Raw genomic sequence first — 72,089 nt, forward strand, 5'->3', positions numbered from 1 at the left:
CAGTGTGGGGAACAGTCACTGCACACCCTCTATTGCAGGGATATCCTTCCTGAGGAAGTGTGACCAAACACGGACACTACATTCAAGGTGTGCTCTCACCAGGACCCTATCGAACCCAGTGAGATATCTGTACCCCTCTTCTCCACACCTCCTGGATCACAGGACAAAGTACTGTTTGCCCCTCTCATTACTTGTTGTAACTGCATGTTAACTCAAGTGATTTGTTTACAATGACACCCAGGTCCCTTTGAACATCCCCGTGTGGAAATGATTCTTACAGTTTGATCCTGGGAATAGGTGATCTCACTTTTCCCCACATTCTATTCCATCCGCCCCATCCTCAACCATTCACTCTCCTCTCTACATCCCCCAAACCTTCTCACTACTGACACTGTCCGTCCCGCTCTGCCAGAGCAACAGACGTTGTCACTGAGTTGTGCAGCACAGAATTAGGCCCTTCAGCCCAACACATCCATGCTGACAAAGTGGACAAACAAAACCATTCTCAGTTACCTACATTTGGCCCATGTCCCTGTGAAACTTCCCTCTCCACAGTGCAAGAGATATTGCAATGGTGCCCACCTATATCATCACTGTAGGTAGTTTGTTCCATGTAAATAGCGCATTCTGTGTACAAAACCTGCTCCTCATGGTCCCATTTAAATCTTCCCTCTCTCACTTTATACCTGGAATCTCTAGCTTCCAACTCCATGACCCTGGAGATAACAGATTCACTACTGACCATATCAATGTCTGCCATTATTTTATCAACCTGTCTAATGTCATATACACTCTGTTGAGGAATTTTCAGCCTATCCAGCCTAATGTTAAATCCCTTTTGCACCCTCTCCAGTTTAATGTCACCCTCTGCTCAGAGGGCAACTATAAATGTACGTCATGCTCCAAGAGTCGTTTCCCCAAGGCTGGGAAAGCTGTAATGTGACGTCACGGCCTAGTGTCCAATACTCTCCCGATGAATGCTGGTGTGGCAAACACCTTCTTCACCATCCGGTCTACCTGTGTTTACACTTTGAAGGAATTCGATATCTGCACCCCGATATCTCTGTTTTACAGCACTCCCAGGGACCGACCATTCCCCACGGCAGTTCTGCCCTGGTTCGTGAATGACAATGGAACATCTCTTGTTCTTGTTTGCAGTCTCGAAGGGCAGAATGGACTACTCCTGCACCTATTTTCCATGTTTCTATCTCACATTCCTCAAATCACTGAGCTCATTGATCACCGTCCTGTTGTATTGCTGGTTACATTTTTTCACACTTTAAAGGGATCTGCATATTTGCTGAGCCGGGCATTGACATTGTCAGCCGAGTCTTTAATGATTGAACTGCAGCAGCAGACCTGACTCAGCTCCCAGGCTTTTCCTTGCAGCGATACACGCACAGTGCTGGGGGAATTCAGCAGGCCAGGCAGCATCTGTGAGAAACAGTAAATAGCCGACGTTTCAGGCCGAGACCCTCCAGAATCTGAACAATGTTTGGTTTTCCTTCGATCCTTTCCCAAGTTACTGGATAACATAACCCATCCTCCAATCCTCTGCCACTACTACTGCCCAAGAAACACACAGAGAGACAGAGCGGGGAGGTGAGGGGACAGAGTCAGAGTGACGGACAGAGCCGAGAGCGGCCTCTCATCGTCCAGCTCCGCCTTCACTTTACTAAGCCCGGCAATATCCAATGGTTTATCCGAAACACAGAGCTCCAGAGAGGGGAAAGAAAACTCCCTCACACACCACGTACATAGTGAAAGATTCCTAGGAATTTACTGGCTGTCGGACTTCATGCAATCAGAATACAGTGTGATCGGCGCAGGATTAATTTCAAATCGCCCGCCAATTTCACAGCACCCAGCAACGGTGCTTGATTACTTTTTCATGTTATTTACCATTAATTGTATCATGGATTAATCTGCTTCAAAAGTAACTAAGCCAAATATATCGATAAAAATAATTAAAAGGTTGTGGACACGGCTCCCTCTGTGAGGTGTTGGGTGGCTCTTAGAAGAGTCTTTGTGTTGTTCTCCGCCTTCACTTTACTTGGCCCGGCAATTTCCTATCCGCAGCACAGCGCTCGAGCGGAAAAAAAAACTCCCTCACACAACACGTACACACTGAAGGTTTTCTGGAATTTTGCTGATTCTCATGCTTTAAATTATAGGAAGTGCTTTTCCATTCCGGAAATACCCGAGAAACTCGGTCTGTCGCTCCCCGGCCCCGTGACCAGTGCGAGCGCCCTCACACACAGCAGTTGGTGGGCGAGGGGGCAGTCACTTCCAGTGATAAGAGGGTTAATTCATCAGAACAATTGTTCCTCTGGGTCGCGAGGGAAATGAAAGTCCGGTCACATAGAGGAACAGGATAAGACTGATATTAGGATATATAGACCACGCTTCTGGCGCCTTCTAAACCCCAGGTAAAGTGGTGGCTGAGGAGCTGGTGTGAGGTGGTTGATGCACCATCAATAACTCACTCTGAGACGTAAGGCGAGATATTGGCTTTAATTGACTGAAGAAGGAACCAGCAGCGAGTGACCATCATACTACATCTTGGAGAATGAGGGAGAGGATCAGACCTCGATCGCCTTTATACAGGGGCCTGTGGGAGGAGCGTGTCCAGACAGGCAAATAGTTCACCACATTCACCACCCCCCCCCCTACACTTTGTTTAAACGTGTACTCATGTGGCGAAGTTTCTTACAGGTCAAGTCTATCAGGTGGTCGAATCTGTCGCTGCGATCTACGTAGCACCGGCTGTGATTGCACCGATGCCGGCGATATTGGTGATTGCACAGGAGACGGAGGTTGTGCTGGTTCCAGCTCATGCATGTGCGAGGCACCTGGTACATAGGTGTCATGAGGAGTCTATGTAGGGCCTGGTGAGCGCGGTGTCACCTCGGGTACAGGGTTCATAGTTACCGGAGAGTGTTCAGGGTAGTGGTCTGCTGCACCTGCGGGCGCCAGGTCGCGGATGGAGACCGTGTCCTCCCGCCCATCAGGTAGAACCACGTCGGCATACTGGGGGTTCGCATGCAGAAGGTGAACCCTCTCGACCAGCGGGGAGTATTTATTGTTGCTCACATGTTTCCGGAGCAGCACTGGCCCCGGGGACGTCAGCCAAACAGGTAGAGTGGTCCCAGTGACAGACTTCCTGGGAAAAGAGAATAGGAGTTCGTGAGGGGGGGTTGGGGCCGCCATCCAACCACCTGGGCACTCCGAGGGCTTGTGCTTGGCTCAGTGATCCCCTCCCTGAGCAGCCACTGCCCCTCTGACTGAGTGAAGGCCCTGTCCCCCGCACTGTACCGCCTGCTTTTAGTCGTCACAGGTTTACAGTCGGGGTCAGGTTGGCTGACAACGGTGGGGGAGGGACCTGGAGAGTGGAGAGACTGCAAGTGGTGTCGGTAGCGCAGCTGTCGTGCTGGATGGGATGTGTGTGCCGCTGTGTGTGTGTGTGGTCAGCAGTGATGAAGTTCCACAGAACTGAGGATTCCGGACAGTGAGTGGTGGGAGGGGCCCGTCATATACCACAGTCACACTTTCGGGATGGCTCTGGAAGTCCAGCCCCAATAGCACAGGTGCGCACAGATTAGGCATGACCAGCAGCGCAAAGTTCCGATATGCTGTGCCTTGCACCACCAATGTCGCTACACAACCCGCCGGGATGTCTGTGGAATGCGACCCAGAAGCCAAATGGATCTTCTGACTTACTGGCCGTGTTGCGAGTCCGCAGCGTTGCACTGTGTCCGGGTGAATAAAACTCTTAGTGCTGCCCGTGTCAAACAGGCATGTAGTCCTGTGCCCCTCCACCCGGATGTCCATCATTGAACTTGCAAGCTGGTGTGGGGCGCTTTGGTCGAGGGTCACAGTGGCCAGAGACGAGCCGCCGGGGTACCCGGTAAGCATCGGCTGGTCGGGCGCGGGGCATGCTGACGCCAACAAAGATGGCCGCCCACATCCGGGGTACCCGGTAAGCATCCGAGGGTCGGGGGCGGGGTATGGTGACGTCGACAAAGATGGCCGCTCACATCCGGGGAACCCGGAAAGCATCCGAGGGTCGGGGGTGGGGCATGCTGACGCGGACAAAGAAGACCGCCAACATCCGGGCATGCAAGATGGCGGCCCCCACGTCTCACTAGCAGTGCTGCACTCCGCTCGCAGTTTAGACTTACAGACCTCGGCGAAATGGCCCCGCTTTCCGCAGCTGGAGCAGGTCGCTTCTCGCGCTGGACAGCGTTTTCGGGGGTGTATTTTGAGGCCGCAGAAATAACAAAGCACAGGCTTCTGACGGGCCACCGCCATGGTCGGGTTCGGGGAGCTGGTGGAATCGCACTGGCAGCGTCGATTTCGCTCGCGGGACCCGGCGGTGGCGGGGTCGGATGCGTCCACGGAACCGGCGGGGAATCGCGCGACTGGACAGCGTCGGCGTAGTGCAGCGCAGCTTCCAGAGCGTTGGCCGTCTCGATCGCCGAGCGTAAGGTAAGATCGGATTGTTCCAGCAGTCGCTGGCGCACGTACACTGACCTCAGTCCCGTCACCAAGGCGTCTCGCACTAGCAGCTCCGCATGTTGTTCTGCCGCGAGCGTCTTGCAGTCACAAGCTCGGACGAGTGTCTGTAGTGCTCGGAGAAACTCCGCGCTCGATTCTCCAGGCCGCTGTAGCTAAACGATGTCTTGCGTAGACGGTGTTCACATGCCGCACGTACTGTCTGTTGAGGGCGTCCAGTGCCCCTTCGTAGGTCGGCAGGTCCCGGCTAATGGAATAAACTTTTGGAGTGACCCTCGAGAGGAGAATTCTGTGCATAACGGCGGTTTCAGTTGTACGAACCTCCTCCAAGTATGATTGGAAGCATGCAAGCCAGTGTTCAAAAGCGAGAGCTGCTTCAGGGTCTTGAGTGTCCAAATCCAACCTTTCCGGACGTAAAACGGTTTCCATGTTTTAAAACTTCCAGTCAATAAAATTGATGCACCATCAATAACTCACTCTGAGACGAAAGGCAAGATATCGGCTTTTATTGACTGAAGAAGGAACCAGCAGCGAGTGACCATCATACTACATCCTGGAGAATGAGGCAGAGGATCAGACCTCGATCGCCTTTATACAGGGGCCTGTGGGAGGAGCCACAGGAGCAGTCAGAAGGGGGCGTGTCCAGACAGGTACATAGTTCACCACAGTGGTTGAGGCTTCAGCTACAACGCCTCTCAAAGGGAAGATGGAACGAGTACATCGAGCGGGGTGCTTTCTTCTTGCTACACGGAAGGGGTTAAACGAGCAGGAATGAGGTCCTACGAAGTGATTTTTGGGAACTCAGAAAAAAGCAGGACTTCCAGCATTGCAATCTCGGAATTCTGCCACAAACTATGTGCTGGTGTGGTGAGAATTCCATAACTTTAATATGTTGATGATGATCTGATGCAGGAGCGAGGGCTTCAGATTCATGGATCAATGGGCTCCCTTCCAGGCAGGTGGGAGACCGGGACAAACAAGGCCATTTGCATCTGAACCGGAGGGGAACCAAATTCCTCACCAGGAGGTTTAATGGTGTCACTTGACAGAGTTTGAACTCGAGTAGTAAGTGGGAGAATATACGTATGACAAGACCGTCTGGAAAGAACGAGAGCTAATAAACATGCTGGAACTGATGGGCTGAAATGAGCTTATTTCAACATTATGTTGTCGGAGGGATAAGGCTGGCAGCTCAACATTCCTGGCTTTCATTGTCCTACACGTGAGTTGGGGTAGGGTGGATTTAGCAGGAGCAGAGGTTACCCCACTGGGAATGTCCCAACGAACTGGAAGGCTCACTTGCAGAGGCAATCTGCAGTTACACTGATAGGATTATCATATTGGACCCCACTGACCAGTGCAGGGACTTTTATCTTCCCTAGAATTGATTGGATCTTGCTCAATACTAAGATGCACAAGATTTCTTCACTGAATCTGAAGAGTGTTTGAAACGTTATGTACAGAGCCCAACCAGAGGAGACAACAGACAGGAGGAATTAGTTTTGGGAAATGAGCCAGGCCAGCTGACAGCTAAGAGTCAGTGAATATTCTGGGATCTTATTTTCTTTCTTAGTGATGAGGAAGAATAAAATCAGATCTTGTATGAAGGTACTGAATTGCAGGAGTGCAAGTTAGTTGGGAGTAAGACAGAAGCCAAGGGGCATTGATTGGGAGCAGCCACCGTCAGACAAGTCCACATCTGACGTGCGGGAGCTGTTTAAAGACCAGCAGATCCGAGTTTGAAATTGAGGTACAGGATTTATCCACATTTGAAAAGGCATGGCTTGCTTAGTGACAATCAGCATGGTTTTGTGTGGGCAGATCACGCTTGACAAAATTGATCGAGGTTTCGGTGGTGGTGATACAGATTATTAGATATAGGAGTAGAATTAAGCCATTTGGCGTATCGAGTCTGCTCTGTCATTTCATATTGGCTGATACATTTTTCCTCTCAGCCCCAATCTCCTGCCTTCTCCCTGTACCCCTTCCAGTACTGACCATTCAAGAATCCATCAAGCTCTGCCTTAAATACCTAAAGTCCTGGCCTCCACAGCTGCCGCCTGTGGCAATGAATTCCACAGATTCACCAACTCTAAAGAAATTCCTCCTCATCTCCAATCTGAAAGTGAGCCCCTCTCTTCTGAGGCTGTGTCCTCTGGACTTAAACATTCCCATACTCTCCATATCAACTTTATCAAGGCCTTTCACCATTTGATAGGTTTCAATTAGTCATCACTCATTGTTCTAACTTCCAGGGAATAAAGGCCCAGAGCCATCAATCACTCTTCATATGACAAGCTGTTTAATCCTGGAATCATTTGTGAGAATCTTTTTTGAAACCCATCCAGTTCCATCTCATCCTTCCTAAGATAAAGGGCCCAAAACTGCTCCCAATACTCCAAGTGAGACCTCACCAGTACTTCATAAAGTCTCATCATTACATCCTTGCTTTTATATTCTAATCCTCTTGAAATGAATGCTAACATCATATTTGCCTTCCTCACCACAGACTCAACCTGCAAATTAACCTTTAGAGAACCAGCACAATGACTCCAAAATCCCTCTGCAACTCATTTTTGTATCTTCTCTCCATTTAGAAAATAGTCAACCCTAATATCTCTTTAACTGAAGTGCATGACCATACACTTCCCAGTTCTGTATTCCATCTGCCACTTCTTTGCCCATTCTCTTCATCCATCTGTCCTTCTCTATTTCCTCAGAAATACCTGCACCTCCACTTGTCTCTTCATATCATCTGCAAGTTTTGCAACAAATCCATCAAATCCATCGTCAATTTGGATAGGCATATAGACAGGAAGGGAATGGAGGGTTATGGGCTGAGTTCAGGTCGCTGGGATCAGGTGGGAGTAAGTGTTCGGCATAGACTAAAATGGCCGAGGTGGCCTGTTTCCGGGCTGTAATTGTTATACGGTTGTAAGAGACAGGTGGAGGCGCAGGTATTTTTCAGGAAATAGGGAAGGACTGGCAGATGAAGAGAATGGGCAAAGAAATCATTGACAGATAACGTAAAAAGAATCAGTCCCAACACCTTGGTGCTTGATGAAGGCAAGACTGTGACCATGATCTCTGTAGACCTTAGTGGGATTCAATATAGATTTTAATTTCAATTCAGAAATGGATTCCTCATAGAAGTCTATGTAGGGCTGGAAGTCCGTGTGCAGAGGTGATCCACGAGGCCTGATGCTGGGAATTAAGTTGTTTCTGATATATATCAATGTTTGGATGAAAATGTTGATGGAAGGTTTACAAGTTTACATGTGACAGCAAGATTGGTGGAATTGTGGACAGTGTAACTATTGATCAATGCACACAGTGGGACTTAGATCACAAACATATGCAGAGTAATTGCAGAATGAACTTAATCTGGGAGAGAATGTGTTATTGCACTTTGGGAGATCAAATGGAAGAAGGAAGTATAATGTTAATGATTGACCCCTTCACAGCATTGATGAAACGAGTGATCTTGGGGATCTTGGGATCCAGGCACATAGTTCTCAGAACGTGGCAAAACAACGGGTTAAGGTATACGGAATGCTGGTCCCCACTGGTCAGGGTGTGGAGTATAAGAGTAAGGGAGTCCTGTATTAAGACAGGCATACAAACGTACAGGGAATGGACCACGTCCAGGTAGGTCAACTTCTGGCAGAGTGAAGGATTAGAGGGACCTTGGGGTCTGAGTCCATAGGATGCTCAAAGCAGATGCCCAGGTTGACTCCGCGGTTAAGAAGGCGTATGGTGTATTGGCCTTCATCAATCGTGGGAATGAATTTAGGAGCTGAGAGGTAATGTTGCAGCTATACGTGACCATGGTCAGACCCCACTTGGAGTACTGTGCTCAGTTCTGGTTGCCTCTCTACAGGAAAAATGTGGAAGCCATTGAAAGGGTGCAGAGGAGATTTACAAGGACGTTGCCTGGAATGGGGAGCTTGCCTTATGAGAATAGGTTGAATCAACATGGTCTTTTCTCCTTGGAGCGAAGGAGGATGAGAGCTGACCTGATATAGTTGTACAACATGATGAGAGGCATTGATCATGTGGATAGTCAGAGACTTTTTCCCAGGGCTGAAATGGCTGCCCCAAGAGGACACAGGTTTAAGGTGCTGGGGAGTAGGTACAGAGGAAATGCCAGGGTTAAGTTTTTTTTTACTCAGAGAGTGGTGAGTGCGTGGAATGGGCTGCCGGCAATGGCGGTGGAGGCGGATACGATAGGGTCTTTTAAGAGGCTTTTAGATAGGTACATGGAGCTTAGCAAAATAGAGGGCTATAGTTAAGCCTGGTAATTTCTGAGGTAGGGGAAGGTTTGGCACAACATTGTGGGCTGAAATGCCTGTACTGTGCTGTAGGATTTTTTGTTTCTATGACTGAACTGGTCCAAGGGTATTGAGTGAATTGAAAATATTCTTGTATCAATCTCCTGACGCACTTTTGAATAAGCTTTTATGCAGAGCTACTAGGAGTGTTCTTTTGTCTTCATGGTCTAGTTTTTGCGGGGATACTGACTAACAACAGTAGTGTAATTTTATTACAATCAATTGAAACACCTTGACTGCACATGGTGATCTCCATTTAACTGATAATGTAACTCCTGAAACCAACTGGCTGCACCAGAGATGATTTGGTGTGTGACATTAATGGGGGTGAATACATATACAGACAATTATTTTGTGTTTTATATCTGTAATTAATTTAGAGCACTTTGTAGAGATCTGTTTTCACTTTGACACAAGAGACTTATTCTGTTGATCAGTAAGAAAAAGCCAAATTTAATCTGCTGTGACTCAATATTGTAAAACAATAAAACATGAAAACTTCCAAGGGGCATGAATACCTTTCATATGCACTTTACATGTAGGGACAGTGATGAGAAAGGGGAGGGAAAGAAGACACGGGGAGGAATGGTCTCAAGATCCCCAGGAGCTCCTCCCGATGGGATAAAACACAAAAAGTGAAATATCCAAGAGAGATGAGAATGGAGCTGTGATGTTCAGGAGAGATATAATCAGAAGCAGATTGGAGTACTGCTGCATCGAGTAACTTTGCTCTGAGTGCTGCAACAACCACGATCTGCCGGTGGCAACCCATTCCAACTGAGTTTCCCATTCACATACCAGCATATCGGTGTCTTACAGCTGTCTTAATCTGTGATGGGTTGGTTATGGGGCAAGCTCCCACTTCCCATTAAATGCTCCCAATGGTGTGCGCCTCAAATTGCCTCCGTCAGCTAAAGCCAGCTGCTGACATTAACATTTGGCTTAGCTACTAAGCCCGACGGAACTGTTTCTAGTGTTGGGGGAAGGTGCAAATCTGTTTAGGAGCATCATATAACCAACTGCTATGGGCAGATGGGCTCGTCAACCATGCTTGGCAGCTTATCTAGTGGAAGGAAAACCCTGACCTCAAACCTGGACCCTCAATCTGGCTCCGGAGTTCTCCCTCATTGTGATCACATCTTCACAGACCCTTCACCACCAGGACTCTCTGTAATCCCACCTCATTACACAGATTACATCTGAAATGTCCTGTTCCTGGGTAAGATACTGCTGTAAGAAACTGTCTCTGACAACTCCACTAATTCCTCTTCCACTGTACCTGTTGGATTAGTTTAATCAATACACAGACTGAAGCAAACACACATAAAATGCTGGAGGAACTCAGCAAACAGTCGACATTTCGGGCTGCGAACCTTCATCGGGATGAGACAGAAAGGGACAATAGCCAGAATAAGGTGTTGGGGGAGGGGGAGGAGGACAAGTGAGTGGGGTGTGTGGTTTGTGGAGGGATGATGATGTGAGGAGCTGGGTGACAGACAGAAAAGACAAAGAGAGGAAGAGAAAGTAATCTAATAGGTCAGAATGTTGGACCACGTGATGACATGAAGGAGCTGAAGAACCTGAGAGAGATGATGGGCGGGTCATGAGGCTGTGTGAGGAGAAGTGAAGGGGTTAAATGGCAACAGAATGAGGGAAACAGAGTGCAGTGATATCCGGAATTGGAGAAATCAATGTTCATGTCATCAGGATTGGAGGCTACACAGTCATAATATGAGGTGTTGTTTGGCTAGCCTCTATTTGGCCTCATCGTGGGAAGAGAGAAGGCTACAGACAGACCTGTTGGTAATGGCGCACTGCTAGTCAGGGTCGACCATGGATATTGTACCCTCACTGTGAAAGTCAATATACAAGCCAGGGTAGTACGATACGTAAAGCAAGCTGTTGCCCATGCAGTGGCTCCTGCTCTCCATGCAGCTGATGAATTCACAGCAACAGCAGAGACCGATGGAGTCAGGCACCCGAGTAGTCGCATGATTACCAGCTTGCATTGAACATAGGACCGACAGGGAATTAGTGTTCACAGTGGGGACACAGATATCTGATGGTGACATTTCAACATTGTGCAATAATGTGTAATAACCGCCATCACGAGGGAGAAGCTAACAGGACAAAAAACAAACATTACCAGGTCCCAAGGACCGGCACTGAAGGCTGGAGAGAAAGTAGAGACACCGAAGTCTGTCAAAACTCACTGTGTTACAGAAGGTCCCAGTGGAGTTGAAAACCATTGTTGAATAAGGGTGGAAGATAAAAAGCAAGTGACTGTCGTCCAGTTAGCTTCACTTCAGCTACTGGAGTCTATAATCTGTGAAGAAATAACAAGTCATTTGGAAAAGTCTAATGTACTGAACTAAGTCAACAGGGCTTACAGTTAGATTCTTACAGGAACCCCTCAGCCCAAATGGTCCACACTGACCAAAGTTCCCATCTGAGCTTGTGGTCAGTAACCCCCTCACCACCACATTATGAACAAGGCTATCCTCCACCTTGTCCCATTTCCTTGCATTTAGCCCATATCCTTGAAAACTTTTCCTTTCCATCTACCTGTCCAATTACTTTTTTAATGTATATGACTCAAACACTCCCCTTGACAGCTCATTCCATTTACTGATCAGCCTGTGTGTGTGGAAAAGTTGCCCTTCAGGTTCCTATTCAATCTCATCTCAAACCAATGCCCTCCAGTTCCTGATTCCCCTACCCTGGCAAAAAGTTTGTTATTTGACCCAACCCAGGCCCCTTATAATTTTATGCACCTCTGCAATATCGCCACTCATTCTCCAACATTCCCGGGAAAATTGTCCAAAATACTTTCCACAAATCAGTCTTTCGAGATCCAGTAACATCCCCGTAAATCACCTCTGCACTCTTTCCAGCTCAGTGGTGGCAGTCATATAGCACAGTTACAAAAGCTAAACACTATTTATGAAATGCGGCTAAACCAACATGTTGTACAACTGCACCATTTCATCCCAGCTTCTATTTTCGGTGCCCTGACTGAAGGTTAGTGTTCCAAAAGCCTCTTCACCGCCCTGTCCATCTGGAACCTGGTTTTTGTCTCTGTAACCTGAGTTATTGAATGTTAAGTCATGTTTGACAAACATACCAGAGATTTGAGACTTTACAGGGGAAGTTGGAGAAGTAGAGATTTTGGATTGTCAGGAGCCATTTGCCAAGGAGCCACATGAAAGCTGGTGCACAAGACCTGATCTCAGTCCTGGGATGGAAGTGAGTTAATATTGACTGAAGACTGGTTATGATACTGAGACAGAATAACAGGTCTGTTTCAGGTTGGGATGACATAACTACTGGAGTGTCCCAGCAACCTGCTTTGGACCCTCCATTATTTAATATTGATATTAATGACCTGGAGGAGTGGCAGAGGGTGAGGAATCCATGATTGTCAACGACAGGGAATGTGGTATGGGCATGTTCTGATTGGACATTTAGTCTCTCCAACAGGATATGGGGAAGCTAGTGAGCAGAATACTTGGTAAATGGAGTTTAATGTGTGAAGTGTGATGACGTGGTACGAGGAATCAAAAGTCACTACTATTTATGTGGAGATAAATTGTCAATGAGAGAAATAGAGAGGGGTCGAGGTGCTGCCTGCAAAACAAAATAGAGATGGGTGCAGTGAAGGTCCAAAGCAGGTTGCTGGGACACTCCAGTAGTTATGTCATAGGACCATATATGACCAAGGTTCAGAGGTGCATCGTTCATTCACATTTATTGCTGGGGCACTAAGGCAGAGAAACAGAGAAGTGTTGTTACAGAGTCAAACAAACACACAATAATGGATTTTGGGAAGTGAAAGCAGGTCAGGACATACCCAGTGAATGACAGGGTCCTCAGGAGTGTTAATGAAAAGATAAACCTGAGGCACAGGTTCATAGTTCCCGGAAAGTGCCAGCACAGGTAGTCAAGGTGTGGAAGAAGGTGCACGTCATGCTTAACTTCATCGGCAAAGACTCTGAGAAGAGTTGGGACGTCACATTACAGTTGTACAAATCAATAATTAAACAACACCAGGAGTACCCTGTGCAGTTCTGGTCACCACGACAGTAAGGATGTGACTAAGCTGGAAAGGTGCAGAAACGATTCACAGGAATGTTACCTGGACTGGGGCCTGGAGTTACAAGGAAAGATCAGACCGACTGGGACTGTTTTCCCTGGAGTGAGGGAGGCTGAGGGGAGACCAGACTGAAGTTTTTAGAACTTTGAGAGGTGCAGACAAGGTAGACAGTCCGAATCACTTCCCCAGGCTAGAAATATCAAATACGAGAAGGCACAGCTTTAAAATGGCAGGGTGAGAATTTAACGTTGGATTTCAGGGCAGGTAAGATTTCTGTTTCTGTACAGAGAGCGGAGAGGGCCAGGTTTCGGCTGCCATGGGGGGGTGGTGGTGTTGGAAGCAGATATGATAATGACATTTAATCGGGGTTTAGATAAGCCATGAATATTCAGAGAATTGAAGCACATGAATTATACACAGGCTGAAGAGATTTAGTTTCATTTGGCATCGTGTTCAGCAGAGACATCATGGGAAGAAGGGCTTCTTCCTGTGCTGTACTGTTCTGTGTTCTTGGTGAGCCTTAGTGACGGGGGAGTCTTTAGCCGGGGTCACAGACAGGCGTATCTGTGGCAAGGAGAGAGACTGTAGGATGGTGCATTACCTCCCTGGTACCAGAGCCAAGGATGTACCTGAACAATTACAGGCCATTCTGGAAGGGCAGGGTGAGCAACCAGAGGACGCGTCCATATCGGTTCAAACAAATGAGTCAAAGTCCTGCAAAGAGACTTAGAGAGTTCGGGAAAAAGTTAAGCAGAATCTCTTGGGGGGTGGTGGGGGTAATTCCAGTGTCACCTGCTAGCGAGGGAAGAAATAAACAGGTGGTACAGTTATATGTGTGGCTAACAAGCTGGTGCAGGTTAGTTACATAGATCATTGAGTTTTTTTCAGGAGAGGCGATGGGAAGAGTAGACAAACAAACAAATTGCAGTGTCTCAGTAGCAGATAAACAAAATTAGAAGTAAGAGAAAGAATAAAAAATTACCACAAACAGTCTGACATGAGGGGTGTCATCACTTCCCCGGCTACAGGTTGACTCATTACAGAGCCCAGGGTCAGAATGACTTCATGCAGCGCTCCTTGGAGCAGCGCAGTGGTGTTAGTCTGATACTGAAGATGCTCCTCTGTTCAGCCAAGGAGGCATGCAGAGGGTGAGAAACATTGTCCAGAATTGTCAGGATTTTCTGTCGGGTCCTTTGTTCCACCATGGCCTCCAGTGTGTCTAGTTTCACTCCAATAACAGAGCCAGCCTTTCTAATCAGTTTATTCTCAGATGCCACTGGCCCAGTACACCACTGCATAGTTAGGCCAAGTTAATGAACACAGTGGCACCGAGGGTCTGAAGTGCGTTTGTATCAGTGCCGGGTGTGGAACAGTTAATGCAAACGTACTTAGAGTCAGAATTAGCACAGGGCACAGTGATTCAGCCATTACAGAGAAGGGCAGGACTGGGAGCTAAACATTCCAGGATTCAGGTTCCGACAGTCCAGAGGGAGGTGAATGAGGTTTGGGGAGCTGTACTGCTGATCAGGCAGAAGGTCACAAATTCAAGGTCATCCCGGAGGCTCCTCCAGTGAGACACTGTGCGTGGAACTCAGGAATGAAAAAAGTGAAATCACTGTGATGGGATTATACTGTAGGGCTCCCGATAACCAGTAAGAGAGAGGAACAGATATTTTGGCAGGTTTTGGACTGATGTAAAAACAACAGAGTATCTATAGTGAATAAACTCCCCAGAGTGACTGGGACTCCCTTATCATCTGAGGCTTGATTGAGGCATGATTTGTTAAGTGTTTTCAGCAAGGTTTCCTGAAACAGTATGTAGATGATCCACCAGGGAGGGAGAATTTCTTGACTTTGCCTTGGGAAATATGGGACTCACCAGGTTGTGGAAGGAACAACCAGTGTTCCAAGAGGAATTAGACAGGTCCTTCAGTGGAAATAACCTGCTGAGCTGTGGGAACAGAGTGGGGAATGGGACTGTAGAAACGTTGCAGCAGGAGTTGCTATAAACTTGATGGTCAAATAGTCCAGATCATCCCAGAATGATCATGTGACCAGTAATATTCTGAAAAAATTTATACTATTCTCCAGTGAACCATCATAGCTCCTGGTTGGATAAGATCAATTGTGGGATAAGGACACACTTCTGTAAAATCACTGACACCATATTCCAAGCACACTGAGCTGCCAGAGCACTGCATTGGCTAGTGAGGACACAAACCAGTACAACACCCGGCTCTCTAATACAAAGTTGAAAGCTGAAAGTAAATGTATTATCAAAATACATTTCTATCATCATACGCAACCCTGGGATTTATTTTTTTGGGCATACTGTTGGTTTGTTAGAGCTGTTGGGCAAGGTATAAAGTAATTTGGCAGGGCCATGAGAACTGGTGTGAAAGGACTCAGGATAGGACAGCTGGTAAAGAAAGAAAAGATAGCATGCAGTCACTCTGTCAGGAAGAGCGAGCAGACGACAGGACATAACTGCAGCCAGCAGATGGATGCCAAATCAATAAAGGTAGCAAATCCAATATTCGAAGTGTTATACATCAATGCACAGAGTATAAAAAATAAGGTGGATAATCTTATTGCCCTGTTAAGGATTGGCTTGTATAATGTGATCATCACGGAATCACAGCTGATAAATATTTATAGTTGGGAGCTAAATGCCCAAGTGAGACAAATCAGAGGGACTGGAAGGTAGGCAATTGGGATGGCCTGGCTCTGCTGCTAAAGAATGGTATCAAATCAGTAGGAAGACGTGCCATAGGATGGAGAGATGTTGAATCATTGTGAGTGGAGTTTAAAAAAAAATACGTGTAAATGGACGCTGATGCAGTTATAAACAGGCGGTCAACAGTTGTTTGGATGTGGACCACAGATTACAACAAGAAAGAGAAAAGGCATGTCAAACGGGCAATGTTATTGGAGATTTCAACATCCAGGTCAACTGGGAAAATCAGGTACGAAATAGATCTCAAGAGAGTGAGGTTTTGAATGCCTGAGAGATGGCTTTTCAGAGCAGTTTGTCATTGAGCCTACTAGGGAATAAGCTATACTGGGTTGTGTGTTATTTAATGAACAAGAGGCAATTCGGGAACATAAGGTAAAAGAGCCCTTAGAAAGCAGTGATCACAGTATCATTGAGTTCAACTTGAAATTGGACAGGGAGAGAGTACACTCTGACATAGCAGTGCTTCAGTGGAGTAAAGGTAGTAACAGTGGTATGAGAGAGCAGTTGGCTAAAGTAAATTGGAATGAGATGCTGGCAGAGATGGCAGCAGAGCCGCAAAGGTGGAAACAATGAGGGAGGTACAGGATAAATGTACTCGAGAAACTAATAATAACTCAAATGGCAAAATAGGACAACTGGTTCAGCTGACTTCTCCAATCTGCACTGAACTAAGCATCTGTGCACTTACTCTCTTTGAGCATTTCAGTTCAAAACGCTACAGAACTTGCTTGTGTTTATTGTTTGCAGGATTTGTCTTTCTTTCTGCACATTGGGTGTTTGATGGTCTTCTTATTTTATTGGTGGGTTCTTTTGGCTTTCTTTGTTTTATGGCAGCCTGCTTGAAACAAACCTCAAAGTTGTAGAATGTATACGTACTTTGATAATAAATTTACTTTGAACATTCATTCGAAAACCTAATGCTTGAGGGATAAAATAAGGACAAAAATTTAACGAAACTTAAACCTGATGCTTTTTTAATTACAGGCCAGGATGCAGAAGAGTGGAAAATGACAAAAATGCTTCCTCTTTTTAAGAATGCGATAGGGATATACCCGGGTGACTCTTACATTAGTGGGAGGGATATTACTGGAAAATATATTTAATGATAAAATCAGCTCAGACTTCATCAGGCAATGGTCCGATCACACTTGGAGTATTGTGAACAGTTTTTGGCACCTTACCTAAAAAACTACATGCTCACATAGGAGAGGGTCTAGAGGAGGTTCACAAAAATGATCCTGACAATAAAAGGGTTAATGAACAAGGATTGGTTGATGGCTCTTGGCCTGTACTCTCTGGACTTTAGAAGAATGACGGAATCTCACTGAAACTGATCAAATATTGAAAAGCCTAGAATGAAGCGGGGAGGGTAGTTCCGATAGTGGGGCAGTCTAGGACCACCGGGCACATACCGTTAGAACAAAGATATGGAGTAATTTCCTAATCTGTGCTGCCTATGTCAGCATGTTGTTCATTGACAATAGCTCAGCGATTAACACCATCATTCCCACAGTCCTGATCAATTAGCTACGGAACCTGTTCTCTCTGCGATTGGATCCTCAACTTCCTAACTGGGAGACGACAGTCTGTGCAGATTGGTGATCAAACGGGCTAACCCCTATTGACATCAATGGATCTGGGGTTGAGAGGGTAAACAGCTTTAGGTTCCTCGGCATCAACATACCCGAAGATCTCACGTGGTCTGTGCGTACTTGTTGAGTGTTGAAAAAGGCATAACAGCGTCTCTTTCACTTCAGATCACTGAGGACGTTTGCTATGGGCCCCCAAATCCTAAGAACTTTCTACAAGGGCTCAATTGGGAGCATCCCGACAGGCTGCATCACTGCCTGGTATGGGAATTGTACCTCCGTTAATCGCAGGACAGACCAGCGCATTTGTAGTTGTGAACTTCCCATGATTCAGGACATTTACAAAGCCCGGTGTGAGAAAAGGGCCCGAGGGATCATTGTGGACCCGAGTCACTTCAACCACAATCTATTCCAGCGGAAACCATCCGGGAAACGGTACTGCTGCATAAAAGACAGGAGCAACAGGCTGCTGGACAGCTCCTTCCACCAGGCTATCAGACTGATTAACACACGCTGATTTGAGGGAACCTCTATGTACATTGGCTGTTCTATTTATTATCAATGATTATAAATTACTATGATTGCACATTGCATATTTAGGTGGAGACATAACGTGGATTTTTACTCCTCAAGCACGTGAAAGATGCAAGAAATAAAGTCAATTCAAATATCTCCTCTTCACTGATGAACAGCACTGGCCCTGGTACACCTCAAGGATGTGTGTTTTGCCAACTGCTCTACTCCCTCTATACCAACGACTAAATATAGCTCAAATGCAATCTATAAATATGCTGCATACAACCTTTGTCAGTAGAGTCTCAGATGGAGATGATTGGACATATACGAGTGGGACATACCAGCTAGTTGACTGGTCTCGCAGGAATAACCTTGTGCTTCAGACAAAACAGCTGATTGAGACAAGGGAACACGAACCAATCCTCATAGAGGTATCAGAAGTGGACAGTGAACAATTACAAGTTCCTGGGTGTCAACATCTCTGAGGATCTATTGGTGCAGCTACAGAATAAAGAAGGCAAGACCGCAGATATATTTCATCAGGAGTTTGAAGATATTTGGTTTATCATTTTAAAACACCCAGAAACTGTTGTAGATGTATTCAATATATATTATTCATATATTACTTCAGTTTTTGCAGTATATTAATCTACTTAATATACATATCCATACACACACATACTGTAATTTATTTATTATTTCTATATTATCATGTCCTGCATTGAACTGCTGCTGCTAAATTAACAAATTTCCTGACACCTGCCGGTGGTAATAAACCTGATTCTGGTCCTGACTCTGAATTCATCCCCACAGAGAGATGTGGCCAATTTAGACGTGAAAGAAAAGGTCCTATCAAATATGACAGTGGGAAACTGTGTATGGAACCGGAGGAAATAGCGTCGGTACTTAACAAATAATTTGGTTTAGTATTCACTCTGGAAAAGATCTTGGTGATGGTAGTGATGACTTTCAGCTGACTTAAAAGCTCAAGCATGTAGATATTAAGAAAGCGGATGTGCTGGAGCATTTGGAAAGCATCAAGTTAGATAAATCGCCGGAACCGAATGACATGTACCCCAGGCTACTGTGCGAGGCGACGGAGGAGACTGCTGAGTCGCTGGTGATTATAATTATATGATAAATGGGGACGGGAGAATCCGGAGGATTGGATGGTTGCGGATGCTGTTCCTTTATTCAAGAAAGGGTGTAGAGATAGCTCTGGAAATTATACACAAGTGCGTCGTACCCCAGTGGTTAGTAAGTTGATGGAAAGAATCCCGATAGGGGGGATTGATGAACATTTGATCAGGTATAATATGATTAGGAGTCGTCAGCTCGGCTTTGTCAAGGGCAGGATGTGCCTTACGAGCCTGATTATTATTTTTTTACGTTATGACTAAACACATTGATGAAGGAAGAGCAGTAGATGTAGTGTATACTGATTTCAGCAAGGCATATGATAAGGTACCCCATGCAACGCGTATTGGGAATGTAATGAGGCAGGGAATCCAAGAGGACATTGATTTGTGGATGGAGAACTGCCTTGCCCACGGAAGGCAAAACGGTTCATAATTTGTAGGAAGGCAGTCACCACTGGAGTGTCACAGGGATCTGTTCTGGGGCCTATGCTCTTCCTGATTTTTATAAATGACCTAGATGAGGAAGTGGAGGAATGGGTTAGGAAGTTTACTGATGACACAAAGGTTTGAGGTTTTGTGGATAGTGTGGCGGGTTGTCAGAGTTTACAGTGGGACATTGTTAGGATGCAAAACTGGGCTGAGAAGGGGAAGATGGAGTTCAAAGCAGATAATTGTGAAATGTTTCATCTTGGTGGGTCAAATAAGATAGCAGCATATAGTATTAATGGTAAGACTCTTGGCGGTGTAGAAGATCAGAGGGATCTAGTGGTCCGAGTCCATAGGACACTCAAAACACCTGCGCTGGTTGACTCTGTGGTGAAGATGGCTTTCATCAATCCTGTAATTGAATTTATGAGCCGAGAGGTAATGTTGCAGCTCAATAGGACGATGGTAAGACCTCACTTGGAGTACTGTGTTCAGCTCTGGTCGCTTCACTATAGCAATGATGGGGAAGCCTTGTAAACGGTGCAGTGGATATTTACAAGGATTTTGTCTGGACTGGGGAACATGCCTTATGCGAATAAGTCGAATGAACGGCCTTTTTTTGCTTGGAGCGAAGGAGAATGAGATAAAGCTGATACACATGTAAAAGGTAATGAGAGGCATTGATCGTGTGGCTAGTAAGAGGCTTTCTCCCAGGGCTGAAATGGTTCCCAGACACAGTTTTAAGGTGCTGGGGAACACGTAGATAGGAGATTTTGTACTCAGAGAGCAGTGAGGTCGTGGAATGGGCTGCCGAAACGGTGGTGATGGCGAATGCGATAGGGACTTTTAAGAGGCTTTTAGTTAGATACATGGATCTCAGTATAATAGAGGGCTATAGGACAGCCTAGAGATTGCGAAGTTAGGGACATGTCGGTATAACCTTGTGGGACCCAAGGGCCTGTATTGTGCTGTAGGCTTTCTATGTTTCTATGTTTACTTAGATGGTATTCCGTCTATGGAACGAGCTGCCAGAGGAAGAGGTCTATTCAGGTGCATTAGAAAGTTGGAGACTTGGGTGCACAACTTGTGAAACTCTCCGGAATGACGTCATTACTGCGACCAATGACATGTCTGTGCGGTGATTGGCTGCTCGCTGGGTCGCGAGGCTGAGGAATGATTCTGATACTTAGCGATGAGAGGTTCGTCTTTAGGAAAGGAAAGTTCATTTCTACTGAGGTGGAGTTCAGACCGTCTGGGAGGGGGGGGGGAGAGAGAGAGAGAGAGAGAGAGAGAGAGAGAGAGAGAGAGATAAGAGACGGGAGAAATGGTGTGGAATGGTGTGGGAGGAAGAGGGAGGATGGAGAAGAGGAGAGTGTGGGGAGTGGTGGATGTAGAAAATTGGGGGCAGCGACAGGGGATGTACACGGAGAAAGATTGAGAGACATAGCAGGGAGAGAGAAGGTGACAAGCAAAGTGTGCAGACAGGAAGGGAAAGAGCGTGCACGAAGAGGAAGAGCGGGAGAGGGAGGGATGATAGAGCGCAGAGGGGAGAGGGTAGGTGTAGTCAGAGAGTGAGACAGAATGGGGAGAGTGGGCAGAAAGAGGGAGAGGAGGGAAAGTGCGGAGAGGAGTGGTTGCGAGTTGGAGAGAGGCAAAAGAGCGTAAGGTGAAAGTCGAGAGAGAAGCGGAAGAGGGGGAGAGAAGTGAGAAAAAGTGGAGGAATGAAAATGAGCGAGGGGCGAGAACGGGGGAAAAGAGGGAGAGGGTTAGTTTGCGGGAGGTAGCAGGAAAATGCGGGAGAGGGGAGGGGTAATAGGGAGGCGGAGAAGCAGAGAGGGAATTATGGGGTAAGAAAGAGAAGAGTGAGGTTAATATTTTTACAGCGCCCCTCCCACTCTCCTCTATCCTCATCAGTCCTCCCTCGGTGTTTCCTACTCTCTGCCAATTCCCACAGCTTTCCTTTCTCTATAACCCCTGTTCAACACCCCTCCCACAGTACAGCCTCCACACCGCCCTGCCTATGACATTCTCTCTTCACTGACACCTCCCACAACACTTTTCGACTTCTGATACCAGATATCTCCCCCTACGCCACAGCTCCCCGGCGTTGATCCACGCCCCTACGCCCAGTTCAGGCTCCTCTCAAACTCTGCAACAGAGCTCCCTCCTCACCGCCTCTCCCATCCGTTCAGCTGGGGACAGAACACTAAGAGTTTGTGAGGCTTCCTATACCCGTCGGATCACACATACTCGCGATCAAACACAGAATGGAGCTCTCCCCTCCCCCCGGTTCTCTGCTCCACTCACCGTTGGAAGGAGACTGTGCGCCCGTTTTTGCGAGCTGCATATTGGCGTAAGTCTTGCCATCGTCCATCTTGTTCAGGACACTCTGCTTCTCTGAGCTCACGAAGAGGAACGAACCGTTGTCAGAGGAAGCCCGTGTTGAGAAGGCGGTCAGACCGACAGCAGCAAACACCAGATGGACAGTGCATAAAGAGAGGAACCGAGAGCAGGGGGAGGAAGTGCAGGCTGGCAGAGAGATTGATGATGTGGGAGAGGGTAGTTCAGAGATATTCGAATGGAGGGGAAGGGTATTGAGAGTGAGGAAACAGGCGCTGCGGAGGGAGGGGATCGATTGGCGATCATCATGGAGATAGAAGCGCGCGGCAGTATACAGAGTGTAGAGTGTAGAGGAGCTGAGAGAAGGGTAACTGTGGGGACAGAGGTGGGAATGAGGGGAAAGTAAGCGTGAAGAAGATGGTAAACGGGAGAGGGACGGAAGGTGAGGAGACATGGGAGAGAAGACAAAGGGAGAGAAGATGGCGGTGAACTGGAGAACGAGAAGAGAGAGAGAAGCGGAACGTGAGGAGCGAGGAGGAGCAGACAGAGGGGGCAAAGGGAGCACTATAGAAAGGGCAGAGAGATGAGCGAGGAGGTTTGAAGGAGAGGAATGTAGACAGCGGGTGTTGATAGGAAGAAAATAGGGAGGTAAGAATAGAAGGAATTGAAAGAAGAGAGGAGATATTGGGGGCAGGAAGGAAAGTCGGTGTGTCTCAAACGGAAATGTATCCATCGTAGGTTCCTGGTTTGCTGGTCGGACGCCTTCAGTCCGTCTGTCTGCGAGATGCCACGGCCCCAGGACAAACCCCACTGTGATGAGTGAGTCCTCTCCCTCCTAGTGAGGAAATAATCTCTCCGCAAAATTAAATCCTTCCACAGTGTTAGAGGGTCTCCTTTCCTTCCTCGCTCAGTGGCGCGCTCTCTCTTTCCTGCCTCATGTCATTCTCTCTCTCTCTCTCTCTCTCGCTCTCTCGCTCTTCTCCCAAATCTTCTCCTCTCCACATTCCCTCTCAGGATTTCTCTCTTTCCCCTTCCCCATTATCTTATTTCACTCTGTCCACAATCTCCCCACACTCTCTCTCCGCTCCACCAACACCCCTGTTACCCTGAACTGGAGATATACACACCCACCCACCGATTGCAACCCGACCACGGAGCTCCCTGCATATACCCCATCACTTACACCTGTCGGGGTGGGGTTTGGGGATGAGGTGCCATTTGAACTGGGATGCACAGCCGCCTCTCACTTTTACTCTCTTCTTCCCGTTCATCTCTTCCATTGACCCATTACGCTACCTCCAAATACTTCGGCCCAACTCCCTCCCTCCGTTCACCCCTGCTCCCATCCAAAGTCTCCTACTCCCCGTTCTCTCGCACCACACGTTTCCTCATTTCAACGCCCCTCTTTCTTTTCCTTCCCTGATTTACTGAGGTAACCTCTATTGCTTCATTTGGGCAGAACAATCCACAGGTTTCCCACTCTCTGGGAAAAAAAAAACTTACTGCTCATCTCCCTCCGAAATCAACCGGCCCGAAACTGGAGGCTGCGTCACTCTGTTCTGGTCTCACCTCACAGCGGAATCAATTTTCCTGCCTCTATCTTATTTATTCCTTTCCTATTATTTCCACTCATTCTGATGAATTCCAGTGAATAGATCCCCAGGCGACTCAATCTCTCCCCATAGTGTCACACCCTCATTTTTTGAGTGAACCTGGTGAGCCTCATCTCCCCCGCCTCCAAATCCAGTAAATCATCCCTCAAGTCAGGAGACCAGAAGTGCGCACAGTACTCCAGGTGCGGCTTCACCAGAACCCTGTACAGTTGTATCATAACCTCGCCGTTCTTTAGTTCAGTCCCTCTCGCAATAAAGGCAGACATTTCAATTTTCTTCCTGACAGCTTGCTGCAAACGCAAACCAACCCTTTGTGATTCATGCCCAGGAACTTGTACGTCCCTCTGCACAGTCATGCTGCAATCATTTACCAACTGAATAATAATTTGTTCTTCCATTTTACTTCTAAAGTGGATGACATCCCATTTACAAAACATTGTACAATATCTGCCAGACCCCCGCCCACTCAGCCTATCAATATCTTACAGCCGACTCTCCGTATCTTCCATACAATTTGCTTTATCCACACAATTTAGTATCATCAGCAAACTTAGTTACACTACACTCGATCCCCTATTCCAGATCATTAATGTTTACCGTAAACAATCGCGGTCGCAGCACCGACACCTCCTTCACGCCACACACACTGATTGCCAAACCGTAGGATTGAGTTTTATAACGGAGAGATAATGTTGCAGCTGCATTGGACCCCACTTAGAATACTGTGCTCAGTTCTGGTCGCCTCACTGCAGGAAGGACGTAGACACCATAGAAAGTTTGCAGAGGACATTTACAAGGATGTTTCCTGGACTGGGGACCATACCTTATGATGCCGAATACATGCCGAAGTGTCTGTATTGTGATCTGGGTTTTCTATGTTTCTCTGTTTCTGCAGTGTGAGTTCGAATATAAAACGTTCAGTACGCCATTCATCCTCTTCGATTTTGTCGACCTTTTAATTTGCAGCTCATCATACTGACTGCAAGTTTGCCCTGTCAATTTCCTCTCCTCACTACACATTGCCTCTGTTTTTAAGCCAGTCACCTCATCTTCACCACAATTATACTCTTTTCCTACAATCCTTAATTTATGGACGTGTATGCAGCCGAGGACACCACTCAGTAAAAAGTTTAACCTATCGATTGCAAACTGTGTCTGAGTTCACAGCAGCATGATCCCGCGGAAGCCTCCCGAATCAGGTCTCTTGCATTCCTGGGTGTGAGTATCTCGGTGAATTGATACTGGGACCAACAAATTGGCCCGATACACTCTGTCTCTCCAAAATAGGTCTCAGAGGGAGCAATCTCACTTTCTCCACTGCGACTTCGACCGTATGGACAATAGCAATATCTTGTCAGGGGACGGTTTATTGACAACAGCTCAGCGTTCAGCACACTCATTTCCTCATTTCTAATCAACAAGCTCCAGATTCTGAGCTAGTATATACCCCTCTGCAACAGAATGTTTGACTTCCTCATCGGGAAACCACAGTCAGTGTGGATCGATCTAACATTTCCCATTTACAGGTGGTGTTGAAGACAGATTAGGGAAATGAGCAAACCAGTGGTAGATGGACTACAGTGTGGGAAAGTATAGAGACATTTACTTTGCTAAAAAAAGTAGAAGCAGAGGTGATTTTCTGAATGGGGAGAAAAATCATATAGCTGCGGCGCAAAGTGATTTGGGGATCCTCGTGCAGAATTCACTGATTGTTAACTTACTGGACTTGTTGATGAGGAAGGCAGAACGAATTTTAGCATTCAATTCCACAGGTCGAGACTATGAAAACGGATTTAATATTAAGGCTTTAAAAGGCACTGATGAGGACTAACTTTGGTTGGAATGAGCCGGTTTGTGACACTTAGATAAGAAAGGATGTGCTGACTTTGGACTGGGTTCCATGGGGATGAACGACAATGATTCATGGATTGAAATGCTTATCAGACGCTCCGTTTGATCTGGGTCTGTCCTCAATGGATTTCAGAAGAATAAAGGGTGACGTCATTGAAACCGATCGAATGCTGAAGATCCTCGACAGAGTAGCTGAGCAGCTGCAGCTTCCTACGGTGGTGTGGGGGCATACTAAGACCAGCGAAAACAAACTCAGAATAGAGATATGACCATTTACAATGGCGATTAGGAGGATTTTTTTTTTGCCCGTGTAGGGGTAAATGTGAAAAATTCGTGGTGGCCGTGGAGGAGAAGTTACTGGATATCTTTCATTCGGAGAGTATTAGATTCCTGACTAGTTTGAGAATGAAGTGATACGGAGTGAAGGCGGGAGATTGGGACTCAGGATGAAATGAATCTCTCCGTTTCGTAATTTTATCTGTTACTATAAAACCTCCTCTCATTCTTCTGAGTTGCAGTGAGTACAGTCCCAGTGGACTTAATCTCTCCTCATGGTCTAAACCCGTCATTTCTGGAACAAAACTGGTCTACCTCTTCAGCACCGCTTCCAAGGCCAGTCATATCCTGAGTTCTAATCAGCAAGCTTCAGGTCCTGGTTCTGGGAATCTCCCTCTGCTACAGAATGTTTGACTTCCTCACCAGAAAACCACAGTCAGTGTTGTTCGCTCATAACATTTCCCGTCTACAGGGGGTGCTGAAGACAGATTAGGGAAATGGACAAAGCAATGGCCACGGATTACTGTGAGAAAGTGTATGGTTACGGAGAGAGTTTGTGAATTAGAGGCGGTAGAATAATAGAGTAGAGAGTGGAGGGAGAAAGGGAGAGTGGACTGGAGACAGAGAGAGAGCACTAACCCCTGGACGGTCAAACAAACACGACCTGGGACAGAAAACGTGTGAAACTCCCGCCACATCGCCCCAGCACACTTTCCCGGGGTTAGGTCAAGGGTGAAGATCCCATCACTCTGTCCCTTCACACAATCCTGGGGTCAAACACACAGTGAAGTTCCCTGCAGACCGTCCCCTCACACCCTCCCGGTTCAGAACTGAGCACAGTACTCAAAGTTGGGCCTGACCAGTGTCCAATACAGCTGCAACATTACCTCTCGGCTCCTAAACTCAGTTCCACGTTTTGGCAATCAACGTTGGTGGACGTGCCACAGGTGTCGGTGCTGGGGCCACGAATGTTCACGGTACACATGAACGATCTGGAAGATGGGATCGAGGGTAGTGTATCTAAGTTTGCTGATGATACTAAATGGTGTGGAATGCAAATTGTGTAGAGACACGGAGAGTCTGCTGAGAGATATTGACAGGTTGAATGGGCGGGGTTCTGGCAGGTGGAGGGCAATATTTGTAAATGTGAGGCGGAAGGAAAAAAGGAAGAGCTAATTACTATTTAATTGATGAAGTATAAACTACAGCAGGCTGCTGCGTGGATAGACTTACAGATTCTTGTGCATGAATCAGAAAATGTTTGTGTTGTAGGTCCAACAGGTTGTCAGGAAGGCAATTGAAATGTTGGCCTTCATTGTTAGAGGGAATGAATCTAAGAGCAGTGTAGTTATGCTGTAACTGTACAGGGTACTGGTGGGGCCACACCTGGAGGACTGCAAGCAGTCGTGGTCTCATTACCTGAAGAAGGATATACAGGCTTTTGAGGCGGTGCTGAAGAGATACAGCACGTTTGTTCCAGAAATGAGTGGTTTATACCATGAGGAGAGATTGAGTCCATTGGGACGGTTACGAAACGAAGAGGTTCAGTTCCTTTATAATCCCAAACTCCCGACTTCGCTCAGTATCCCTTCATTCTCAGACTAGTATGGAATCTATCACCCTCCGACTGAACTTCTCCTCCACGGCCCTGAGGAAACGAGCATTTCACAGTTACCCCTACACGGGCAAATAAATTTCCTCCTAAACTCCATTGTAAATTGTCAAATATCTATTTTGAGTTTGTGTTCGCTAGTTTTAGTATGCCCCCACTCTACCTTAGAATATTTTTTGTCTGCATAACTGCACTGTCGAGCCTCTTCAACATTCGATAGGTTTCAATAACGTCACCCTTTATTCTTCTAAATTCCATTGAGGACAGACCCGGAACAAATGCTGCTCCTGTCATAAGCGCTTCAATCCCAGAATTATTCTCGTTATCCCCATGGAACCCAGTCCAAAGTCAGCGCATCCTTTCTATATAATGGGCACATATCTACTCAGAACATATCCCAGAATAAGCCTCATCAGTGTCTTTTTAAACCTTAAAATTAAATCCTTGTATTTGTATTCTGGAAGTGAATGCAGACATTCGTTTTGCCTTCCTCTCCGCCAACTCCATCTGTAAGTTAACCTTCAGGAAATCGTGCAACCGGATCCACAAACACCTTTCGCCCGAGGTACTTGATTTTACTCCTCATTTCGCAAAATCGTTTATACCTTTAATTTCTTCTACTAAAGTACGTAACCATACACATCCCCACACTGCTCCATTTGCCACTGCTTTGTCCATTTCCCTAATCTGTTTTCAACACTCCCTGTAGATGGGAAATGTTATGAGCGATCCGCACTGGCTGTGGTTTCCCGATGAGGAAGTCAAACATTCTGGAGCAGAGGGGGATGCCCAGCACCGGGATTTGAAGCTTCCTAATTAGAACTCAGGAAATGACAGATGACAATAGAGGCGGTAGAGCAAAAGAGCTGAGACGCTCCTTGTGTGATAAGCGTTTCAATCACAGAATCATTGTCGATCTTTCCCATAGAACCCAGTCCAAAGTCAACACATCCTTTCTTATCTAAGTGTCACAATCCTGCTCATTCAACCCAAAATTAGTCCTCGCTTCATGTCTCTATACTTTCCCACACTGTACTCCATCTGCCACTGCTTTGCCCAATTCCCTAATCTGTCTTCAAATGGGAAATGGGAAATGGGAAATGTTACGGCCGATCTAAACTGACTGTGGTTTCCCGGTGAGGAAGTCAAACATTCTGTTGCAGAGGGGGATTTACTAACTCAGGATCTGGAGCCTGCTGATTAGAAATGAGGATCTGATTGTGCTGAACGCTGAGCTGTTGTCAATAATACGTCCCCTGACATGGTGTTGCTATTGTCCAGACGGTCCAAGTCCCAGTGGACAGCAAGTGAGATTATTCCCTGTGAGAAGTATTGTGGAGAGACAAAGTGTAGCTGGCAATTTTTTTGGGCGCTGACTCAATTCACTGAGTTGCTGACACCCAGGAAATACAAGAGTCCTGATTTGGGAGGCTTCCGCGGGGTTCTGGTGCTAAGAACTCAGACACAGTTTGCAATCGACAGGATAAACATTTTCTGAATGGTGTGCTCGGCTGCATATATGTGAATAAATTAAGGATCGTAGGAAAAGAGAATAATTTTGGTGAAGATGAGGTAACAGGCTGACAAACAGAGGCAATGTGAGGTGAGGAGAGGCTATTAACAGGGCAAATTTGCCGTCAGTATGATGAGCTGCAAATTAAAAGGTAGACAAAATCGAAGAGGACGAATGGCGTACTGAAGGTTTTATATTCGAACTCACACTGCAGAAACAGAGAAACACAGAAACTCCAGATCACAATGCAGGTCCTTCGCAAGGTATGCGAAAGGCATAAGGCATGCACCCCAGTACAGTCGACATCCTTGTAAATGTTCTCTGCAAACTTTCTATGCTGTCCACGTCCTTCCTGCAGTGAGGCGACCAGAATTGAGCATAGTATTCCAAATGGGGTCCAATATAGCTGCAACATTATCTCTCCATTATAAAACTCAATCGCACGGTTTAGCGATCAGTGATGATGGGGTGAAGGTGGTGTCGGTGCTGTGACCGCGATTCTTCAGGGTAAACATTAATGATCTGGAGAAGGGGATCGAGTGCAGTGTATCTTAGTTTGCTGATGATACTAAATTGTGTCGAAAGGCAGACTGTGGGGAAGATACGGAGAGTCTGCTGTAAGATGTAGATAGGCTGAGTGGCTGATGGACTGGCAAGTGGAGAACAATGTTGGGAAATGGGATGCCATCCAATTTGGAAATATAATTGAAGAACAAATTATTATTTAGTTGGTAAACGATTGCAGCATGCTGCTGTGCAGAGTGACTTACAAGTTCCTGTGCATAAATCACAAAGGGTTGGTTTGCAGGAGCAGCAAGCTGTCAGGAAGGCAATTGAAATGTCGGCCTATATTGCGAGAGGGACGGATCTAAAGAGCGGGGAGGTATCATACAACTGTACAGGGTTCTGTGAAGCCGCACCTGGAGTACTGTGCGCACTTCTGGTCTCCTGACTTGAGGGAGGTTCATTCCAAAAATGAGCGGGAGAGACTCTGTGGAGAGTTTGAGTCGCCTGGGGATCTACTCACAGGAAATCATAAGAATGAGTGGAAATATTAGGAAAGGAATAAATAAGATAGAGGCAGGAAAATTGATTCCGCTGTGAGGTGAGACTAGAACAGAGTGACGCAGCCTCCAGTTTCGGGCCGTTTGATTTCGGAGGGTGAAGAGCAGTAAGTGCTTTTCCCAGAGAGTGGGAAACCTGTGGAATCTTCTGCCCAAATGAAGCAATGGAGGCTACCTCAGTAAATCGGGAGAGGGAAGGAAAAGAAAGAGGGGCGATGAAATGTGGAAACGTGTGGTGGGAGAGAAGGGGGAGTGAGAGACTTTGGATGGGAGCAGGGGTGAAGGGAGGGAGGGTGTTGGGCCGAAGTAGTTGGAGGTAGCGTAAAGGGGCAACTGATGAGATGAACGGTTTGGAGAGAGTAAAAGTGAGAGGCGGCTGGGCATCCCAGTTCAAATGGCACCTCATCCCCAAACCCCACCCCGACAGGTGTAAGTGATGGGGTATATGCAGCGAGCTCCGTGGTCGGGTTGCAATCGGTGAGTGGGTGAGGATATATCCAGGTCAGTGCAGGAAAGATAGAGCGCGCCACTGAGCGAGGAAGGCAAGGAGACCCTCAAACATTGTGGTAGGATTTAATTTTGCGGGAAGATGATTTCCTCACGGAGGAACCGGACTCACTCATCACGGTGGGGTTTGTCCTGCGGCTGTTGCATCTCGCAGACAGACGGACTGATGGCGTCCGACCAGCAAACCAGGAAACAACGATGTATACATTTCCGTTTGTGACACACATCCCTCCGACTTTCCCTCCTGCCCCCAATGTCTCCTCCCTTCTTTCCATTCCTTCTATTCTTTCCTCCATGTTTTCTTCCTCTCAAAACTCGTTGTCTACATTCCTCTCCTTCAAACCTCCTCGCTCATCTCTCTGCCCTTTCTATAGTGATCCCTTTGCCCCCTCTGTCTGCTCCTCCCCGCCCCTCACATTCCACTTCTCTCTCTCTTCTCGTTTCCACTTCACCGCCATCTTCTCTCCCCCTCTTCCAAACACTCCCCATGTCTCCTCACTTTCTATTTATTTATCTCTCTCCGTCCCTCTGCCGTTTACCATCTTCTTCACACTTACTTTCCCTTCATTCCCATCTCTGTTCCCACAGTCATCCTTCTCTCAGCTCCTCTACCCTCTGTATACCGCCGCCCACTTCTATCTCCCCGATGAGAGCCAATCGATCCCCTCTCTCCGCACCCCCTGTCTCCTCACTCTCAACAACCTTCCTCCTCCATTCGAATATCTCGGAACCACCCTCTCCCACATCCTCAATCTCTCTGCCAGCCTGCACTTCGTCCCCCTGCTCTCGGTTTCTCTCTTTATCAGCTGTTCACGTCGTGTTTGCTGCTGTCGGTCTGACCGCCTTCTCAACTCGGGCTTCCTCTGACAACGGTCCGTTCCCCTTCTTGAGCTCAGAGACACAGAGAGTCCCGAATAACATGGACGATGGTAAGCCGTACGTGAATGTGAGGTTCGCAAAAACGGGCCCACAGTCTTCTTGCAACGGTGAGTGGGGCAGAAAATCAGGGGGGAGAAGCACCATTCTGTGTTTGATCCGGATGTGTGTGATCGGACGGGTGGAGGGAACCTGACTGACTCTCAATTCTCTGTCCGCCGCTGAACGGATGGAGAGGCAGTGAGGATGGAGCTCTGTTGCAAGGTTTCAGAGGAGCCTAAACTCGGGGAAGGGGCATGGAGGAGTCCTATGGAATCCGAAATCGAGTGAGTGCTGTGGGAAGTGTCAGTGAATAGATAATGACATAGGCAGGGATGTCTGGAGGCTGTACTGTGGGAGCTGCGTTAGTCAGAGGGTATTGAGAATGGAGAGCTGTGGGAATGGGCAGAGAGCAGGAAACACCGAGGGAGGACTGATGAGGATGGAGGAGAGTTGGAGGGGCGCAGTAAAAAAAAAGTTAACCTCACTGTCCTCTTTCTTACCCCATTCTCTATTCCCTCTGCTTCTCCGCCCTCTTACCCCCTCCCCTCTCCCTCTTTCCCCGTTCTCGCCCTTCGCTCTCTTTCATCCTCTCTCTCCAGTTTTTTCGCACACATCTCCCCCTCTTCCGCTTCTCTCTCGACTTTCACCTTACGCCCTCTTGCCTCTCTCAAACTCGCAAACACTTCTCTCCCCACTTTTACCCTCCTCTCCCTTTCTGCCCACTCTCCACTTCATTCTGTCTCACTCCCTGACTACACATACGCTCTACCGTCTCCCCTCTATCATCCCGCCCTCTCCCGTTCTACTCTTCCGGTACCCTCTTTCCCTTCCTGCCCGCACACTCTTCGCTTCCTCTCACCCTCTCTCCCTACTATATCTCTGAAAATTCTCCGTGTACATCTCCTCTCGCTGCCCCCAGTTTTCCACTCATTCCCCACTCCACACACTCTCCACTTCTCCATCCACACCCTCTTCCTCCCACACCATCTCTCCCATCTCTCATACCCTTTTCTTTTTCTCTTCTTACTCTCTCTCGTTCTCGTCTCTTCCACCTCTCCACCTTGTCCTCTCTTCTCCCTCTCCCAACGTGTTTTCCCTCACATCCCTCTCGTTTCTCCTACACATATAACCCCTCTCTCCCCTGTCTCTCTCCGTTCTCACCTCCCTATCTTCTCCTATTTCCCTACCCATTGCCATCACCGTCCGCCCATCCATTTCTTTCCTTCCTTCTCGCTCTCTCTGTTGCTCTGACTCCCCTGCTCACGCCACTCTCTTCCCCTCGTTACCTTTCCCTGCCTTTCGTCCTCTCTCCTCCGCCTCTCTTTCCCCTCAGACTTGATGCCTTCCCCTCCCCGCTCTCCGTTCCCGCTCTCTCCTCATTCCTTACCTCTCTCTCTCTCTCTCTCTCTCTCTCTCTCTCTCACACACACACACACACACGCACACACATTTTCTGTCTCTCTCCCTCCCAGACCGTCTGAAATCCACCTAGGCAGAACTGAACTTTCCGAAAGACGACGAACATCTCATCGCTAAGTCTGAGAATCATTCCTCAGCCTCGTGACCCAGCGAGCAGCCAATCACTGCACATACATGTAAGTGGTTGCAATAACGACGTCATTCTGGAGAGTTTCACAAGTTATGCACCCAAGTCTCCAACTTTCTAATGCACCTGAATAGACCACTTCCTCTGGCAGCTCGTTCCATAGACGGAATACCATCTGGTAAACATAGAAACACAGAAAACCTACAGAACAATACAGGCCCTTTGGCCCACAAGGTTATGCCAACATGTTCCTAACTTCGAAATGACTAGGCTTACCTATAGCCCTCCATTATACTACGATCAATATATATCTGTCTAAAAGCCTCTTAAAAGTCCCTATCGTATTCCTCATCACCACCGTTCCGGCAGCCTACTCCACGAACTCACTGCTCTCTGAGTAAAAAAAAACCCTGACATCTCCTCCCTACGTGCTCCCCAGCACCTTAAAGCTGTGTCATTTTCTGGTAACCATTTCAGCCCTGTGAGAAAGCCTCTTACTAGCCACACAATCAATGCCTCTCATCATCTTTTACACCGGTATCAGCTTTAACTCATTTCCCTTCGCTGCAAGGAAAAAAAGGCCGTTCACTCGAACTATTGGCATAAGGCATGTTCCCCAGTCCAGGCAAAATCCTTGTTAATCTCCACTGCACCGTTTACAAGGCTTCCCCATCTTTCATATATTAAGGCGACCAGAGCTGAACACAGTACTCCAAGTGAGGACTTACCATCGTCCTATTGAGCTGCAACATTACCTCTCGGCTCCTGAATACAATTACAGGAATGATGAAAGCCATCTTCACCACAGAGTCAAAGTGCGCCGTTGCTTTGAGCGTCCTATGGACTCGGACCCCAAGATCCCTCTGATCTTCTACGCTGCCAAGAGTCTTATCATTAATAATATATTCTGCTATCTTATTTGACCTACCAAGATGAACCACTTCATACTTATCTGGGTTAAACTCCATCTGTCACTTCTCATCCCACTTTTGTATCCTAACAGTGTCCCACTGTAAACTCTGACAACCCTCCACACTATCCACAAAACCTCAAAATTTTGTGTCATCAGCAAACTTCCTAACCCATTCCTCCACTTCCTCATCTAGGTCATTTATAAACATTACGAATTTCTTTGGGCAAGCCAGTTCTCGATCCACAAATCAATGTCCCCTGGGATCCCCTGCGTCATTACATTCTCAATAAGTCTTGCATGGGGTACCTTATCATCTGCCTTGCTGAAATCAGTATACACTACATCTACTGCTCTTCCTTCATCAATGTGTTTAGTCGCAACGTAAAGAATAATAATCAGGCTCGTAAGGCACGACCTGCCCTTGACAAAACCGAGCTGACGACTCCTAATCATATTATACTTCTCCGAATGTTCAGCAATCCCCCCCACCCTATCGGGATCGTTTCCATCAACTTACTAACAACTGGGCCACGGCGTAATTGTGTGTAATTTCCAGGGCTATCGCTACACCCTTTCTTGAATAAAGGCAGAACATCCGCAACCATTCAATCCCCCGGATCCTCTCCCGTCCCCATTTGTCAAACAATGATAATCAGCAGCGGCTCAGCAGTCTCCTCCCTCGCCTCCCACAGTAACCTGGGGTACATGTCATCGGGTCCCGGCGACTTATGTAACTTGATGCTTTCCAAAAGCTCCAGTACATCCGCCTTCTTAATATCTACATGCTCTAGCTTTTAAGTCAGCTGAAAGTCATCACTACCATCACTAAGTTCCTTTCCATAGTGAATACTAAATCAAAGTATTTGTTAAGTATCTTCGCTATTTCCTCCGGTTCCATACAGAGTTTCCCACTGTCAGATTTGATAGGACCTTTTCTTTCACGTCGTATCTCCTTGCTGGTCTCATACTTGTAGAATGCCTTGGGGTTTTCCTGAATCCTACCTGCCAAGGCCTTCTGGGAGGAGGGAGAGCTCCATTCTGTGTTTGATCCCGGGTGTGTGTGATCGGACGGGTGGAGGGATCCTCACTGAATCTCACTGTTCTGTCCCCAGTTGAACGGATGGGAAAGGCGATGAGGAGGGAGCTCTTTTAGAGGGTTTGTGAAGAGACTGCAAGCAGGGAGTGGGAGTGTAGTCAGCGCCGAGGAGGTGCGGCATAGGGAGGGAAATATAGAATAGGATGAAGAGAGAGTGCTGTTAGACGTGACAGAAAAGAGAGAATGTTATAGGCTGGGCTTTGTGCAGGTCGTACAGTGGGAAGGGTGTTGAGGAGGTGGCATTGAGAAAGGAGAGCTGTGGCGATGGGCAGAGTTGGAAAAACCGAGGGAGGACTGATGAGGATAGAGAACAGTGGGAGGGGAGTTGTGCAAAAAATTAACCTCACACCATTCTTTCCTATCTCATTCTTTATTCCCTCTCTCCCTCTCCTCTCCCTCTTACCACCCGCTTCCTCTTTCTCCAGCTACCTCCCGCTCAATCCCTCTTTCCTCTCTCGTCCCTATCTCCGTCTCCCCACATTCTCTCACACCTTCTCTTCCGCTTCTCCCCTTCTGTCTGGAATTTCACCTTACTGCCTCTTGCCTCCCTCCATCTCTCAAACCCTTTTCTCCTACTATTTCCTTCAACTCCCTATTTCTCCCACTCTCCATTCGCTCTCTCTCTCACTATCCAAACACACGTCTCCCCTCTATCACACCAGCCCTCTCCCGCCATTCCCCTTACACATTCTGTCCGGACACCCTTTGTTTCCTCTTACCCCCTCTCTCAGTCAATGTTCATCCCCTCTGGCTGCGCCAACAATTTCCACTCAGCCACCATTCCACACATTCTCAGACGAGAAGTAGTGTGCAGAAGATGAGGCGTACGTTAGTGAAAGGGGCTTCGGATATTTGCCTAATTCGGTTCTCTTCCAAAGAAAGAGCGACCGGCACAGAAGAGACAGTTTCAATTCAATGTGTGTTGCATTGCAATCCAACCATGCATGAACACCATCAACACAATCAAACGAGTCTGCGTTACTACAGGACCCAGATGCCAAACACAATACCAAAGGTCACGCTCTCCAAAAAGCACAGATAACTTGTAAAAGATCGAAAAAGAACAAGCACATGTAGGATATCAGTAAAATAAATTCAGGCAATATGTATGCAATTCATGTATTATTTCATATGAATCTCAGACTGAGGGAGAGTTCTTACAGGTCCATATCATGACGACAGACAGAGATAGACCAGGCAACCGGTGCATTACTCCTAAGGGAGAAATGTCTATTACCCCTGAGTGGAAGGGGAGAGCGAGTATTTAAGGAGCGGTGAGGGGCAAGGTTTTGTTCATACAGACAGAGTGAGTGGGGTAGAGCAGAGAAAATGACGATGTATTGACAAATACAAGGAACGATTTTTCCTCAGACGGTATGGGCAGTGAAAGACCCAGAGACCGATCAGACTCAAGCATATGGCCAATCTGCGTTTTAACAGTAACCCTCATTATCACCGGTATCTGCTGGAGGATTCATGGTGAGTTTAACACCGGTCGGAATGACCACACCGCAGAGAATAAAAATGGCCACTGTAATAGCAACACATCCCAACATGACACCGAAACACCTTTTACGGTGATATCAACACACCTCTCACTGTGCTACTGACGGGTCTCTCAGCATGACCACGATTCACACCTCACCCTGACAGCGACACAACCCCCACCGAGACATCCTTAAACCTGTTACCGACATATCCCTCAACCTGATACCAACACACAATCTAATGTAATAACGTTTCACTGTAGCACTGACATGCTCCGTACCGTGACGTGGACACGTCCCTCACTGTGACACCGACACGTCCATCACTTTGCAGCCGACTCATGTCTTATCATGACAGTAACTACCACTCCACTGAAACACCGACATAACCCTCAACGTCACAAAGACTCATGCCTCACCGTGACACCGACAAGCCCTCAGAGCGTCACCCACACAGACCACACCGTGTCAATAACACTCCACTTATTGTGACAACGACACATCCACTATGACCACTACAGGTCATTCCCCGTGACACAGACACACCCCTAACCGTGACATCGACATTTTTCCACTGTCACACCAATACACCGGACACTATGACACCGTCAAACCTTGCACTGTGACCCCGACGTATCTCTCACCGTGACACAGAGATACACCGCGATGTCACCCGGTACAGCTCTTACATGGACCCAGAAACACCTATCACAGTGACAGCAACACGTCTCCCACTGAAAAAGCGACTCGGTGTGACAGGGAATCAACTATCACCGCGATACTGACGCAGCCCTCACCGTGTCACCAACAAAAACCTCGCTGGTACCCTGATATAACCCGCAGCGTGTCCCAGACACGTACCTCACTGTGGCGCCGACGCCCCTCACTGTGCCACCGCACCCTTCACTGTGACACTGACACATCACTCTCTGTGACCCGCTCACTTGCTTGACTCTGACACACTATAAACGCCAAACATACTTCACCATCTGAGATCACCTCTGACCGAAACTACCAAATCCTTTGGGCAGAAAATCCGGAGATTAACAGGAACCAACGTCAATACCGACTACCAGTCCATGAGTTAAACTCAACTTTGAATCAACTTTGAGGCAATTACCCACACCTCACCCTGACATAGACAAACCCCTTACCATAATACCGACAGATAAATTCACAATGACACCAACTTAGTCATCTCCACCACACCGACACACACCTCAGCGTGACAATCTCACACACACCGTGGCCATGACTTGCCTCTCACGGTGACACAGACAAACTCCTCTCAATGACACCAACACCCACACATAACACAGATACTCCACCCACCGTGACATGATCAGACCCCTCACTCTGACACTTCTCTCGCCGTGACGTTGAGATACACTTCATTGTGTCGCGGTACACCACTCGCCGGGGCACAAAAACGCCTCTCACTGTGACACCAGCTCATCCGTCACTGTGACACACTTCACCGTGACACTGACACAACACTCCCTGTATCCGGTTCCGTAGCATGACGCTGAATCTCGTGTCACTGTAAACACTAAATATCTTTCACCGTCTCTCTCAGTGTCACAGATTCGTCAGTCGAACGAAACATGCCACCGAAACAATAATCTGTCCGATCTTAAACGAATGCTTAGCGATCTCCGTCACAAGTTCACTGAGATGGAAACGAAATACAGATCTATCAAGGAAACCAAGGCTGAAATCTATAAATTGTTAACCAGCAGAAGAGGTGAGGCATCATCCCCCTGTTTCACCCGCTCTTCATCACAGGGCAGGCATGGAGAGAGGAAGCATCATTCTGTGCTTGAAATTGGGAGAGTGTGAAGAGATGTCACGGAGGGTGATTCACTCTGTGTTTAACCCAGTGAGTGTGTGATGGGGCGGCGTGGAGGAAGTTTCACTCTATCGCTGAATCCGGGAGAGTGTGATTGGACGTTGTGGAGGTGGATTCACTCTGTGTCTGACCACGGAATTGTTAGACGTAACATTAGAGCTTCACTGTATGTCTCAATCTTGGAATTTCTGATGGGACAGTATGGATCGAGCTTCACTCTGTGTCTGACACCGGGATTGTGTGATGGGCACTGCCCAGAGGGATTCACCACATGCCTGACTCCAAAATGTGTTATTTCACCGTGGAGAGAAAGTTTCACTCTGAATCCGGAAGTGTGTGACGAGATGGTGCGACGGGGGCTTCGCTCTGTGTCTGAATCCGGGAGTGAGTTATGGGCCATTGCAGAAGGGGCTTCAATCAGTGACTGATGCCGGGAGTGTGTGATGAGACCGTGTGGAAGGAGATTGGGTAAAAAACAATGGCTTCGATTAAGAAAGCAGTGTGTAGTTGTGGAAGGAAGGTATTCTGCCTGGAGGTCTGTGACTAGTGGAGTGCCGCAGGGATCTGTCCTGGGACCCCTGCTGTTTGTGATTTCTATAAATGACCTGGATGTTGAGGTGAAAGATGGGTGAGTACGTTTGCGGATGACAGGATGATTGGAGGAGCTGTGGATGGATCTGTATGTTGTCGAAGGTTAGAAGAGGATACAGACTGACTGCAGAGTTGGGTATAAAAATGACTGATGGAGTTCAATCTGGACAAGTGTAGGGTGTTGTTGTTTGGAAGGACAAACCAGAAGACTGAGTACAGGATTAATGGTCAGTTACTTAAGAGTGTGGATGAACAAAGGGACCTTGGGCCTCAAATCCATACATCCCTCAATGTCGCTGCTCAGTTTGTTAAGGTAAGTAAGAAGGCCTATGGGATTCTAGGCTTCATTAACAGGGGGACTGAGTTCAAGAGTGGAAAGGTCATGTTACAGCTCACCAAATCTCTGGTGAGACCGCACTTAGAGTATTGTGTTCAATTCTGTTCAACTCATTATAGGAAGGATGTGGAAGCTATGGACAGAGTGCAGAGGAGATTTACCAGGATGTTGCCTGATTGGAAAACAATTCATTTGAAGCAAGGCTAGTAGAGCTGGGACTTTTCTCTTTGGAGCGTAGAAGAATGAGGGCAGAGTTGATAGAGGACTACAAAATGATAAGCATAGATAGGCTGGTTAGTCAGTACCTGTTCCCCAGGGCACCAATAGAAAAAACAGGGCACAGGTACAAATTAAGGGAGGGAAGTTTAGGGGAGACATCAGCGGTACCTTTTTTACACAGAGGATTGTGATCGCCTGCAATGATTTGCCAGGTATGGTGGTGGAGGCTAAAACATTAGGGGTATTTAACAACCTCTTGGACAGGCACATGGATGAAAGAAAAATGGAGGGTTATGGGGTAGTTTTGGTTAAGTACATTTTAAGTATTATATGGGTCAGCACGACATGGAGGGCTGAAGGGCCTGTACTGTGCTGTTGTGTTCTATGGTTTTATGGTTCTGTGCAGTATCACGGAGAAACTGACCCCGGAGGAGTGCGACTGGACGGCGTGCAGGAAATTTCATGACACGTCTGAACGCTGGAATGTGTGATGAGGCCATGGCGAAAGAGATTCACTCTGTGTCAGATATCTCTGTGACAGGACGGTGCGGAGGGTACTTCTCTCGTTTAATGACCCCTGTGATGTCACCGGGTGGAAGGAGCATCATACTACGGTTGACCACGGGAGTGTGCGGCGGGATGAAGCAGAGAGTGTTTCATTTCCTACCTGACCACGGGAGGTTGTATTGGGGTAGTATGGAGGAAGATTCTCTCTGTTTCTCCGCAAGCTCGTGTGCTGGGAGAGTGTGCAGGGAGCTTCACTCCCTCTCTTACACAAGGTGTGTGTAATCGTGTGGATTAGGGTTAGAGTCTTGTGTGATGGGGATTGTGGAAGGAGCATCACTCTGTGTCTGACCCTGGGAGTGAGTAATGGGACGGCGTGGAGGGAGCTTCACTCTGTGCCTGAACCCGGGAGTCTGAGATTCACTATGTGTCTGATCCCGCGAGAGGTGAGGAGGGAGGTTCACTCCATGTCTGGCCGGAGGAGTTCATGATGGAATGGTTTGAATGCAGCGACACCTGCTGTCTGTATCCTGGATGGGATGTTGGGGAGTGTGGTTGACATTTTCGGAACCCAGTTGCTGCAATGGGAGTTATGGACGGAGATTCACTGACTTCTGTTCCTCATTTGTAGAGCAGACGTGTCCTCAGAACTGGATCGTAACAGGAAATTGGTGTTATTTCATATCCTCCTTTGAGAAATCTTATGATGCAGCGAGGAAACATTGTTCAAATTTTGATGCAAGGCTCCTCGAAGTAAATTCAAAAGAGGAAGAGGTAAGTGATTCCCGGGGTCGAACATAGATCGAATCATTCCACACCCTCCCATCACACACTCCCGGGGTCAGATACAGAGTGAATCTTCCTCCACACCGTCCCATCACATACTCTCGGGGTCAGACTCAGAGTGAATCTCCCTCCAGACCGTCCCATCACTGACTCCCGAGGTCAGAGACAGAGTGAATATCCCTCCGTACAGTCCCATCACACACTCCCTGTCTCTGTCAAAGTGAAGCTCCTTTTCTCTGAAGACCAAAATACATCACACTTTAAGGTTCCGGCATTAAGAGAGGCACGTACTTCCCATTAATTAAATAATTTAATTTCGCAGGATGTTGTTCCCAAATCTCTCGGCCATCCATTCAGAACATTCTGGATTGGAAAAGGCGAAAACGGGTGAGATTCGGATTCTTACTGGATCGTTACTTGGGACCGGTTCAGGATGATTAGTTTGGACGCACACCGGGGCTGTGGGAAGTGCGGGGATCACGAACGTAGATTAGATGCTGACTCAGGGCTGTGGGGGAGTGTGGGGCCGTGGCATCAGTTTGGGGAGTGATGCGGTCTTTGGGGATAAAGTGGGTCATGGGGATTAGTTTGCGGACCGACACGGGGCTGCGTGGAAAGTGCGATGCTGTGGGGTTAGTTTGGTGACGGTCTCAGGTGTCGTCCTGGAGCTGTTCTGACCCTGTTGAAATTGTTTAACCTTCTTTGATAGGGAAGATGCTTCTAGTCTTATGTACAGGGATGACACTGGAACGTCCGTCTGCGGTAACTGCGACTCGAACGGATGGAGGATCCTCTGCAATGGTCAACACCGTTTCATCTGCGAGAAGCGTGCAAGTTTGTTCACGGATCATCCTGAAAAGATCCAGGATCTCTGTCAACAGTCCCTCGGACCAAACTGAATCACATTACAATCCCTTTTCCTTCCCGGGCAATCTTCCCCTCTCTTATCCAGCTCATCCTTACATGCCATCTTCATCGACTCAGCCCCCTCATCCTGACTCTCACCACTCGTGATCCCGTCCCGCAACACTCTCAGACGTTCGTCTTTCCTTATCGATCTCCTTCTTTCTCCCCAACTTTCCTACTCTTCTCCCCTTCCTGCACCGTTCTCCAAGTCTCCTTCTATATTGTCTTACAACCCTCCTCTCCATCCACTCTCATATCACTCCAGTTCACAGATTACCCACCTTGGGGTAAAGGACTGCACACATTCATTCTATCTATGCCCCTCGGGGTTTTATACACCTCTATAATGTCTCCCGTGCTCCCCAAAGAATAAACTCCTCACTCCAGCCCGGACTCCACAACTCAGCCACATGAATCCCGGTAACATCCTCGTAAATCTCCTTCTGCACTCTTTCCAGCTCATCGTTCCTACAGCAGGGTGACCAGAACTGAACACAGTACTCCAGGTGTGGGTTCACCGATGTCTTGTACAACTGCAATGTGACCTCCCGACTCCTGTACTCAGTGAAGCCCAGCGTGCCACACGTCCTGTCTACCTGTATCGCGTGTTTGCCACCGGAATCACCATCTGATTTATTGTCTGTGACTTATACCACCTGAGAGTTGATCATTTGTACGATCAGCACTGCGCAAAGATGTAAATTTAATGTTAGTTCCCAAAATTAATAAATACAGCAAATTGGGGAATATCGAGGGTGCTCATGGATTCAGGAAGCGTTTAGTAATCTAATGGTTGAAAGGAAGTATCTTGTTTCAAATGGTTGACTGCGGGTCGACAGGCTCCTGTACCTCCTCCCCGATGGAAGCCACAGAGGCTGGTCATTAAGCAGCCACAGAGCCAGGTCACTACGCAGACACAGAGCCAGGTCACTACATAGACACAGGGGCAGGTCAGCACGCTTACACTCACCTAGTCCCACTCGCCCACACTCAACCCATAACCCTCCATTCATTTCCTCTCCATAGAGCTGTCCAATTTTACTTTAAATGAGAATACCGAACCTGCCTCTACCACTTCTACTGGAAGCACATTCCACACAGCTACCACTCTCTGAGTAAAGAAATTCCCCCGCGTGTTACCCTTAAACGTTTGCCCTCTAACTCTTAAATCATATCCTCTTGTTTGAATCTCCCCTACTCTCAATCGAAAAAGCCTATCCACGCCAACTCGATCTATTCCCTCATTATTTTAAATTCCTTTATCATGTCTCCTCTCAACATTCTACGCTCGAAAGAATAAAGACCTATTTTTTCCAACCTTTCCCTGTAACTTAGGTTTCCCTGTTTCTTGGAAATTCAGAAGGCATTTAATATGGTGTCACACAAGAGTCTCCTTAACAAGACAAAATCTTGTAGCGTTCAGGGGTCGATACTGCCATGGACAGAGGAATGGCTCCAGGCAGGAATCAGCGCGAGGGAATAACAGTGGCCTTTTCTGGTTACCTGCCGGTGACTAGTGGTGTTCCTCAGCTGTCAGTATTCGAACCACTATTTTCACATTGTTTGACAATTATTTGGGTAATGATTTGGATGGCTTTCCTGAAAAATTTGCGGATGATACAAAGTTAGGTGAAGCGGTAGGTAGTATTGAGGAAACAATGTTATTGCAAAAGGAATTAGACAAATTGGAAAAATGGAAAGAAAGTGCAGTATGGATTACGGTGTTGGAAAATGTAAGATCATGCCTTTTGGGAAAAGGAAAAACAGTCGGCCAGAATGTTATACTATTGTGGAGTAGGCGCAGAGGGACTTAGAATCCCTTGTGCGAGACTTCAAAAAGTTTAATTTATTGGTTGAATCTGGGGTATGAATCTGGCAATGTTGGCGTTTACTTCAAGGAGAAGTGAATAAAAAAAAGAAGATTACAGGGAGGGTATATAAGGCAACAACAAGGCCGCAATTGGAGCATTGGCAACAGATTTGGGCCCCACATCGCAGAAAGGACGTGTTGTCGTCACAGAGTGTCCAGACGAAGAGCACGAGGATAATTCTGGAAATGAAGGGGTTAACCTATGAGGAGCATTCGGCAACTTTGGGCCTGTACTCACCGGAATTTAGAAGAATGCGTGATGATCTTGTTGAGACTACCGAAGGTTGAATGTACTAGACAGGGTGGATGTGGAGAGGATGCATCCTCTGGTGGGAATGTCCAGAACTAGAAGGCGCATACTCAGAATTACGGGGCAACACGTTAGACTCGAAGTAAAGAGGGGGTTTGTAACCAGAGAGAAGCGAATAGGCGGACTGTTCTGACAAAAAACAATTGACAGATATCTGATTGGTCAGGACATCTAATTATACTGCTAGAATGCAGGTGTATGGGATTAAGTGGGATCCGGGATCAGCCATGAACGAAATAGCAAATTGGTTTTGATGGGTTGAATGGCCTAATGTTCAGCATATGACTTCTGGTCGTGTGATTTCCAATTTCATCAAATCCATTTTATATAAGGGCACCAACGTTGCTCATAATGCCACACATTAACCCCCTGCAGTGCCTTGTAAAACGTCAAAAACAAATCTTCACTCATTCGCGCTAGTGCTGTCATGTGGAAATGAATGCGAGAATTGCATTTGCCTTCCTCACTACTGACTCCCCCTGTAAATTAACCTTGAGAGACTCCACCAGGACTTCCAAATCCCTTTACGCCGTAGATTGTTGATTTTCTTTCAGAAAATAGTCCATACTTTTATTTCTTCTAGTAATTTGCATGTCCATACACTTCCAGGCACTGTATTCCATCTGCCAGTACTTTGCCCATTTTCCCTCTCTGTATAAGACCTGCAGCCTCTCTGCTAATTCAACACAATCTGCAGATCGGAAATGTTATGACCGATCTGCACGGACTGTGGTTTCACGATGAGGAAATCAAACATTATTTTGCAGAGGGAGGTGCAACGGCTCAGAATTTGGAGCTTGTTGCTCAGAACTGAGGAAATGACTCTGCAGAACGCTGAGCTGTTGCCAGTGAACCGCAGCGTGACGTAAGCATTGCTATTGTCCAGATGGTCCCAGGCCCAGAGCAGAACAAGTCAAATGGTGATCCTTGTGGGAATCAAGGCCATCAATAGGACGTATGAGGAGGGAGTACAGGGCGTTAGGTTCTAAGTTAAAGGGCAGGATGTCCGGGGTATTGATCTCAGGATTGCTGCTCATGCCGCGCGCTTGTGAGCCCAGAACCAGGAAAACTGTACAGTTGACAGTCACCGGTTCTAACCAGTTGCAGAGGGACGTGAGCCAGATTGCCGGAACAGATTATGGAGAATTTGTGGAGTCAGATGGTTGTAACACCTCAGACGATGTTCGGAATCATATGGTTGAACACAGTGCAGCTCGTGTCCTGAGCTACATAGATTCCATTATGAAAATAAACATGTCGGGAAGGCCGATAATAGTGCTGGCGATGAGGTAACTGGTTTAGGAACAGAGGCAATGAGTGGTATGGTGAGCCTATTGATTGGTGGAAATGGCAGTCAATCAGATGAGCTGCAACGGATAAGGTTGAAAATATCGAAAAGGATGAATACAGGTCAGAAGGTGTTGAATTTGAATGCGCACTCTAACAAAAACACAAAGCTAAACTTGCAGCACATGTGCAGGTAGGCATGTACGACGTTGCAGGCATCACTGAATCATGGCTGAAAGATTGTAGCTGAGAACTTAATGTCCAAGGATACTCACTCTGTCGAAGGCCCAGGCCGGGAATGCAGAGCTCTGAGCTCTGAGCTCTGTTGGTAAAAATGGAATTAAGTCGTAAGAAAGAGATGCCATCCAAGCAGCAGGCACACTACTGGAAGAACTCAGCAGGCCGGGCAACATCTATGGGAAAGAATACAGCCGACGTTTGGGGCCAAGTCCATTCATCAGTGACCAAGGGTCGCCCGGTGTTGAATCATTGAGGGTAGGGATACTGAAATGCTCGAGTAAAAATATCTGATCAGAATTGTATACAGACACACAAATGAACCGACCGTTTTTATTTTGTTCTATATGTTTGTTATAAGTATTGGATTTCTTTACCTTTGAAAGAAAGACTGGGTAATTTAAAGATGGCGATTGTTTTTCCGTTTGTGCCAATATTTCACTGTCCACGAGTCTGAAGTTTGAAGTTTAAATGACTTATAATGGCTTGAGTGCCTCATTGTGTAAAGACTGATAAGACTGGAATATCTGGTGGTCACAGAAAGTTTTTGCCTTAAAATTCATTTTCATTTTTGAAAAAGACTGGCTTCGACGGTTTTAACTTCAGAAAATATAGTGGCAGGACACTTGATAGGCTTTAGTTATGTTTGAACTGTCTTTCTTTCTTCAAACATTTTTTCTTTCTTCAGCATTTAAATGAATTAATTGATTTTTTTTAAAAATTCTGTATGCTTTATTGAAGATCGTTTAATTAATGATTTTTTTTGTGTTTTAAAGACAGATTGGATAATTTAAAGTTGGCGATTGTTTTTCTTTTGTGCAAATACTTCAAGAATCGTTTTGGATTTTTTTTCTTCCCTTATCTAATATGACGACTGTAATGAGATTTATGTACGGCAGAGGGAGACAGGGATTACTTTTTTATCATTCCAGTAGGGGGAGCTCTATCACTATCTCTGCTTTTCTTGGGGCTTGCGTTGAGAGATATCAACTTTTTGCGGATTTTGTCGTCTGGGTGAGTTTTTTTTTCTTTTTTCACCCCCGTTATGGAATCCCGGAGCATACGCTAATTATGTTTATTGTTGTCCATCTCCGCCATTTTCGATCAACTTATCCTGCCGTGCGTCTAAAAACTCTTTTTAGATACAAAGTCTCAAAATGATATCTAAACAGCTGAATGTTTTAACTTGGAATTTTCGCGGTTAATGATGCGTCAGAAAACATTTAAAGTTATAAATCGATTCCAGCCTGATAGATACGCAATTCAGGTTATGTGATAAAAGTTGATACTTTAAATTTTCGAGGGATCGTCAGTTTCATGCAAACTACCACAGTGAAACTAGAAGTGTCTCAATTTTTATTGATTCCAAAATTCCTTTTAATCAGGAAAATATTATAGCTGATATTAATTGTTGATATTTAATTATTAAATGAATAGTTTGTAATATGAAAATGGTTTTGGTTCATATTTATGGATCAAACATTGACGATCCGTCATTTTTAAAGCCGTTTTTGCTATGTTACCTGATTTAAATGCATATATTACTGATGGGTGGTGAATGTTTAAATCCATTAATAGATAAGTCATCATCCAAACTTCAACTCCCTAATCGTTCTGCATCACTTATTAATTCATTTTCTACTGGTTATGGTTTAATTGAAGTTTGGAGGCACATACATCATTGTGATAGAAAATATTCTTTTTTTCTCACATGTTCATAAGTATTTGAGAATAGACTATTTAATAGTCGACCCTCGACTCTTGTATAATGTTCAGAAACGTGAGCATGATACGATTGCTATCTCTGATCATGCCCTTTCAATCTTAATATTTGAATTGAAAGACAATTTTGGCGCTTTCCAGAACATTTATTACAAAGTTCAGAATTTGTTGAGTTTATTGAAACTCAAATAAAAGAGTTTTTTATTTTCTCTTTAACAATATAGGAAAAGTCTCAAAGTTAGTAATTTGGGATTTTTTAAGAGCTTATTTACGTGGCCAAATTATATTGTATACAGCTAAATTTAAGAAACAAACAAGAATAGAATTAGATAACATTTCTCCACAAATTAAAGAATTAGATAACATTAATGCAACCTCTCCAAATCTTGTTTCGTTTAAATGAAGAGTAGAATTACAATCACAGTATAACGTATTACTAAGATATCCTATTGAAAGATATATGGTTAACTTGAAAGGTAAATTTTAAATTTTTGAGGATTAAATAATAAGCTCTTAGATTCCCCATTAAGAGTAGCTAGAGCTAAAAGACAACTTTTAACGATTCGTAAAAATAATGGAGATATAGTAAATAACTATGAGGATATTAATAATACTTTTCAAGAGTTTTATTCTGATCTTGATAGATATCAGTCTCCTGCAGGTTCCTCCAAAATAGAGGCTTTTTTTTTACATAAGATTAAATTTCCACAAATTTCTGATCAGGATCAACAGATGCTTGATACTCCAATTACCGAGCATGAAATTCAGAAAGCTGTTTTATCAGTGCCGTCAGGTAAAGCTCCTGGACTTGACGGTTATTCGGTGGGATTTTTCAAAAATAATTGCAAGATTAATATCTCCGTATCTTTTGGATATGTTCCATGAATCTTTTGAGAAGGGTAATTTAACTTGTTTTTATGATGCTCGTATTTCCTTAATTCTTAGAAAAGATTATGATCCTGTTGAATGTTCATCATATAGATCTATTTCAATATTAAATGTGGATTATTATGTGGACTATTAAATGTAGAAATGTCTTTCTAAAATCAGGGTAAACGCTTGGGAGGTCTTTTTAATAAAATCATCTCTATAGATCAAACGGGTTTTATTAAAGACCGTTATTCTTTCTCTAATGTTCGGAGATTGATGAACATTATTTATTCACCATTATCTAAGCAACCTCAATGTGTTATCTATCTGTATGCAGAAAAGGCATTTTACAGAGTAAAATGTGTTTATCTGTTCATTTGTTTATTTGTTTAAATTGCTAGAAAAAATGGTTTTGGTAATAACAAATGGATTCAAACTATTTAAATAACCCTATTGCAACGGTCATTACTAATATTTATAAATCTTTTTTTTTTTACTTTCTCGAGGTACTGGACAGGGATGTCCATTAAGCCCTTTAGTATTTAATCTTGTATTGGAGCCTTTAGCCATGACCTTCCCCGCACCAATCCATGCTGACTGTTCCTATTCAGACTTTGTCTTTCCAGATTATCAGAGGTAACATCTCTACTAATACTGTCCATTAATTTACCCACCACTGACGTCAAACTTACAGGATGATAATTGTTAGGTTTAAACTTAGAAACTTTTTTAAACAATGGAACAACATGAGCAATACGCCGATCCTCCAGCCCCATCCCCGTTTCTAAAGATATTTGAAACATTACTGTCGGAGCCCCTGCTATTTCTACACTGACTTCCCTCATGATCCTACGGAATATCCTTTCAGGTCCTGGAAACTTATCCACTTTTATATTCTTTAAAAGTGCCAGTACTTCCTCTTCTTTAATCATCATAGTTTCCATAACTGCCCTACTTGCTTCCCGTACCTTACACAATTCAATATCCTTCTCCTTAGTGAATACCTTAGAAAATAAATTGTTCAAAATCTCCCCCATGTCTTTTGGCTCCACACATAACTGTGCACCCTGGCTCTGTGAGGGAACAATTTGATCCCTCCACATCTTTTTGCCATTCATATAACTGTAGAAACACTTTGGATTTATTGTCACTTTATTTGTCAAAGCAACCTCATATCTTCTTTTAGCTTCTCTAATTTCTTTCTGATTCTTTTAATATATTTTATATTCCCCTAGCAGCTCGTCTATTCCATCCTGCCTATATTTATTGTATATCTCTCTCTTTTTCCAAACCAAGTTTCCAATATCCCTTGAGAACCATGCCTCTCTCAAACTTTAACCTTTACTTTCAAACTGACTGGAACACAAAGATTCTGTACGCTCAAAATTTCACCGTTAAGTAACCTACATTTCTCTATTGCATCTTCCCTATAAAACAAATTGTCCCAATCGACTACTTCTAAATCCTTTCGCATCTCCTCAAAGTTAGACTCTCTCCAGTCAAAAATCTCAACCTTGGGTCCAGTCTTATCTTTCTCCATTATGATATTGAAACTAAAGGCATTGTGATCACTCGTCCCGAAGTGCTCCCCAACACATACCTCCGTCACCTGACCTATCTCATTCCCTAACTGGTGATCCAACACTGTCCCTGTTCTGGTTGGTACCTCTTTGTTTTGCTGCAAAAAACTATCCTGCACACATTTTACAAACTGCCAACCGTGCATCACATTTACAGAATTGGCTTCCCAGTCTCTGTGTTGAAAATTAAAATCTCGCACAATCACAACCTTATACTCACTATAAATATCTGATATCTCCTTACGAATTTGCTCCTACAATTCCCGCTCCCCATTAGGTTGTCTATAATACACCCCTACAAACGTTACTATACCTTTCCCATTCCTCAATTCTACCCAAATAGACTCCTTAGACGAGCTCTCTAATCTATCCTGCCAAAGAACCGCTGTAATATTTTCTCTGACAAGCAATGCAACACCTTCCCCTCTTGTCCTTCCGATTCTATCACGCCTGAGCAACGAAATCTAGAAATATTTAGTTGCCAATGACACACCTCCTGCAACCACGTTTCATTAATATCTACAACATCATATTTCCAGGTATCAATCCATACTCTAAGCTTATCCACCTGTCTTACAATGCTGCTAGCATTAAAACAGATGCATTTAAGAAATTCTGCAATTCTTACTCTCTGTTTATCCCTAACAGTGCAAACAACTTTAATATCGTTTTCTTCTGTCTCCCTTACATCCTCGGTCTGAGCACTCTCCTTCTCTATCACCTACCGACCTTCCCTGGCACAAGGTCTACCAGATTTCTCTATTGATGGACTAACATCCTCTCTTCTCGTCACTTCAGGTTGATTCCCACCTCCAACCAGCCTTAGCAAATCTCCCCGTTAGGATATTTGTTCCCTTTGTATTCAAGTGTAACCCGTCCTGTTTGTACAGGTCACACCTGCTCCAAAAGAGGTCCAAATGATCCAGAAACCTGAGTCCCTGCCCCTTGCTCCAATCCCTCAGCCACGCATTGATCCTCCACCTCATTCCATTCCTACCCTCACTGTCGCGCGGCACAGGCAGTAACCCGAGATTACTACCTTTGCTGTCCGTCTTCTCAATGCCCTTCCTAACTTCCTATATTCTCCTTTCAGGACCTTTTTTCTTTTTCCTGCCAATGTCACTGATAACTATATGTATCGCAACCTCTGGTTCCTCACTGTCCCACTTCAGAATATCTTGGAAGCGATCAGAAACATCCCGGACCCTGCCACCAGGGAGGCAAACCACCATCCGGATCTCCTGACTCCGTCCACAGAATCGCCTATCAGACGCCCGGACAATCGAGTCCCCTATAAGTAATGCCTTCCTCTTCCTTTCCCTACCCCTCTGAGCTACCGGGCCGGAATCTGTACCGGAGGCACGGCCACTGTTGCTTCCCCCAGGTAGGCTGTCCTGCCACAACAGTTGTCAAACAGGAGTACTTACTGTCAAGGGGTACAGCCTCTGGGGTACATCCTAGTGCATGACTCTTCCTCTTCCCTCTCCAAACTGTGACCCACTTGTCTGCCTCCCGTGGCCCGGATGTGACCACCTGCCTGTAACTCCTCTCTATCAACTCATCACTCTCCCTGACCAGAGGAAGGTCATCAAGCTGCTTCTGCCGTTCCCTAATACGGTCCCTTACGTGTCGGCATCACTGTGGGGTTTTATAATAATATTTCGTTCCATTCTGTTTAATTACGGTCTGGCCTGATCCTGAGCCCGTTTCACTGACTATGGATCGTGAGCTCTGCCACGATCGCAATGATGATGGGCGGAAGTTATCAGAGTAGGCAGATCTTGCGGTACGATCTATTTCCAGTGTTCTTCATCGGCTCCTGCTTCTGCGGACCTTTAGAGATGCGTACCATCTGTAAAGCATGTGCGGGAAATCAGCCGGGACTGCCACTGGCTCTCCCTCCCCCCCTCCCACCCACCATCCGCGCTCTCTCCTTCGACCACGATCACCCCCTCCCTCTCTCAATCTCATCTATTTTCAGCCGTCATCGACGACAGTCCAAATTCCTTGACTTGGCAAAGGCGGATAGGTGTCTGACGGATTCCAGAGATCAGTCACATCTCTCCTGAGCCTCCTCCGCTCCAGAGGAAGCGACCTAGGTATCCGATCTCACGTTACAACACAAGCCACCGAATCCCGGCAGAGTCCTGTTAAACCTCTGCGGAGGCTCCCCAACGCCCTGACAACCCCTTCTGATAACCCTTTCCGATAACGGGGTGACCAGAACTGTATACAATACGCCTGAATCAGCCTGACTAGTGATTTTTATAAAGTTGCAACATAGCTCCCTGACATTTGTACTTAATGCCCCGACTAATAAAGCCATGAGTGCGATAGGACTTTTTAACCATCCCGTTAAACTGTCAGACACGTTCAGGGAGCAATGAACATGGAGCCCACGATCCTCTTCCCATCTAAATGAAGGACACGTTCGGCACATCTTTATCATCCGAGGGGCCAGTATTGTGCTGTAGCTTTTCTTTGTTTCTATGTTTCAACACTGTTTCGGGTCTTGGCTCTGATAGTGTGTCATTTCTTTCTTTTGACCTACCAAACTGCCACATTTTAGGTTTGTCCGGGTTAAGCTCCATTGGCCCGGTCTCCAAACCATACCTAGAACTGATCTACGTCCCACTGAATTCTTGACTAGTCTTCTCCGCTCTCGACAGCACCACCTCTCGCCGTACCATCTGTAAAGCTACTCACCCAGCCATCTACAACTTCATCCAAATCATTTATAAGCATTTAAGAGCGGAGAGGTAATGTTACAGCTGTACAGGACTCTGGTCAGACACCACGTGCAGTGTTGGGCTCAGATCTGGTCGTCTCACTATAGGAAGGACGTGGGAGCCATAGAAAGGGTACAGAAGGGATTTACAATGATGCTTTCTGGATTGGGGAGCGTGCCTTCTGAGAATAGATTGTGTGAACTCCGCCTTTTCTCCTTGGAGAGCCGAAGAATAAGAAGTGAACTGATAGAGGTGTACAAGATAATGAGAGGCATTGATCGTGTGGACGGTCAGAGGCTTTTTACCAGGGCTGAAATGACTAGCACGAGAGGGCACGGTTTTGAGTTGCTTGTAACTAGTTGCACAGGAGATATCAGGAGTAAGTTTTTATTATGCAGAGAGTGGTGAGTGCGTGGAATGAGCTGCCGGCGTCGGTTGTGTAGGCGAAAACGATATGTTATTTGAGGAGACTTAAGAGACTACAGACAAATGTGAGGTATTGCACTTCGGAAGGTCAAACCAAGGTAGAACATACAAGGTAAATGGTAGGACACTAGGGAGTGCAGTAGAGCAGGGGGATCTGGGAGTACAGGTATATAATTCCCTTAAAGTGACTTCACACGTAGATATGGTCGTAAAGAGAGCTTTTGGTATCTTAGCCTTTCAAGGCAGATAGAGTATAAAAGTTGGAATGTAATGGAGAGGTTGTATAGGACATTGTTGAGAACGAATTTGGAGTATTGTGTGCAGTTTTTGTCACCTAATTACAGGAAGGATGTTAATAACGTTGAAAATTTGCAGAGAAGGTTTACAAGGATGATGCCGGGACTTGAGAAACTGAGCTACCGAGAAAGATTGAATATGTTAGTACATTATTCACTGGAGCGTAGGAGAATGAGGGGTGATTTGTTAGAGGTGCATAAAGTTATGATGGGTATAGATAGAGTGAATGCAAGCAGGCTTTTTTCCACTGAGTCTAGGAGCGAAAAAATAAGCAGAGGTCATGGGTTAAGTGGGAAGGGGGAAAAGTTTAAAGGGAATAATACGGGTGTTTCTTCACACAGAGAGTGGTGGGAGTGTGGAATGAGCTACCAGATGAAGTGGTGAATCCGGGCTCAATTTTGACATTTAAGATAAAAAACTGGACAGGTACATGGATGAACGGGCTTTAGAGGGATGTGGGCTCCCTTTTGACATTTAAGATAAAATTCCTGGACAGGTACATGGATGAGCGGGGTTTAGAGGGATGTGAGCTCCCATTTGACATTTATGATAAAACTCCTGGACAGGTACATGGATGAGCGGGGTTTAGAGGGATGTGGGCTCCCTTTTGACATTTAAGATAAAACTCCTGGACAGGTACATGGATGAGCGGTGTTTAGAGGGATGCGGCTCACTTTTGACATTCAAGATAAAACTCCTGGACAGGTACATGGATGGGCGGGGTTTAGAGGGATGTGGTCTCCCATTTGACATTTAAGATAAAACACCTGGACAGGTAAATGGATGAGCGGGGTTTAGAGAGATGTGGGCTCCCTTTTGACATTTAAGATAAAACAACAGGACAGGTACATGGATGAGCGGGGTTTAGAGGGATGTGGCTCCCATTTGACATTTAAGATAAAACACCTGGACAGGTACATGGATGAGCGGGGTTTAGAGGGATGTGGGCTCCCTTTTGACATTTAAGATAAAACACCTGGACAGGTACATGGATGAGCGGGGTTTAGAGGGATCCGGGCTCACTTTTGACATTTATGATAAAACACCTGGACAGGTACATGGATGAGCGGGGTTTAGAGGGATGTGGGCTCCCATTTGACATTTAAGATAAAACTCCTGGACAGGTACATGGATGAGCGGGGTTTAGAGGGATGTGGGCTCACTTTTGACATTTAAGATAAAACACCTGCACAGGTACGTGGATGAGCGGGGTTTAGAGGGATGTGGGCTCCCATTTGACATTTAAGATAAAACACCTGGACAGGTACATGGATGAGCGGGGTTTAGAGGGATCCGGGCTCCCATTTGACATTTAAGATAAAACTCCTGGACAGGGACATGGATGAGCGGGATTTAGAGGGATGTGGGCTCACTTTTGACATTTAAGATAAAACACCTGGACAGGTACGTGGATGAGCGGGGTTTAGAGGGATGTGGGCTCCCATTTGACATTTAAGATAAAACACCTGGACAGGTACATGGATGGGCGGGGTTTAGAGGGATGTGGGCTCCCATTTAACATTTAAGATAAAACTCCTGGACAGGTACATGGATGGGCGGGGTTTAGAGGGATGTGGGCTCACTTTTGACATTTATGATAAAACACCTGGACAGGTACATGGATGAGCGGGGTTTAGAGGGATGTCGGCACACTTTTGACATTTAAGATAAAACACCTGGACAGGTACATGGATGAGCGGGGTTTAGAGGGATGCGGGCACCCTTTTGACATTTAAGATAAAACAACAGGACAGGTACATGGATGAGCGGGGTTTAGAGGGATCCGGGCTCACTTTTGATATTTAAGGTAAAACACCTGGACAGGTACATGGATGAGCGGGGTTTAGAGGGATCCGGGCTCACTTTTGACATTTAAGATAAAACAACTGGACAGGTACATGGATGAGCGGGGTTTAGAGGGATGTGGGCTCCCATTTGACATTTATGATAAAACACCTGGACAGGTACATGGATGAGCGGGGTTTAGAGGGATCCGGGCTCACTTTTGACATTTATGATAAAACTCCTGGACAGGTACATGGATGGGCGGGGTTTAGAGGGATGTCTGCTCACTTTTGACATTTATGATAAAACACCTGGACAGGTACATGGATGAGCGGGGTTTAGAGGGATGCGGGCTCACTTTTTACTTTTAAGTTAAAACACCTGGACAGGTACATGGATGGGCGGGGTTTAGAGGGATGTGGGCTCCCATTTGACATTTAAGATAAAACAACAGGACAGGTACATGGATGAGCGGGGTTTAGAGGGATCCGGGCTCACTTTGGACATTTAAGATAAAACACCTGGACAGGTACATGGATGAGCGGGGTTTAGAGGGATGTGGGCTCCCATTTGACATTTGAGATAAAACACCTGGACAGGTACATGGATGAGCGGGGTTTAGAGGGATGCGGGCTCACTTTTGACATTTAAGATAAAACACCTGGACAGGTACATGGATGAGCGGGGTTTAGAGGGATGTGGGCTCACTTTTGACATTTATGATAAAACACCTGGACAGGTACATGGATGAGCGGGGTTTAGAGGGATGCGGCTCCCATTTGACATTTAAGATAAAACTCCTGGACAGGTACATGGATGAGCTGGGTTTAGAGGGATGCGGCTCACTTTTGACATTTAAGGTAAAACTCCTGGAGAGGTACATGGATGAGCGGGGTTTAGAGGGATGCGGCTCACTTTTGACATTTAAGATAAAGCTCCTGGACAGGTAGATGGATGAGTGGGGTTTAGAGGGATGTGGGCTCACTTTTGACATTTAAGATAAAACACCTGGACAGGTACATGGATGAGCGGGGTTTAGAAGGATGTGGGCTCACTTTTGACATTTATGATAAAACACCTGGACAGGTACATGGATGAGCGGGGTTTAGAGGGATGTCGGCACACTTTTGACATTTAAGATAAAACACCTGGACAGGTACATGGATGAGCGGGGTTTAGAGGGATTTGGGCTCCCTTTTGACATTTATGATAAAACACCTGGACAGGTACATGGATGAGCGGGGTTTAGAGGGATTTGGGCTCCCTTTTGACATTTATGATAAAACCCCTGGACAGGTACATGGATGAGCGGGGTTTAGGGGGATGCGGCTCACTTTTGACATTTATGATAAAACACCTGGACAGGTACGTGGATGAGCGGGGTTTAGAGGGATGTGGGCTCACTTTTGACATTTATGATAAAACAACTGGACAGGTAGATGGATGAGCGGGGTTTAGAGGGATGTGGGCTCCCTGTTGACATTTATGATAAAACACCTGGACAGGTACATGGATGAGCGGGGTTTAGAGGGATGCGGCTCCCATTTGACATTTAAGATAAAACTCCTGGACAGGTACATGGATGAGCGGGGTTTAGAGGGATGCTGCTCACTTTTGACATTTAAGGTAAAACTCCTGGAGAGGTACATGGATGAGCGGGGTTTAGAGGGATGCGGCTCACTTTTGACATTTAAGATAAAGCTCCTGGACAGGTACATGGATGAGCGGGGTTTAGAGGGATGTGGGCTCACTTTTGACATTTAAGATAAAACACCTGGACAGGTACATGGATGAGCGGGGTTTAGAAGGATGTGGGCTCACTTTTGACATTTATGATAAAACACCTGGACAGGTACATGGATGAGCGGGGTTTAGAGGGATGTCGGCACACTTTTGACATTTAAGATAAAACACCTGGACAGGTACATGGATGAGCGGGGTTTAGAGGGATTTGGGCTCCCTTTTGACATTTATGATAAAACACCTGGACAGGTACATGGATGAGCGGGGTTTAGAGGGATTTGGGCTCCCTTTTGACATTTATGATAAAACACCTGGACAGGTACATGGATGAGCGGGGTTTAGGGGGATGCGGCTCACTTTTGACATTTATGATAAAACACCTGGACAGGTACGTGGATGAGCGGGGTTTAGAGGGATGTGGGCTCACTTTTGACATTTATGATAAAACAACTGGACAGGTACATGGATGAGCGGGGTTTAGAGGGATGTGGGCTCCCTGTTGACATTTATGATAAAACACCTGGACAGGTACATGGATGAGCGGGGTTTAGAGGGATGTGGGCTCACTTTTGACATTTATGATAAAACACCTGGACAGGTACATGGATGGGCGGGGTTTAGAGGGATGTGGGCTCCCTGTTGACATTTATGATAAAACACCTGGACAGGTACATGGATGAGCGGTGTTTAGAGGGATGTGGGCTCCCATTTGACATTTATGATAAAACTCCTGGACAGGTACATGGTTGAGCGGGGTTTAGAGGGATCCGGGCTGACTTTTGACATTTATGATAAAACACCTGGACAGGTTCATGGTTGAGCGGTGTTTAGAGGGATGTGGGCTCCCATTTGACATTTATGATAAAACTCCTGGACAGGTACATGGATGAGCGGGGTTTAGAGGGATGCGGGCTCACTTTTGACATTTAAGATAAAACACCTGGACAGGTACATGGATGAGCGGGGTTTAGAGGGATGTGGGCTCACTTTTGACATTTATGATAAAACACCTGGACAGGTACATGGATGAGCGGGGTTTTAGAGGGATGCGGCTCCCATTTGACATTTAAGATAAAACTCCTGGACAGGTACATGGATGAGCGGGGTTTAGAGGGATGCGGCTCACTTTTGACATTTAAGGTAAAACTCCTGGAGAGGTACATGGATGAGCGGGGTTTAGAGGGATGCGGCTCACTTTTGACATTTAAGATAAAACACCTGGACAGGTACATGGATGAGCGGAGTTTAGAGGGATGTCTGCTCACTTTTGACATTTATGATAAAACACCTGTACAGGTACATGGATGAGAGGGGTTTAGAGGGATCCGGGCTCACTTTTGACATTTAAGATAAAGCTCCTGGACAGGTACATGGATGAGCGGGGTTTAGAGGGATGTGGGCTCACTTTTGACATTTATGATAAAACACCTGGACAGGTACATGGATGAGCGGGGTTTAGAGGGATGTGGGCTCCCTTTTGACATTTATGATAAAACACCTGGACAGGTACATGGATGAGCGGGGTTTAGAGGGATGTGGGCTCCCTTTTGACATTTAAGATAAAACACCTGGACAGGTACATGGATGAGCGGGGTTTAGAGGGATCCGGGCTCACTTTTGTCATTTAAGATAAAACACCTGGACTGGTACATGGATGAGCGGGGTTTAGAGGGATGCGGGCTCACTTTTGACATTTAAGATAAAATTCCTGGACAGGTACATGGATGAGCGGGGTTTAGAAGGATGTGGGCTCACTTTTGACATTTATGATAAAACACCTGGACAGGTACATGGATGAGCGGGGTTTAGAGGGATGTCGGCACACTTTTGACATTTAAGATAAAACACCTGGACAGGTACATGGATGAGCGGGGTTTAGAGGGATGTGGGCTCACTTTTGACATTTAAGATAAAACACCTGGAAAGGTACATGGATGGGCGGGGTTTAGAGGGATGTGTCTCCGGTGCAGGTCAGTGGGACGAGGCAGAAAAATGGTTCGGGAAAGCCAAGAAGTGCCAAAAGACCTGTTTCTGTGCTGTAATGTTCTGAGGATCTGGATGGCTACATGGAGCTTAGAAGAATAGAGGGATACGGGTCAATCCTAAGTAGTCCTAAGGTGGGGACATGTCCAGCACAGTTTTCTTGACCGAAGGGCCTGTATTGTGCTGTATGTTTCTAACCCACCCGTCTGCGATTTAATCCAGATCACTGATATACATCACAGACAGGAGAGCTCCCAGTCACATCCATAGATACAGATCACTTCATAGAAGTAGAACAGCGCGAAACAATCACAGAATGTGGAGTAAAGTGTCACAGTTACAAAGAGAGGTCCGTGCAGGCAGACGATAAGGTGCGAGGGGCCACGACGAGGTCGATGGAGAGGTCAGTAGTCCATCTGATCGTCCAAGGGGGGTATTCGTGTAGAAGCCGAGCTTGAGCCTAGTGGGAAGGGCTTTCGTATCTTTCTCCCCACTGAGAGGGAGTCCGCGTTGGGCGGGGGTGTATGCGCCAAAGCAGCAGGAAATTTGGACACGGTCCACGGAGGCAACAAGACAGATTTCCATCTTTAGAGAGAAGCAACAAGACGGACAGGCTGGGTCTGTAATTCATGGAGCGTAGGAGTGACCTTACAGGGACGTATAAAACCACGAGCGGTCAACGCGTACACTGACTTTCCCCTGGACATGCAGAATCGAGGACCAGGTCGCACAGGTCTCAGGTGAGAGGAGAAAGGGATTTAATTGAGGAGCCGCGTGACAACCTTTTGTTACCCGGATGGTCTATGGACCGAGCAGTCAGTGGACGTGAAACTCGGACTCTTGCGACGATGATGCGAGACCCATCCAGAATGACGTCATCACCGTGAACTCTGACCTGCTTGTGCAGTGGTTGACAGCCCGCCGGGTCGCGAGGAAATGGGAGGATCTTCATCCTCATCGATGTGCGGTTCCTCTTTCCGAACGTTCAGCTCTGAGTAGGTGGAATTCAGATAGTCTGGGAGACAGCGAGTCAGACAGGCGGGTAAGGAAGAGAGTGAGAGCGGTAGGGAATGGGGGAGGAAGTCGGTGACAGACAGACGGGAGAGGGGGTGAGGGAAGAGAGGGATACATGAGGGGGAGAGAAGGGGTGAGACAGCGAGTTAGTGTGTGGGAGAAGAGGTGAGAGAGAGGACAGAGACGTGGGGACAGAGAGAAGGTGAAAACTTTGGGCAGAGAGAGGAGGCAGCGCTGTGGGCATTGGGCAGGAAATTGCGAGAGGAAGAAAGGGGTGGGAGGAGGAGAAGGGGAGAGTGGGATGGTAGACGAATGGCAGAGGGATAAGGAAGAGAGAACAAGGGAATTTCAGGGGAAGGAGCGAAGGGGGAGATGGTCGGGAAGTGGGAGAGAGGGGTGGATAAAAAGGAGCGAGGGGAGATGAGCGGCAAACCTCGGGACAGAAGGAGTTTGGCAGACCGGGATGTGTGGACGGTTTGGGTTGAGAATGAGCAGAAAGACAGGGAACAAGCGCGAAGGAGAGACCAGGAGTCACAAAGACAGTAACTGTGATAAAGTAGTGACGGTGAAAATGAGAGAGGTCGAATAAAAGGGGGCAGTGCGAGTCAGTAGGGGAAGTTGTGTGAATGAGGGACAGTGCAGAGAGGAGACGGGGTGAGAGAAGGGCAGGGAGGTGAGAGAAATGGAAAGGTCAAAGAGAGTGGTGTTAGAAAAGGTAGAGAGAGGCGTTATTATTTTATACTGTACTCCCTACTCCCTGTCTCTCCCACTGCCCTCTCTCCTCACCACGCCGACAGGGAGCTAATTCTTCTCCGCCACCCACACTCCGCCTCACGGCACTCGGTCCTCATTCCTCCACACGGCCGATCCCATGCCGTCTCTACTCGCCGATCTTTACCACAGCAATCCCTCCCCAACCCATCCCACGGCACTCCATCTATTCCGCGCTTCCCAGGGCGCAACGTTCCGCACCGACCATCAGAGAGTATTTCCCTGTCATCGCATCTCTCACGCGTTCCCTCCGTGTGATTCTCAAACAGGGAATCATTAGGGTCAACTGTACGTTTGCCCTGAGATCTCTCGACACGATCAGACACGTCACCTAAACAGGTACAAGCCTACAAAGATGAAACTGACCTCGATCTGTTCGGACCGGGGCTCAGGGACGGTGTTGAAATTAATTTCCCCGTACGTTGCATCAGGTTCAGCTGGGGACAGAACAGTGAGGGTCAGAGAGAAAGTGAAAATCCCTCCACACCGTCCCATCACACACTACCGGGGTCAGATACAGAGTGAATCTCCCTCCACACCGTCCCATCACACACTACCGGGGTCAGATACAGAGTGAAAATCCCTCCACACCGTCCCATCACACACTACCGGGGTCGGATGCAGAGTGAAACTCCCTCCACACCGCACCGTCCCATCACGAATTTCCGGTGTCAGAAACGAAGTTGAATCTCCCTACACTCAGTCCCGTCACTTACACCCGGGATCAAACACAGAGTGAAGCTCCCTGCACACTGTCCCATCACACACTCCCGTGGTCAGACACAGAGTAAAGCACACTCCACACCGCCTTTTCAAGTAATCACGTGGTCAGAGACAAAATGAGGCTCCCTCCAAACTCTCTCATCACAGACTCCAAGGATTACACACAGTGAAGGCACCTCCAGACAGTTCGTTACGGATTCCGAAGTCACAAACAGAGTGAAACAAGCACCCCAATGTCCCACCAGACACTCACGGGGGAGACACAGAATGAAGCTTCCTCCAGACACACCCTGGTTAAGACACAGAGTGAAGCTCCCTCCACACTGTCCCATCACACACACACGGGATCAGACACAGAGTGAAACTCCCTCCACACTGTCCCATCACACACTCCCAGGGTCAGACACAGAGTGAATTTCCCTCCACACCGTCCCATCACATATTTCTGGTTTAGACACAGAGTGAATCTCCCTCCACACAGCCCCATCACACACTTCCTGGGTCAGAAAGAGATTGAAACACTTGTCCTCCGTCTCTGCCCCACTCACTTCTCGATGGAGACGGTGAGTCCGATTTTACGAGCTATACATTCATGTAGGTCTCGCTGTCGTCCATCTTGTCGAGGTTCCTCTGCGTCTCCGAACTCAGCGAGACAAACAAACACCAGATGAGCAGCTGAGAAAGAGAGGAGCCGAGAGCACGGTGTGGAAGTGCTGGGGAAGAGGGAGACTGAGTGTCTAAGAGTGATTGGTGTGGACCGATGACAGATTCCTGGTTTGAGCGTCCGCTCTCCCATTGTTCTGCTTATCACCGGTGCTTCCGAACCTCTGTGTTCTGGAAACCAAGGCCCCGGGATATACCGCAACCCCCTCCGAAATAAACGAGCCCCCTCCCTCCGAGCAGACGTCAGAACAACAGATGCCATTTTTAGACTGTTCATTTCCTTTGAAAGAAACCTGACATTTAGATCTTGAAGTTTACAGGAAACCAACGCACGCTGAGACGATTCTGAGTTTTGACTCTCTTCACCCATTGGAACATAAGCTGGGGGTTGTCAGTATTTCAGAGAAGTATTGAAAGCGTGCGGCTACACTGACTGGGCCGTCATACAGACAGCGAAAATAGAAATAGCAGCGACGTCAGCCCAACAGGCGGACTTCAGCAGTTCTCTCAAACCCTCATCACCTTCTGTCTAACATTTTCTCTCTCTGCATCACTCACTCTCCCCTCACTCATTCCCTGTGTCTCTCCCATGAACGCCACTAACCCGCTTCAATGTCGCTCCTCTCTCCAGCCAACTCCTTTAGCCACCGCTCCCTCTCTCTCCTCTGCCTTTCTATCTCGTTGCATGCCACGTTAAAGCCTTCTCTTTCGGTTTCCCCTCCCTCTCTACACCAGTTTCCCTCTTCCCACTATCAGCCGCTCACAGTGAACGTTACCGGATTGAAATGTGACCACGACGTCTGCCCCGGTCCCGGGGATGGTGCCGCCCACGGGACAGTAGGGATCATTTACATCCTCCACTGTAACTAATGGGGTAGCTGATGGGACATCGGTGCTTTGGGAATCGTGAGGGAGGAAAATGGCAATAAGGGTAGTTGTGAGTTAATCGATGTACTGGGCCGGTGTGTGTGTGTGTGTGTGTGTGTGTGTGTGTGTGTGTGTGTGTGTGAAAGAGAGAGAGAGAGAGCACCACGGCACCGTCTGAACCAACATTTCCCCGGGGTCATACATTAACGAATCTCCCTCCACACCGTCCCATCACACACCACACACTCCCGGGGTCAGAAACAGTGTGAATCTCCTTCCGCACCATCCCATTACACACTCCCGGGGCCAGATACAGAGTGAAACTCCCTCCACACCGCACCGTCCCATCACGAATTTCCGGTGTCAGAAATGAAGTTGAATCTCCCTCCACTCAGTCCCGTCACTTACACGCGGGATCAAAAACAGAGTGAATATCCCTCCACACCCTGCCATCACACACTCCCGTGGTCAGACACAAAGTGAATCTCCCTCCACACCGTCCCATCACACACTCCCGGGGCCAGACATAGAGTCAAGTTACTGATCACCGTCCCGTGTCCCACTTCCGGGGACAGACACAGAGTGAATCTCCTGTCGCACTCTCCACTCTCGGAGTGAGACATAAAGTTCAGCTAAGTCACCCATTGTCCCTCGCGGTCGGACACAGATTGAAACTTCCTCCTCACCGTCCTATTAACCACTCCCGGGGTCACAAAGAGATTGAAGCTCACTACACACTGTCCCGTCGCACACATTCATGATCAAACACACAGTGACACTGACTCCTCATCGTCCCATTACCTGCTCCCTAGGTCCATAGAAACATAGAACATTAGAGCAGAGAAACAGTCTTTTGGCCTTTCTTTGCTGTGCAAAACCATTTTTCTGCCGTCCTACTGACCTGCCCCTGGGCCATATCCCTGCATACCGCTGTCATCCATGTAACTGTCAAAGTTTTTCTGAAATATGAAAAGTGAGCACGCATTCACCACTTCATCTGGCAGCTAATTCCGCACTCCTACCACTTCCTGCGTGAAGAAACCCCCCCGCCCCCCGCAACCTTGTTCCCTTTAAATTTTCCCACTTCACCCTTAACCCATGACCTCTGCTTTTTATTTCTCCCCTAGCATCTCTGGAAAAAGCCTGCTTGCATTCACTCTATCTATACCCATCATAATTTTTTTATACCTCTGGCAAATCCCCTTCATTCTCCTACGCTCCAGGGAATAAATTCCTAACCTATACAACGATTCTCTGTAACACAAGTTTCGCAAAAAACGGCAACAACCTTGTAAACCTTCTTTGCACTCTTTCAGCCTTATTAATATCCTTCCTGTAATTCGGTGGCCAAAACTACACACAATACTCCAAATTCGGTCTCAGTAATGTCTTATACAACCTCACCAGAACATTCCAACTCTATACTCAATACTTTGATTTATACAGGCCAATATACCAAAAGCTCTCTTTACGACCCCATCCACCTGTGACGGCAGTTTTAGGAAATTATATATCTGTACTCCCAGATCCCTCTGTTCTACTGCACTCCTCAGTGTCTTAACATTTACCTTGTATGTTCCAGCTTGGTTTGACCTTCCGAAGTGCAACACCTCACACTTGTCTGCATTAAACTCCTTCTGCCATTTTTTCAGCCATTCCTCCTACTGGTCCAAATCCCTCTGCAAGCTTTGAAAACCTTCCTCACTGTCCATTACACCTCCCATCTTTGTATCATCAGCAAATTTGTTTGTCCAATTTGCCACAGTATCATCCAGATCATTGATATAGATGACAAGTAACAATGGACCCAGCACTGATCCCAGAGGCACACCATCAGTCACAGGCCTCCACTCAGAGAAGCAATCATCCACTAACACACTCTGACTTCTCCCATTGAGCCAATATCTAATCCAATTTACTGCCTTTCCATGTATACGTAGTGACTGAATCTTCCTAACTACCCTCCCATGCGGGACCTTGTCAAAGGTCTTACTGAAGTCCATGTATATAACATCCACTTCCTTCCTTTCATCCACTTTCCTGGTAACGTCCTCGACAAACTCTAATAGATTGTTTAAACATGACCTACCACGCTCAAAGCTTCTAATAAATCCCTGTCTGCGAATAATTTCCCGGCTTACTTTTTGAGCTTTTTTTTAAACAACGGAACTACAAGTGCTATCCTCCAATCCTCTGTCACCTGACGCGTTTATATCGACATTTTAAATATTTCTGCCAGGGCCTCTGCAATTTCAACACTAGTGTCCTTCAAGGTCGGAGGGAATACCTGTCAGGCCCCGGGATTTATCTACTCCGATTTGCCTCAAGACACCAGGCACCTTCTCCTCTTTAAGCTGGATTGAGTTCCATGACCTCCCTACTTGTTTGTTTTGTTTCCATGGACTCCATTCCGGTTTCTTTAGTATATGCAGATGCAAAAGAAAACACTTAACATCTCTCCACTTCTTTTGTTTCCATACATAGCCGACCACTCTGATCTTCAAGAGAACCAAAATTATCCTTTTTTTCTTAACATATCTGTAGACGGTCTTAAGATTATCCTTCACCCTGACTGCCAAAGCAACCTCATGTCTTCTTTCAGCTTTCCTGATTTCTTTAGTAAGCTTTCTCTTACTCCTTTTTATGCTCATCAAGCATCACATTTCCCCTCTGTTGCCTACACATGTTATCCATCTCTTTCTTCTTCTTTACAAAGTTCCAATATCCCTCGAGAACCAAGGATCCTTATTCTTTTCCAATTTGCTTTTAAGCCTGACAGGAACATACAAACTCTGCACTCTCAAAATTTCTCCTTTGAAGGCCCCCCACTTACCAATCACATCCTTGCCAGAGAACAACCTGTCCAAATCTACGCTTTTTTGATATTTTTCATTTCTTCAAATTTGGCCTTTATCCAGTTTAGAACTTCAACCCGACGACCAGATTTATCTTTGTCCATGATCAAGTTGAACCAATGACGTTATGATCACTGGAACCAAAGTGTTCCCCTGCACACACCTCCGTCACATGCCCTAACTCATTTCAAGATAGGAGATCGAATATTGCATCCACTCTAATTGGTATATCTATATATTGATTTAGAAAACTTTCCTGAACACATTTAACAAAATCTAACCCATCCAGACCTTTAACCGTATGGGGTTCAGTCTGAGAGGGTCTCTCCCTCCACACCCTCCCATCATACTTTTCCGATGTCAGACACACGGTAAAGCTTCATCAAGGCCGTCACATCACTTCCTCCCGGGGTCAGACACAGAGTCAAGCTCCTTCCACACCGTCTCATCACCCACACACAGGTTCAGACTCAAAGTGAACCTCCCTCCACACCGCCCTATCATACACACCCGGGGTCAGACACAGATTCAGGATCCCTCCACATCGTCTCATCACACAGATTCTGGGTCAGACACGGAGTGTAGCTCCCTCCACACCATCGCAGCACAAACAACCGGGGTCATGCACAGAGTGAATCTCCCTCCACACCGTCCCATCACACTCTTCTGGGGTCAGAAGCAGAGTCAAGCTCCGTCCACACCGTACAGCAGACACTCCCAAGTTCAGACAGAGAGCGAGGCTGCTTCCACACTGTCTCATCAGACACTCCCGGGGTCAGGCACAAAGTGCAGCCTCTTCCACACCGTCCCATCACACAATTACGGGGTCAGACATAGTATCAGGATCTCTCCACACCGTCTCATCACACATTACGGGGTGAGACACAGAGTGAAGATCCCTTCACACCGTCCTATCTCACACTCCCTAGGTCAGAAAGAGATTTAATCTCCCCCGCCCAGTCTCTGCCCCACTCACCTCTCGATGGAGACTGTGAGTCCGATTTTACGAGCTGCACATTCATGTAGGTCTCGCTGTCGTCCATCCTGTCGAGGATCCTTTGCGTCTCTGAGCTCAGCGAGAGGAACAAACACCAGATGAGCAGCTGTTAAAGAGAGGAGCCGAGAGCAGCGGGTGGAAGTGCCGGGGAAGAGGGAGACTGTGTGTGAGTAGGATTGGTCTGGACCGATGAGAATGGCTGGACGAAGAGTAGTGAGAGTGTGGGGAAACAGAGAACAGCTTGCGTGGTAGTAAAGGGCTTTGGGGAAAATGAGACGCTCTATACTGGGATCAGACAGAGTGGATGTGAGGAGAGAGGGGGGTCAACATAAAATACCTGATTCCTGCAGAGATATTAAGGGGAGAGAGTAAGAATACAGAGGGCAGCTAACTGGCGAAAGCAGGAGAAAGAGAGAGACAAAGAAATGGAGTGGGTGGTGGGGCGAAGGAATAGAGGGAAGAGAGAAATCGCAGCAGAGAAGGAGGAAGGTTGCAGGGAGGGGACGATTGAGGGAAAAGGAAAATTGAAGTTTGAGGGATAGCCCGAACTCCAGTTGATTCCTGGTTTGAGCGTCAGCGCTCCCATTGCTCTGCTTATCACCGGGGCTTCAGACCCTCTGTGCTCTGGAAACCACGCCCCCCTGGACAAGCCGAAACACTCTCCCCTCTCCGCTCCCGGAGCGAGGCCCCCCCCTCCGAGAAGACGGCAAACAATACATTGCCATTTTTAGACTGTGTAGTACTTTTGAAAGAAAGCGAATATTTAGATATTGAAGTTTACAGGAAACCAACATACGCTGAGCCGTATCTGAGAGTTGACTCTCTTCGCACATGAGAATAGAAGCTGGGGTTTGTCAGTATTTCAGAGATGTATTGAAAGCGTGCGGCGACACTGACTGGGCCGGCAAACAGACAGCAAAAATAAAAACAGCAGTGACGTCAGCCCAGCAGACGGACGTAAGCAGTTCTCTCAGACCCACAGTCACCTTCTGTCTATCATTTTTCTCACTCCTTTTTCCTCCACTCCCTCTCTCTCCTCTGCCGTTCAACCTCACGGCCCTCCTCACTGAGCCTTCTCTTTTTGTTTCCCCTCCCAATTTTCCACACTTTCCCTCTCCCGCTCACAGTGAACGTTACCGGACTGAAATGCGATCGGGCCGTCTGTCCCGTTCCCGGGAAAAGCGCCGCCCACTGGACAGTCGGGATCAGTTACATCCTCCACAGTAAGTAAGGGGAAAGGTGAACGCTAATGGGGGCTTTGGAAATGGAGGGGCGGGGGCGAGTGGCTCAGGCGGTTGCAGTGCGCGATGCGGTTCCCCAAAGCGATGAGTCGGAGCTGGGGGGCGGTGTGTGTGTGTGTGTGTGTGTGTGCGTGTGCGCGTGTGTGTGTGTGTGTGTGTGTGTGTGTGTGTGTGTGTGTGTGTGTGTGTGTGTGTGTGTGTGTGTGTGTCTGAGAGAGAGGGAGAGAGAGAGAGAACTCACATTCCCTGGCTCAGACAAAAGTGATGCTCCCTTCACTCCGTCCCGTCACACACTCCAGGTGTCAGAAAGAAACTGAACTTCCTCCTTCCGTTTCTTCGCCACTCACCTCCCGATAGAGATGGTGAATCCAGTTTTACGATCTGCATTTTCCTGTACGTCTCGCTGTCATCCATCCTGTTGAGGATCCTCCGGGTCTCTGAGCTCAGCTTCATTTTGACAAAGAGAGAGAGAGAGAGAGAGAGAGAGAGAGAGAGAGAGAGAGAGAGAGAGAGAGAGAGAGAGAGAGAGAGAGAGAGAGAGAGCCTCTGCACCATCTGAACCAACATTTCCTGGCTCAGACATAAATAAATCTCCCTCCACACCGTCCCACTACACACTCCCATGGACAGACACAGAGTGCCGCTCCTGATCACCGAGCCGTCACGCACTTCCGTGGTCACAAACAGAGTGAAGCTCACTCCACACTGTCCCGTCGGACACATCCGTGGTCAGACACAGAATGACACTCACTTCTCACCGTCCCATTACTTGCTCCCTGGGTCCATAGAACCATAGAACCATAAAACATTACAGCGGAGAAACAGTCCTCTTGGTCCTTCTCGGCTGTGCTGAACCATTTTGCTGCCTAGTCCCAATGAACTGCCACTGAGCCACATCCTTGCATACCCCTCTCATCCGTTCTCCTGTCCAAGATTTTCTTAAATGTGAAAAGTGAGCACGAATTCACCACTTCATCTGGCAGCTCAGTCCGCACTCCTACCACTTTCTGCGTGAAGAAGCCCTGGCCCATGTTCCCCTTAAACTTTTCCCCCTTAACCCTTAAACCATGACCTGTTTTTTTTTTTATCCCGTATACTCAGTCGAAAAAGCTTGCTTCCATTCACTCTGTCTATATCCATCGTAATTTTATGCACCTTTAACAAATCACCCCTCATCTCCAACGCCCCAAGGAATAAAGTCCTAACCTATACAACCTTTCTCTGTAATTCAGTGATACAAGTCCCGGCAACATCCTTGTAAGCCTTCTCTGCACTCTTTCAACTTTCTTAATATCCTTCCTGTAATTCGGTGACCAAAACTGCACACAATAATCCAAATTCGGTCTCAACAATATCTTATACAACCGCATCATTACATTTCAACTCTTATACTAAATATTTTGATTTATAAAGGGCAATGTACCGAAAGCTCTCTTGACAACCCGATCCATCAGTGACGGCACTTATAGGAAATTATATATCTGTCCTCCAGGATCCCTCTGTTCTACTGCACTCCTCAGTGTCCGACCATTTATCGTGTATGTTCTCAACTTGGTTTGACTTTCGAAGAGAAATACCTCACCTCCACATTAAACTCCTTCTGCCACTTTTTCGCCCATTCCTCCAACTGGTCCAAATCCCTCTGCAAGCTTTGAAAATCTTCCTCACTGTCCATTACACCTCCCATCTTTGTATCATCAGCAAATTTGCGGATCCAATTTGCCAAAGTATCATCCAGATAATTGATATAGATGACAAATAACAATGGACACAGCACAGATATCTGTGGCACACCACTAGTCACAGGCCTCCACTCAGAGTAGCAATCCTCCACTACCACTCTCTGGCTTCTCCCATTGAGCCAATGTCTAATCCAGTTTACTACCTCACCATGTATATCTAGTGACTGAATCCTCCGAACTAACCTCCCATGCGGGTTCTTGTCAAAGGTATTACTGAAGACCATGTAGACAACATCCACTGCCTTCCCTTCATCCACTTTCATGGTAAATTCCTCGACAAAATATAACAGATTGGTAAAACATGACCTATCACGCACAAAGCGTCTATTCAATCCCTGAATATCCAAATACTTGTAGATCCTATCTCTTCGTATTCCTTCCAATAATGTATCTACTACCGATGTCGAACTCACCGGCCAATAATTTCACGGCTTACTTTTTGAGCTTTTTATTAAACAACGGAACTGCATGAGTTATCCTCCAATCCCTTGGCACCTAACCCGTGGTTATCGACTTTTTCAATATTTCTGCCAGGGCGCCTGCAGCTTCAACACCAGTCTCCTTCAAGGTCCGAGGGAATACCCCGTCAGGCCCTGGGGATTTATCTACTCTGATTTGCCTCAAGACACCAGGCACCTCCTCCTCTTTAATCTGTATTCAGTTCCATGACCTCCCTACTTGTTTGCTTTGTTACCATTCCATTCCAGTTTCAGTACTCCATTCCAGTTTCTTTAGTATATCCAGATGCAAAAGAAAACACTTAACATCTCTCCCACTTCTTTTGTTTCCATACATCGTCGACCACTCTGATCTTCAAGAGGACCAACATTATCACTTCCTATCCTTTTTTTCTTAATACACCTGCAGACGGTCTTAAGATTATCGTTCACCCTGACTGGCAAAGCAACATCATGTCTTCTTTTAGCTTCCTGATTTCTTTCGTAAGCAATTTGTTACTTTTCTTTATGCTCATCAAGCATGAAACTTCCCCTCTGTTGCCTACACATGTTATACACCTCTCTCTTCGTCTTTATCAGAGCTCCAGTATTCCTCGGGAACCAAGGTTCCTTATTCGTTTTTTATTTGCCTTTAATCCTGCCAGGAACATACAAACTCTGCACTCTCAATATTTCTCATCTGAAGGCCTCCCACTTACCAATCGCATCCTTGCCAGAGAACAACCTGTCCTAATCTACGCTATTTAGATACTTCATCATTTCTTCAAATTTTGCCTTTTTCCAGATTATTACTTCAACCCGACAACCATATCTATCTTTATCCATGATCAAGTTGAACTAATGACGTTATGATCACTGGAACCGAAGTGTTCCCCTACACACACCTCCGTCACTTGCCCTAAATTATTTCCTGATAGGAGATCTAATATTGCATCCTCTCTAGTTGGTATATCTATATATTGATTAAAAAACGTTCCTGAACCTGTTGAACAAAATCTAACCCATCTAGACCTTTAACAGTATGGGGTTCAGGCACAGTGTGAAGATCCCTCCACCCAGGTCCCATCACACATTCCCGACGTCAGACACACGGTAAAGCTTCCTGAAATCCGTCACATCACAGACTCCCGGGGTCAGACACAGAGTGAATCTCCCTACACACCGTCCCATCACACACTCCCGGGGTCAGACACAGAGTGAATCTCCCTCCGCACCGTCCCATCCCACGCTCCCGGGGTCAGGCACAGAGTGAATCTCCCTCCACACTGTCCCATCACACACTCCCGGGGTCAGACACAGATTGAATCTCCCTCCGCACCGTCCCGTCACACACTCCCGGCGTCAGAGACAGAGTGAATCTCCATCCACACCGTCCCATCACACACTTTTGGGTTTCAGAAAAAGTTTGAAGTTCCCTCCCTCCTAGTCTCTGCCCCTCACGCCTCTCGATGCAGACGGTGTGTCCGGTTTTACGATCTGTTCATTCATGTAAGTCTCGCTGTCGCCCATCCTGTCGAGGATCCTCTGCGTCTCTGAGCTCAGCGAGACAAACAAACACCAGATGAGCAGTTGATAAAGAGAGGAGCCGAGAGCAGGGAGAGGATGTTCTGGGGAAGAGGGAGATTGAGTGTGTGAGGGCGGTTGGTCTGGACCGATGAGAGTGTCTGCAGGAAGAGTAGTGAGAGTGGGGAGAAACAGTGACCAGTTTGAGCGGAAGGAAAAGAAAGAGAGACGTGGAATACTGGGGTCAGAAAGGGGCGCTGTGAGGACAGAGGAGGTTAAACATAGAGATGCCTGATTCCTGCAGAGAAATTAAGGGGAGAGAGTGAGAATACAGAGGGCAGCTAACTGGCGAAAGCAGGAGAAAGAGAGAGACAGAGAAACGGACAGGGTGGTGGGGCGAAGGAATAGAGGGAGGAGAAGAATCGCAGTAGAGAGGGAGGAAGTTTGCAGGGAGGGGACGATTGAGGGGGAAGGAATATGGAAGCTTGAGGGACACCCCGACCTCCAGTTGATTCCTGGTTTAAGTATCAGCGCTCCCATTGCTCTGCTTATCGACGGGGCTTCAGACCCTCTGTGCTCTGGAAACCAAGACACCGGGTCAACCCGAAACAGTCTCCGAAGTAAGCGAGCCCCCTCCCTCCGAGAAGACGGCAAACAATACATTGCCATTTTTAGACTGTGTAGTACTTTTGACAGAAAGCGAATATTTAGATATTGAACTTTACAGGAAACCGACACACGCGGAGCAGTATCTGACAGTCGACTCTCTTCGCCCATGAGAATAGAAGCTGGGGTTTGTCAGTATTTCAGAGAAGTATTGAAAGCGTGCGGCTACACTGACTGGGTCGGCATGCAGACAGGAAAAAATAAAAATAGCAGCGACGTCAGCCCAGCAGAAGGAACTTCAGCAGTTCTCTCAGACCCTCCATCACATTCTGACTATCATTTTATCTCTCTCCTTTTTCCTCCACTCCCTCTCTCTCCCCTGTCTTTCAATCTCACGGCGCTCATCACTAAGCCTTTTTTTGTCTCCCCTCGCTGTTTACCACACTTCCCCTCTTCCCACTGTCTCCCGCTCACAGTGAACGTTGCTGAGGGAAATGCGATCTGTCCCGTTCCCGGGAAAAGCGCCGCCCACTGGA

The 72,089-nt window shown here is 46.8% G+C and overlaps 2 protein-coding genes across 2 annotated transcripts in view; one reads left to right on the forward strand and one right to left on the reverse strand.

The window, feature by feature from the left end:
• The window catches only part of LOC132387433 (histone H2B-like), a 6,812-nt gene extending 2,701 nt beyond the window's left edge, over window positions 1-4,111 (reverse strand). The window contains exon 1 of the mRNA XM_059959789.1: window positions 4,038-4,111. Within this exon, the coding sequence (XP_059815772.1) occupies window positions 4,038-4,111 (74 nt within the window). The remainder of the gene's footprint in view (window positions 1-4,037) is intronic.
• Window positions 4,112-29,956: 25,845 nt separating this feature from the next.
• Window positions 29,957-41,942, forward strand: LOC132387434 (CD209 antigen-like). Its single transcript, XM_059959791.1, has 7 exons — window positions 29,957-30,044; window positions 30,929-31,108; window positions 37,659-37,826; window positions 40,214-40,356; window positions 40,691-40,755; window positions 41,078-41,196; window positions 41,733-41,942. The coding sequence occupies exons 1-7, from the start codon at window positions 29,957-29,959 to the stop codon at window positions 41,816-41,818; spliced, it is 849 nt and encodes a 282-aa protein (XP_059815774.1). The 3' UTR covers window positions 41,819-41,942.
• The last annotated feature ends 30,147 nt before the right edge of the window (window positions 41,943-72,089 follow it).

Source organism: Hypanus sabinus, unplaced genomic scaffold (genome assembly GCF_030144855.1).
Source record: "Hypanus sabinus isolate sHypSab1 unplaced genomic scaffold, sHypSab1.hap1 scaffold_185, whole genome shotgun sequence".
Taxonomy (NCBI): Eukaryota; Metazoa; Chordata; class Chondrichthyes; order Myliobatiformes; family Dasyatidae; genus Hypanus; species Hypanus sabinus.

Bases quoted from the DNA above. Each gene is read 5' to 3' on its own strand.
- LOC132387434 (XM_059959791.1), top strand. From the start codon at position 29,957: ATGAACGGTTTGGAGAGAGTAAAAGTGAGAGGCGGCTGGGCATCCCAG. The intron at 37,827-40,213 runs GTGAGGCATCAT...CCTCATTTGTAG, and splicing joins ATTGTTAACCAGCAGAAGAG to AGCAGACGTGTCCTCAGAAC. The intron at 40,756-41,077 runs GTGAGATTCGGA...CTTCTTTGATAG, and splicing joins ATTGGAAAAGGCGAAAACGG to GGAAGATGCTTCTAGTCTTA.